Source organism: Kogia breviceps, chromosome 8 (assembly GCF_026419965.1).
Source record: "Kogia breviceps isolate mKogBre1 chromosome 8, mKogBre1 haplotype 1, whole genome shotgun sequence".
Lineage (NCBI taxonomy): Eukaryota > Metazoa > Chordata > Mammalia > Artiodactyla > Physeteridae > Kogia > Kogia breviceps.
The window spans coordinates 86,435,957-86,508,045 of NC_081317.1; the positions used below are offsets into that span (position 1 = coordinate 86,435,957).

Sequence of the window (72,089 nt, forward strand, 5' to 3'; positions counted from 1 at the left end):
TCTGGTTTTTCCTTTTAACACAAAAGACCCCTCAAGTGTTCCTAACATAAGCACATATCTCACTACTGTATTTTGTAAACGAGAGAACAGCTTCCCTTTCATCCTCCTGCCAGGTAAGAAGCACGCAGCAGCTCATTGCTGGTGACAGTCAGAGAATGAGATAATTGCTCCTCTACATGTTTAGAATCCTGCTCAAACTCACACATTTTGGTGCAGAAAGGGATGCCGTGTTTTGTGTAGTTCCCATTTGGTTTAGAGGCCTGAAACAGAGGTGTCCTGCTCTGGTTTTCCTTGTTTCTGGAGGAGCTGCTTGAGCATGTCACTTCATCTCTGAGACTTGGGCTTCTCTTTTGTAAAATGGGAATAATAAAATATAAATGGCTAGGACAGTGGTGAGGATTCAGTGTGAAAATATGTGTATATTTGAGTCCTTTGTAGACATTAAAGCTTTATGCTACTGTTAATTCTCTGGATTAAAAAAAAGTTTCAAGGTGCTTTTATTTTGTAATCTTGGTGAGTTGGTAGAAAAAAGTAAGCATTTTTTTCTTCTAATCCCAGCTCTCTATTTGTGTCAGGGCCTTGAGCAAAGCAATTGCAAATCCTGCTTTTACTGTCCTGCTTGGTAAAGTGGGAAGTGGTCTCTCTCCCTCTCCCCTTCTTTCTCTCCCTCCTTCTCCTTCAGTTCCTCCTCTCTCAGATGTAAAGATTAATTGGATGGGGTCTGTGCTGTCTGCCAGGAAGATAGAAAGTGTGAAGCATCATCTGGATGGGATTGGGAAGCACTAGATTCTCCTTCCTCTGCTTTTGACAAACAGAGTGACAGCCCATCTCTGTGTTTAAACAAGTTAATATGTATGTTCCTTGACATAAGGAAGCGCTCTAATCATGAAATACAGCTTACATGTCATTTGGTTTTGAGATTTTATTGAGCACTACTGATCTTGACATATTTTGGTTGGCACCACATTCTTGGTGTAGTGGGTTAGCATTGAATAGTTTGCAGACTATGTGAAACAGAATCCTCATTTAATGGTTTAGTTTGGCTACGTTTCAAAAATACACAAAAACATAATGCAATTCTATTTTTTTTTTTTTTTTTTTTTTTTTGCAATTCTATTTTATAGGGATTTTTTTTTTCAACTTGTGCCTTTGGTTTGGTTTTGTTTTGTTTGTTTTTTCCTTTTTCCTCGGTGCCTTTTTTTTCCTTTCTCCCTCCGTCTCTCTGTCTTTCTCTGTGTGTCTGTGTCTCTCTTTTCATATTCCAACTGCAGCAACCTACAAAGAAAGCTCCAAAGAAAGACGAGCTTGTGAACTGACTGAACTGCAAGCAGAAGAATCCTCTTTGTACTCCTTGATGTCAAGAATGTGTTTACACTGTGGCCTAATGCTCTGAACCTTTGTGTGTGAGTTCAGGGATTCAGAACATCTGAGGGCCACCATGTAGTGGCGTGTGACAGGTCTGAAGCTCCCCAGTAGAAGCACTTGGGCTAAACGTGCCATAAGACTTCAGTCAACACCAGCCCCCAAAGTCACTGAACTCCGTGACATCATGCCCAGGCAGGAAGAGTCAATAGGCCTCTGGCGCGTCCTCCTCCCCTCCTTCACTCCCCACTGCTCCTCCAGTTCCTAACCCATGGACAATATTTAGAAAGCAGCACTGGGCTCAGGCAGCCCTCTCAATTACTTTGGCGGGAACCTTCCAGAGTACATTTTGCTACCTCTTTGGTATTTTTTTTAAACATCTTTATTGGAGTATAATTGCTTTACAATGGTGTGTTAGTTTCTGCTTTATAACAAAGTGAATCAGTTATACATGTACATATATCCCCATATCTCTTCCCTCTTGCGTCTCCCTCCCTCCCACCCTCCCTATCTCACCCCTCTAGGCGGTCACAAAGCACCGAGCTGATCTCCTTGTACTATGCGGCTGCTTCCCACTAGCTATCTATTTTACGTTTGGTAGTGTATATATGTCCATGCCACTCTCTCACTTTGTCACAGCTTACCCTTCCCCCTCCCCATATCCTCAAGTCCATGCTCTAGTAAGTCTGTATCTTTATTCCCATCTTACCCCTAGGTTCTTCGTGACCTTCTTTTTTTTTCTTAGATTCTATATATATGTGTTAGCATACGGTATTTGTTTTTTGCTACCTCTTTGTGATGTAAACAGGGGGGCTCACAGTTGGCAGGGGATGTTCTTTCTGTTTTAATTATGCAAGGCATAATTATAGTTCCAGGGTCTGGAAGCAGCATAGAGTTCTTTGGAGAACTTCACAGGGATTTTTCTGTTATGACATAATTTATCTGGAAAAAAAAAGTAAGGCAAAAGTCATTTCCAAAGAGGAAAAAATAACACTATTCATGCTAGTGTTCCATTCCATATTGAGTAGATCACGAAATTGGAGTAGACTTTTTTTGGGAACTGGGGGTGTCTCAAAGTGTTGAACTCCTATAATGGTGGGAAAATCTGGATAAATACTGATGAATGGATGTGGATGGAGAAGGATATAAAAATAAATGTTTTTACTTAGGAAAGCAATAATGAAGCATCCAGCCGTATCTGAGTGAATTTGTTAGTACCCTGGGCCCTGGGGATATGGAAAACGGTTTCACCATAGTCATAGTAATCTGGCCTGAACCTGAGTCATAAAATTCCTCCTGCCCCCAGATGTTCAGTTAGAGGGCACTTCGTTACTCTGCTGATGTAGTGAGAAATCGCAGAACTGCCAGGGTAATGGAGAGAACAGTGACAGGTGGAGAGCTAGGGCTGTTTCTCTGTTATGAAACATGTTTTTATGGGTAATTCTGATGTACGGTAGGTATTAAATAGAGCAACTGAGAGATGTTTTATTTCAGATTAATGCTAGAGTGATATTTTCCCCATGGCGCTAATAATCTGGCAGCTTTCACAAGCCCATTTTGCCTCCCAGTTCCTCACAAGCTCTGTCTATTGTGACATAAGGGTGAGCGCTTGAATCAAAATTTCTGCCTTACAAGAGGAGAGAATCACCTTTACTATCTGTGCTTGTGATATGATGCGCTTTTTTTTTTTTTTTTTTTTGGAGGGGAATAAGATATTACTCAGTTGTACCGCTGCAATATAGAGATAGGGATATACATATGGACAGCCCTGAGTGTAAAAGAAAAAAAAGTATTTCAAGAATGGTGTTTTGTAATTAAGTGATCATTTAAGACGCCCCTTTATGCGTGTATGCTGGTTTGAAAGCCAGGGGACATACCATTTCAGCCTAACATCTCGGCTGTCTGCACCACGCAGGACGCACAATCCTTGTTTAATTGTGTGCTTCTTGCATACTTCAAGGGCTGTCACAGGAACAATAACAAGAGGCCTGTTGTTGAAACCACATCGTTTCCATCACAGCAGAAAAAAAATAAATAAATAAGGTCACTGTGAGCTTGGAGCATTGTTAGGTTTGAGCCTGCCCAAATAATTTCATTCATGTTAAAATTTAAGGAGATGAGAAACATATTGCTTGAGAAGACAGAAGTTATTTTACATCTGCCCCCTTCCCCCACTGCAATACTGGAGGGCCTGCCTGTTTCCCACCCGCTTTTAGCTGGAGGGCCAGTCCTCTCTGCCACTCCCACCCCACTCTACTGGTCGGCTCTTTTTTTTTTTTCCAATTTGTTAAGATGGTAAAATCTGCTTTGTGTGACTTATGAAGGAACTTGAAGTGATTCGTTTCATAGTGCATGAAAATTCCTCAGTTTCAGGCCGGGGCGGGGGGGATGGCCAATCCGTTACACTGTTTGCTGTGGACTGGATGGGAGCATATGAGCAGCTCGCAGCCATAAGGAGATTGTGTTGAGTTATTAAACACTTGTGGTAAAGCTGCTTATTGTTAATTCCCCGATGTCCTGCTGAAGCGATAGGATAAAATCAGATCGGATTAGATCAAAGAGCCTGGGAGCCAGCCTTTGGAGCAGATTCATTTAATCAATAAAGAGACCTCCTGAGCGAGGGGGAGAGAGTAGGGGCAGTCCTGGTTGCTCAGGAGATTAAGATGGGGGGTAGGGGCAGCGGTGGGAAAGAAACAACATTTATTTCACTCTTCTTTTCGAAGTGTAATGCTCCTCTCCAACATTTTAGCCACACTCACCAAAGGGTCTAAACATTTCTTTAAGATTTCATTACTCCCAATACTCCATTCCTCCTAAAATGTCCTATAAACCAGGAGGTTATTTAAAACAACAACAACGACACAACTTGTGTTGCGTAAAAGTTATTTCCACAAAAGCAATTTAGGCTTAAGTGATTCCCCAAGAAACATTAATCCCTTTTGAGTTAATCTGCAAAGTTTCCTATTGTCCCTTTGTGAGGAGAAATAATAGAGAAACACCAAAAGGCCAAAGTCTGTCCCCACCCCCCTCTTTGTATTCTCCCCAGTGCCCACCTCCCAACCCCCACCAATAATTATAAAGCTATGTGTATTAAGAGGTATGATGCCCTGTCCTTCATCCATGATTAACACTTAAACCGATGCATATTCATTCAGCTCTTAGCCCTACCAAACCCGCTAGAATGAGGACTTGCCAAGAAGGAAGTGACACCCATTAGAAAGTTAACCACAGAAAATGAGAGAAAAAAATGAAGGATGGAGCAAATTAAGGATGCAAGTCCCTCAATGGTTATTGGTCTTAATGGTGTTATAAAAATGATGTCGGCTTTTACCAGGAATAATTTATATTCCGAATTAAATAAGGATATGTATCTATAAATCCATTCTATAAAACTTAATTTTCCATCTAGATATGCTGATTACTTCAGGCCCGGCATACCTTTACCAGTTGTTAATTACCGCGGGATGGTTTAACACTATTTTCCAAATCAGCATGCATGCATAAAATGACTGCAATCCAATTTGACACATTATTAGTGATGATTATTGTCATAGATAAATTAGATTGAATAGAAAATAACCTTCATCCTTAGCATGTTTTAGCTCTCAGAATTAATGTGATTTGGTGAACACATATAAATAAAAATCTGATGAGTCCCTGCTGACTACAGGGCCTGCTGGTGCTGAAGTGTATCAATTTCATGCAGATGATGAATTCCTTAAGCATTCAATGATAATCATGCTTGATTTGACAAGACTTTCTCATGCTATTTTAGGGCCTTAATTTTCTGTGAAGTTCTGTCAAGTGCTCATCAAGCACCCACTTATCTCCGTATCTTAACCTGGCAGCCAATCACAAGGTTGCCTAACAGTACAGCTACTGAGTGCCAGCCCATTAATATTCGAGTCACGTGACTGTCCAAGGAGAGAAACCAATCAATGGCTGATTAACATTCAGGTCACATGACTCCTGAGGAGAGTAAATGAGTTACACAGTAAGACATCAAACAAATTTTCATCTTGAAAGAGTGATTGCTTTTTCTGCTGCTGTGATGTTTGTCAAATTCGCTCTAGCCTTGTCCAATTAAGCTCCATGAGCTGAATTAATAATGAAGAGATGTAAGCACTGCACCAGCGTGAGAGCTGTGAGTGGTGCCATGGAATAAGAACTGCTAAAAAAAAAACCACATTTCTTAGAATGATTGAAAATCACATCTGGATAACTGGAATAATTGCTTTTGCAATCTTGATGCTGTTTCGTACTCTCCAGTGCAAAGTGTGAACTGGAGTATGCTGGGACATGGTACTTGTTTTGCGTTATACTTCAAAGATGAATGTGGTTTTAGGTTTAGAATGATTTTAAAGGCATTACGCAAATACATGTTAATTGGATTATTGTTTGTGACCATGGTAAAGCATTTCATTTGCACACTCAATTATGTTCTGGGGCCTTCTAGAGATAGGATCTCTCAAGATTTTTAAACTATCTGTAGAAGGGAAGGAGATTATTCTGAATTCTCATGTCCTGGGTGGAAGAAAGGACTAAACCAAGTACTTTAGAGAGAATTTGTGTGGATATGTGTGTGTGCAGTTTATTTTATTAACATTCACAGGTCAGAAAATTAAATTCACTGAATTGTTTCAAAATACACAGGTGAACCTCATGAGAATTTCAGAAAAAGGCAGGTGCTCTCTTACTGATGATAGCCCGTGACAGCTTTCTTGTAGTTTCAAAGTTGTATTCAATCACAAAGTCAATTGCATTTCAGCACAGTTGCACTACTAAATTCAGGTGACATGTTTAGAATAGAGACCCTAAGACTAATAAAGTTTTCATTCTTTCCCTGAAGGAAGTGAGACTTGACTAATGGTCTATTGGAATTATCAAAGAGTGTCAAAACCCACTTAATAAGTTCCAGCATGAAATTAGCCAAATTCCCAAAGGCCTTTCTAAAACAATATAGTCAAATAAAAGGTGTTGGGCATGCTGGAAAGAGTGTTAAAACCAGTTACTTGGAAGTGATGAGAAATAAATCTAACTGTAGTCAGGAGGCAATGTTTATGTGTACAGTTAATAACCTTCTTAATGGGACTTCTTGGCTTGGTGATTCCCGTATGGGGAGGAAAGTGAGATGTGGAACACAGGGTAGGTGAAGGGCCGTAAGTCAATTCCCAGCACTGTTAGTCAAGGGTGGAAATTGCAAAGAGAGAAGCAATGAATTTAAAAGCCGCAGCAAGCAGAGAGAGTGGAAGGAGAGATGAGCTGTTCTAGGGGAGGAGGTGGATGTGGAGTGATTGAGTCTAAGTTGGACCATCCTCCTAATGGAAGGAAAATCTACTTAGTCCTAAGGACAAGGAGCTCCACCAATTCCCGGAGAGTGATTCCTTTCTGACAGTTCCTTATTAATGACTTAGAAAAGAACATTATTGTTCATAATTCCTCAGGGTGTGTGAGGCCGGAAAGGGGATGTATTATAGAAATGTTTTGTTTTGTTTTTGTAAAAGCAAAAGTAGAGATCCCAACCACAAGGCTCAAATTAAATTTCAGATACCTGTGAAAACATAGCTCTGAGTTTGTATGAAAAGATCTGCGGTACCCAAGGTAACATATGTTTAACTGATATACATTTCCTGAATATTTTACCCATGACTTGCTCTGCAGCAAACTGGCAGCCTGGAGCTCTGCTTACATTCAACCCACATGCAGTGGAGCCACTTCCTACGAGTGCCCCCACTTCCTGACACTTGAGAGCCATGGAATGGAAGGCGGCTCAGCGGCTGTAGAAGGCCCTGAATAAAAGCGTATTCCACTTTCTGCATAACTTTACATAATTAATAGTTGTCCATGCAAACTATTGTTTGCCTTAATTGTTGTTTCAACAGCTGTTTTCATGAAATTGTAAAGCCTGCTGTGTCTAATCCTTTGAGCCCACTATTGATAACAAGAACAGCTCTGAAGCTTGCTCTGGAGGAAGAGTTTGTTCCCTGCCAAGCTGGAAAACCGTCCTGAAGTTACTTGAAAAATAAGGCCCACAGTGGGACTGGTTGTGTAGCTAATCCATTAGGCTTTTCAAAAGTGCCGTGCTCTGTACCCTTATGGCTAAATTGACCCAACAACCAATCAATGCCTTTATTTGCTGCGTGGCTGCCCCTGACGGGTCTTAGAGCTGGTCCAACTCCTAATCAAAGCCTCCATCAGTACCGGGGCCCTGATGACATAAATGGCCAAACTTCCAACGCGGCTGGCGCCAGTCCAGTCACACCATGTTGGAGATACAAAGAGGCTGTGTTGCACGGTGGAATTCATTTTCTTGTTTACTTCCTCCAGAAACAAGAGCATCATCAGCACGCTCAGTGCATCGGATCAGACCGCCGAGTTGTTGACAGAAGCTTGGCGAGGCTTGCCAGCTTTCCACACGAAATGCTGGCTTTCTTCTCACACCCCCCCTACCGTTTGTATCTCTGCCAATTGTAGCACATCAGAGCGGCCATTGAGATAATGACCGTGAAGTCTCATGATACACTTTGATGAAGTGTAACACTTTTTTAAAGGATTTTTGTCTGTGCCAAAATGATCGAGGCAGCTGACTAAAAATCACCCCATCAAAATCAAGGCTGATTGATGAACAGCAGGCAGAGGCATGAGCCTCCCCAGAGAAGATGGGGGGGATTTTGCAGCCAAAGTGTCTTTCTTTCCTTGTCTGTGTGCTGCACAGATTTTTTTTTTTTTTTTTTTAAGTCATCTTTGTTTCTGATGAATTTATGTCAGTGGCTGACGCTTCAGCCTTCAACATTTTTTAATTCTTTTTTTCTATCAACCCCCGGAAGATACAAGGAGTGATTCCTTTCTAACAGTTCCTGACTAATGACTTAGAAAAGAACGTTGTTGTTAATAACTTGATGTTGGTTGGGAAAAGCACATGGGGTATTTCAGGGCAACACAGAAGTTTTCAGTCAGAGGCTGACTCTGGTGTAATGTTCAGGTAAATTCGGATTTCTCTAGTTTACCTGGAATTGAGAGTATGATACACAGATGTGGTTTTGAGCCAGTAAAAACCCAAATCAAACCAGTATTTAAAAAAATTCAAACAAGTAAATTTTTTAAACCTTATTGGCTTTATTCAAGAATCCATGAATCAGGCAGCATCCAATCTAGTAGACAGAAAGGAGTTCCAAGGAGCTGAACACAGTGAAGGACTTTTGTAGGCAGACGGTAGCAGGAGCAAGGATGTTACATGAGCAAAAAGTGGATTGGCTGTGGCCAGGCCACTTTCCTTTACGGGATGGCAGGGGTTTGTTAGGCAGGCGACCTCACTAGTGCTGATTAGGTGATTCCTGATTGACTGGTTTAAGATTCCATCTCTGGGAGGGGTCAAAACTGTAATTAAGTCTTGGTTTGGTGATGTGGGGTTAGCATAAGTCACTCCATTTGGGGCCTGCTGTCTTGTTTTTAACACCATTAGCAACATATATGAAGACTGTGAGCTTCTTTGGGAGAAAAAGAATGTGTTTAATTTACTGTCCAGTCCATCATGACTGCCATTTATTGAATACCTGCTGTCACCCAGGGCTAGTATCAGGTGACTAAGGTATACACAGATAGTGAGACTTTTCACATGGTGGCCGTGATCTTCCCAACTCCATTTCACAACCACCATTTTAGGGAAGGAAACCAAGGTCCAAATGAGGAACCTGAGGCCTGGAGATGTTGAATAACTTAGCCAAGCCCAAAGACTTGGGAAGTGGGGAAGACCTGTGTGCTTGCTCACAAGATGTGTTCTTTCTGCCTCCGCAGTTGACTGCTTCCATTGTATACCTGGTAGAGGTCATTAAACGGTGCTCAGTGGGAGAAGAGGAAGCAATTTGTGGTTGAATTGGTAAAGGCAAGGAATAAAATAGATTTACGGTTTGCCATTCTCACCTCTCAGCTTTGCAAGAAGACATGAGCTACATAGCATCCTCTGATGCCAGTTAACCAACTTATGCTCAGAAATCAGGTTTGAGTGTGAGTGAAGCTGCAGTGAGGTTTTGGCTAACCTCTGTTTGTAGATTACCTTCTCATTCAAGGTTACGGCACAGGATAGGTCCTGTCCTTGGGAGGAAGTGTGGTCGGTGAGCTCTAGGACTTCTCAGAATGTCACAATTCAAGAGACACCTGTGCTGAAGCAAGTGCAAAAATCACAAGTGCAGAGGGTTACAGTTCGGTTACCTTTGGCATCTTTGTTTCTGCTTCTGGAGCAAGAATGTATGTCAGAGTGGAGTGGAGGGCCATAAACTGGGGGAAGAGTGAGAGTAAAGGAAGTCAGGGGTAGGGGAATAATGATAAAAAACACTTGTTTGAATGTGCAAATGAGATTCCCTTGGGCTTCTTTTAAATGTCTTCATACTGTTTCTCTAAGTACAGTCAAATAAAAGATGACAAAAACTCAGAGGACAGAACAAAGGCACCGAGCTAATTGTGTGCACACATTGCAAGGAATAAACTGCAGGGTTTCATTACCCTCTTTCCAAATAAAGCATATTTCAAGAGTTGAGATAGAGTCACCCCAGTTTGCACTAGATTTTACTAATTATTTAGACTTTAAAAAGAAACAGCACCCCAAATCCAAGTTTTGCAGAGAGATTTGGCAACCAAATTTGTACACCTGGGCCCTGTGAAAGAAAAAGAACAACAGAGGCTAAGAGAGGGCAGAAGTGGGGGAAGGCCTCTCACTTCACAGAAGCCAGGCAGGAGTTACATATATCCATTTGCACAAGGAATAATGGACCCAGAGGTGTTCAGAGAGTTCTTTCAGCCTTCCTTCTACCAAAGTATGGGCATATTCATTTTATAGAGGGTGAGTATTCTACTGGGAGAGTGGAGCACAAACTCATTAGTCCATTTCACATAGAAAGCACTGGGACTCCAAAGGAAGAGGGCTCTAGTCTATTTCTTTCAGGAGCCCTTGAGTGAGAGAGCCACAAAAATCCACCTGATTTTAAAGAAAACTGTCACTATCTGAGCCCATCCCTTAACGTCACTTTCCTCATTTGTAATATGACGGCTTTATATTCTCTGAAGCCCTCCCAGCTCTAAAAGTGGATAGTTTTGGGATTCATTAAGTACCGACTAATATCTTTCATTTCCACTGATTCTAAGAGGATCTTGAAACTAATTGAATCAGACAAAATTGATAAATAAAAAGATCTGTTTGTTACTTTCGAAAAAGGCTCCACTTCCCAGCCTTTACTCAAGCCAGAGTTTCTCAAAGTGTGGTCTCTGGACCTAGGCTATCAGCATCACCTGAAATGCAAATGATCAAGCCCCTCCTCCACCACTTACTGAATTAGAAACTCTGAAAGTGGGGCTCAGCCATCTGCATTTTAACAAGCCCTCCAGGTGACTTTGATGCTTGCTCAGTTCCCAGGCCACTTGCTCTAGCTGTCCCAGCTGCCTGAAATGACTTTTTTTGAGGTTTATTTGAGACCTAGCTCAAATTTTGCTTTCTTCAAGAAGCCTTTCCAGCATCCCCCAAATGAAATTAAGTTCTCCTTTTCCTACTGTCTTGAAGCATTTCCATTCTACCTTTGTCAAACTTCTTTGCATCTGCTGTAACTGTATATGCGTTTGTCCGTGATGTAGAGCCTGGCGGGGTGTGGTAGGCAGCCTCTAAAATGGCCCCCAGTGATCACCATTTGTTTCCCTCCTCTTGAGTGTGAGTTGGTCTAATAAGACTTACTTCTGTAGCAGAAGCAATGGGATGTCAATTCCAAGATAAACTTTTAAAATGGCTGGCATCCATCTTGGTCATATTCTCTTGCTTATCTTGCCTCCCTCCTTCTCCTTCTCTCACTCCTGTCACTCCTTCTCTCCCTCCTCTTCCTCCCTCATCACTCCTCCCACCCAGCCTGACCTCCATGTAAATGTTAGGGAACTGGCCAGGCATGAAAATAATCACGTGCATAAACTGTCTCACAACACGAGGTCCCAATAAGGAACACGGAACTGACAAGCTGCCGCGAAAACCAGCCGGAAGAATTCGGGAGGGGCCAAAAGGAGGGAGGCGACGCCAGCCCATATGTCCTGCCAACCTCCCAGGAACCCTTACGCTGGAATCCATCTTGACTGGGGCATGCGTGGGCCACCCGGAAGGGCCCTGGGTTGGACCAAATATGGGCACAAGCAAGATGACTGGCCAGAGACAACCTGGAAACCAACCCCATCTCCGTAAAACCTGAGACAGTGAGCCACGAGGCAGAGCAGTTCTCCTGGGTTCCGTTACTCTGCTGCTATCCACTCCAGCGCCCCTTTTCAGTAAAGTCTTTTGTCTTGTCAGTACATGTGTCTCCTCGGACAATTCATTTACGAGTGTTAGACAAGAGCCCACTCTCGGGCCCTGGAAGGGGTCCCCTCCAGTAAAGTAAACAAGCTCAGGCTATCCTGGGCTGCCCAGTCAGGGAGGCCCTGGAGGATGAGAGGCCACATGGAGAAGCGCGGAGCCAGCCCTGTGGAAAGGCACCTGTGAGTGAGCTTGTAAGTGGATCCTCCCCTGAGCTGAACTTAGAAGTGACTGCAGCTCCTGCAGACACCTTGATTTGCAGTCTTGTGAGTGACCTTGAGCTAGAACCACCCAGTTAAGCCTCTTCTCCATTCCTGAGCCACAGAAACTATGAGGTAATAAGTGGCTAAGTTTTGGAGTAATGTGTTGTGCAGCAATAGATAACTAAAACGCAGGACTGGCATGTTTTCGTATTCTCCAAAGCGCATAATGGGATGCTTTGCTTATAATAGGAGTTTGTTATATGACAGTTGGAACTGGAAGAATGTTGCCTTGAGAAATTTTCAGGAGTAGTTGATTTCTAGGTTTGTAAGGGATGTATTCACTGTGGGTCCCAGGGAAAATATGTCTGAATAAGTTATTGGAAAAAAACAAAAAGGGTGGGCATTAGGGTGGCAGTTAACATGTGATGAGTTTGAGGAAAACACAATTAGGCTTCCAGACAATCTGCGTTTTCCTGCAGTTGTGGTTCTGTAACTGGATGAAGTGAGACTTTTTTTTTTTTTTTAATAACCATTTGAAGAGGATTGAGGCCCAACTACCCAAATAAATATCTGCAGTACAATAAAGCCCAGAAGTGCCAAAATGTCAGCCAGAGGCCACTATATGAGGACCAAGTGCAACACTGAAGAGTTTGAGTTTGCATTTAACTGAGACAAGTATCCAAAGAACTCTGCTTCACATCAATTCTTTCCCAACTGCATACCTTTTTCTCAACATCCTGACATTTATATATGTTTTCTTTTTTTATTGAGGTATAGTTGATTTACAATATTATGTAAGTTACAAGTATATCAACATAGTGATTCAGAACTTTTAAAGGTTATACTCTATTTATAGTTATTATAAAATATTGACTATATTCCCCATGCAGTATCATATATCCTTTTAGTTTATTTATTTTGTGCATAGTAGTTTGTACCTCTTATTGCCCCGCCCCCCCCAACCATGCCCCTCACCCCTGCCCTCTCCCCACTGGTAACCACTAGTGTATTCTCTGTATCCTGACATTTATATTTTCTTTTTTTTTCTTTTCCATTGTAGTTTATTATAAGATATTGAGTAGAGTTCCCTGTGCAATACAGTGGGACCTTATTGTTTATCTATTTATATATATGGTAGTTTGTATCTGCTAATCCCAAACTCCTAATTTATCCCCCCCTTCCCCCTTTGGTAACCATAAGTTTGTTTTCTATGTCTGTGAGTCTATTTCTGTTTTGTAAATAAGTTGATTTGTATCATATTTTAGATTCCCCATATAAGTGATATCATATGATATTTGTCTTTCTCTGTCTGACTTCACTCAGTATAACAATCTCTAGGTCCATACATGTTGCTGCAAATGGCATTATTTCATTCTTTTTTATGGCCGAATAGTATTCCATTATATATATATATGCACATTGACATATTTATTTTCTTTTTTTTTTTTTTTTTTTTTTTTTTTTTTTTTTTTTTTTTTTTTTTTTTTTTTTTTTTTTGCGGTATGCGGGCCTCTCACTGTTGTGGCCTCTCCCGTTGCGGAGCACAGGCTCCGGACGCGCAGGCCTAGAGGCCACGGCTCACGGGCTTAGTTGCTCCGCGGCATGTGGGATCTTCCCGGACCAGGGCACGAACCCGTGTCTCCTGCATCGGCAGGCGGATTCTCAACGACTGCGCCACCAGGGAAGCCCGACATATTTATTTTCTAATCAGCAACTCCCAGCTTTGCCTTGAATGATCTTCTGAAAGGAAGAACAACAAAGGATGCTGGAATTTGGGAGTAGCTGGAATTCTGTCTTCCTTCTTTTATGCAAAGTACACCTCTTGGCTGGCTCAGTGTCAGTCTGCTTTCTTTCCCCTTTCTTGTCTGAAGGAGAGCTGAGTGTGCCTGAGAGGAAGGAGAGGAGGTTGAAAACAGGCTTGCAGCCCACCTCTCACACAACCAGAAGCTTGTCCACAGAGTGACGGTCTGCTGTTCACTCTACCCTTCGGGACTAGGATCCAAAATGCTCCCTGGGTGCTCCTGAATGCTGCTTCTGGCTCCTTCCACCACCCCCCCTCCACATACACACACACACACACACACACACACACACACACACACACACACGAGTGTAATGCACTCCTTTGAGAAGTCTGCTCTCGGAGAGAATGCAGCCAGCTGGAACCAGCAGTGGAACATCCTTCTCTTGGTACTTCAGGACATAATGGAGACTGACCTCCTGGGACACTGACTGCTGACTGGGAGAAGAATGAAGACTTTAATTCACATGAGCTTGTTTGCACTTTCCTGGAGAAAAATCTTGGCTTGGATGACACCCAGTGTAATGTGGTTTATTTGGTGTAAGTACAAGAATTTTTCTTTTCATTTTCTCATTTCCTGAACTTAGAGCTTTCTTCTTGAGAATTTTTTCTTTCCACTGTTGTTGTCATGTTTGGCTTCATTTTTTTTTTTTTTTTTTTGCGGTACGCGGGCCTCTCACTATTGTGGCCTCTCCCGTTGCCGAGCACAGGCTCCGGACGCGCAGGCTCAGCGGCCATGGCTCACGGGCCCAGCCACTCCGCGGCATGTGGGATCTTCCCAGACCGGGGCACGAACCCGTGTCCCCTGCATCGGCAGGAGGATTCTCAACCACTGCGCCACCAGGGAAGCCCCTGGCCCCATTTTGAAAAGTAAAAAATTATTTAAGAGAAAGGCTCAATTAAGTTTTATATGTTAGCTTGGCTATTGCTTGTGTTACTCAACTAAGGAAATGCCAACTAAAACTATATAACTCTGTGATTCAAGGCATAGCACTTATAGAATAGGTGTCAGACAAAATTGTTTCTCTTATGATCTGAGGGGGTGGGGCAAAGAAGCTTTTTTCAGTTTGGAGGAATTTTGAAGTTGTTGTTTTACAGAAACTGTGATCTTGCTGGAAAGATCCTCTGTGCTCAACATGCTTGCAATTTCTTCCTTGTTCCTTTCTCCCCATGCCTGCCTCACCCTTCCCAAGAACTTTCCTCTTTGAGGGGCATTGCATAGAAATGGCTGTCTCCTCTCACCCTCTCCCAGGCTCTCCCCACTGAGAGAGGAAATGCGAGATGATGAGAGTCCCCCATCCGTCAGTCCGCGTCACTTGGCTGCGAGAATTAGTTGATGAATTTGCTGCTCACACGTGGCCAGTTTCTCGTGTGATCTCAGTGGATCCAAGTTCTACCACATCTCTGTGGATGCGAGTTGGGTTAGATAACTCTTGCTCTGCAAATCTCACTCTCTCCTAGCAGATTTACCTAAGTCTACATTTAAAGAAAAAATTTTTTTATTGGGGTATAGTTGATTTACAATGTTGTGTTAGTTTCAGGTGTACAGCAAAGTGAAACAGTTATACATATACATATAACCACTCTATTTTTAGATTCTTTTCCCATAGAGTCCATGACCAAGTATTGAGTAGAGTTCCCTGTGCTATACAGTAGGCCCTTATTAGTTATCTATTTTATATATAGTGGTGTGTACATGTCAATCCCAATCTCCCAATTTATCCCTGCCCCCCACCTTACCTCCTGGTAATCATAAGTTTGTTTTCTATATCTATAACTCTATTTCTGTCTTGTAGAGAAGTTCATTTGTACCCTTTTTTTAGATTCCACATATAGTGATATCATATATTTGTCTTTCTCTGTCTGACTTACTTCACTTAGTATGATAATCTCCAGGTCCCATCCATGTTGCTGCAAATGGCATTATTTCATTCTTTTTTATGATTGAGTAATATTCCATTGTATATGTATCACATCTTTTTTATTCTTCTGTCAGTGGACATTTAAGTTGCTCCCATGTCCTGGATATTGTAAATTGTGCTGCAGTGAACATTGGAGTGCATGTATCCTTTCAAATTATGGTCTTCTTCAGGTATATGCCCAGGAGTGGGATTGCTGGATCGTATGGTAGCTCTATTTTCAGTTTTTAAGGAACTTCCATTACATTCCCATCAACAGTATAGGAGGGTTCCCTTTTCTCCACACCCTCTCCAGCATTTATTATTTGTAAATTTTTTGATGGTGGCCGTTGCTGACTGGTGTGAGGTGATACCTCATTGTAGTTTTGATTTGCATTTCTCTAATGATTAGTGATGTTGAGCATCTTTTTATGTGCTTTTTAGTCATCTGTATGTCTTCTTTGGAGAAATGTCTATTTAGCTCTTCCACCCATTTTTTGACTTTTTTTTTTTTTGATATTGAGCTGCATGAGCTGTTTGTATATTTTGGAGGTTAATCCCTTGTTGGTCTAAGTCTACATTTTAAGGGAAGATGTAGAAACCATACTGGACTCCAGTCCAAGTAGTTATTTCTAATACATATCTGTTAGATATTAAAAATAAGTTTGGGGCTTCCCTGGTGGCGCAGTGGTTGAAAGTCCGCCTGCCGATGCAGGGGATGTGGGTTCGTGCCCTGGTCCAGGAAGATCCCACATGCCACGGAGCAGCTGGGCCCGTGAGCCATGGCCGTTGAGCCTGCGTGTCCGGAGCCTGTGCTCCGCAATGGGAGAAGCCACAACCATGAGAGGCCCGCTTACTGCAAAAATAATAATAATAATAATTTTGATCCCTCTTCCGCGCTTACGTCCATGTGTCAATTGGCTCAGCAATCAAAGCCTGGACTATAACCAACACCCTCTTTGGCCATTCCAGCTCTGAGGGCTCATTCTAGCTCGTCCACCTGCTCATTCTAACCTAACCCCTTCCGACCTTCATTTTTTTGGTCTTGGAAACACTGAAGTGGGGTCTGCTCTCTCCCGTCCCAAACTTGTTTGTGCTGGGGCCACATGATGGTGGTCCATGTTGATAGCACTGAAAGAGCAAGCACGGCCCAACCCTGCTTCCTCCCTCTGTTTATCCTTTTGTCCACTTGGAAGGCATTTGCCAGGGAAGAAAAGCCATGCATTCTTGGTCTAATTTATAGGGCACTGTTAAGCAGATGGCATAAGTGGTTTATTTTTAAGGAGGTTATTACTGGTCACAAAATTTCAAGTCAGCTATTTGCAGGGAACCCTGATGAAGGAGGCCCCTGTTTGTGGCGTCCACCCTCCAGAGCATCTGACAGAGGGCTTACTGTGCTTTTGCACCCAACCACATTTAATCCATTTATAAGACCCCTTTGTGTGAGATGCCGTACCAGAGGAAATTAATGTAGGATATTGCAAACAGCTTTTAAGAATGTCTTTTCTACAGAAGAACTGTGTCGTTCTGAGAGCAAAGTGGGCTTTTTTTCCCCCACATTGTTATGACTTGACATCTCCGATGTGGAGTCTTTCCAGCCAGTTATGATAAGAAAAAAGGCTGGAATTTTCACTCTTGTGAAAACCACAGCAGAAGAAAGCTATTAGATTATCTATTCTCTTACTCTCCTCCTGTAAATGTAAGTGCATTTAATTTGGGGTCCAAGTGTGGGGAAGAGAGGTGACAGCACTTAAAAATTAGGGTATGAAAAATTGAAAGTTCAAGATGACAATGGCTAGTCATGCAGACAACAGAAGATAAACATGTGCCTTACATGAAGGAAGATATTTTCTCATCCAGTAGGAAATTTTAGATTTTTAATTTCTGGGAATGAAAACAAAATTTTTAAATTAAAAACTGACATCAGATGCCAACTTTGGGGGTTTTTTGTTTTGTAAGTAGGGCGTTGTGAAGAAAATAACTACCAACTTCAATTTCCTCATTCCATAAAATAAGGACAATATGATATAAAGAAAAAGTAAGACATAATCCCATAAAGAACCATTCTTTAATAAAGCAATTTCTATGTTAAATGTCACTATACTTGGCGTTTGGGGTTTTGTTTCTTCCTTTGACAACAGACAGTGAACTTACCCTTACTGCTTGGCCCCAGTTCAAGACCTGGTGCTGGGAACACTGCTCTGGGCATTGGAGTGCATCAGCTGTGAAGTCAGATGACCTGTGGTCAAGTCTATCCCTTGTCACCAGTGGGTGTGTGACCTTGGGCAAGTTATTTCCCCAACTTTCCATTTTTGCAGGTGCACAATATGGATAAGAGTGATACCTACTCTTCATAAGGCTGTTGGGAGGATTACATAAGGTAAGGGAAAGTGACTGGTGCATAATGAGTGTGCAGCACTAGGCAGCTGTTATCAAAGGACTGACATAGCCCTGTGCACCATTGTGAGGACAGAATACAGCGTTAAAGCAGAGATTTTAAAAGAACTGACATTAGAGGAGCATGATTTTTTTGTTTTTGCTTATTTGCTAAAACCACCTGAATTTTAGCTTTTATGCCTATAAGCGTACCATTTAGTAAATAAAGAGTAGAAATTTGAAAGAAAAGAAACAATATCTTATGAAGGTAGAGGTGGCCAGTATAGAAAATGGAGTTCATAGAGGCAAAGCTTGTTGCTTTTTTTCTTAATTGAAATATAGTTGAGATACCATATTATGTTAGTTTCAGGTGCAGTACATAGTGATTTGACATTTGCATACATTGCAAAATGATCACTAGGATAAGTCTAGTAACCATTTGTCCCAATACAAAGTTATTAAAATATTGTTGACCATATTCCTTATGCTATATTTTATATCCCTGTAACTTATTTATTATATAACTGGAGGTTTATACTTCTTAATCCCCTTCACCTGCTTCACCCAACCACCTCTGGCGACCACCAGTTAGTTCTCTGTATCTGTGAGTATGTTTTTGTATTGTTTTGTTTTGTTTGTTTGCTTTGTTTTTCAGATTCCACATATAAGTGAGATCATATGGTATTTGTCTTTCTCTGACTTATTTCACTTAGCATGGTACCCTCTTGATCCATCCACGTTGTTGCAAATGGCAAGATTTCATTCTATTTTTAATGACTAATATCCTATCATATTTTTATATACCACAGCTTCTTTATCCATTCATCTACTGATGAACACTTAGGTTGCTTCCATATCTTAGCTGTTATAAATAATATTGCAATCAATGTAGAGGTGCACATATTTTGGGTGCATGTATTTTTTCAAAGTACTGATTTTGTTACCTTTGGGTAAATATCCAGAAGTGAAATCTCTGGCTTCTATGGTAGTTTTATTTTTAGTTTTTTTAAGGAGCCTCTATACTGTTTTACATAGTGGATGCACCAATTTACAATCCCACCAAAGTGGGAAGGTTCCTTTTTCTCCACATCCTTGCCAACACTGGTTATCTATTGTCTTCTTGATGATAGCCATTCTGATAGGTGGTATCTCATTGTGGTTTCGATTTGCATTTCCCTGATGATTAGTGATAGTGAGCATCTTTTCATGTGTCTGTTGGCCATCTGTATGTCTTCTTTGTTTTCCCAGCAACACTTATTGAAGAGACTATCTTTTCTCCATTGTATATTCTTGCCTCCTTTGTCGTAGATTAATTGACCATAGATGTGTGGGTTTATTTCTGGGCTTTCTATCCTGCTCCATTGATCTATATTTCTGTTTTTGTGCCAGTATCACACATTTTTTTTTTAATACTGTATCTTTGTAGTATAGTCTGAAGTCAGGGAGCCTGATTCCTCCAGCTTTGTTTTTCTTTCTCAAGATTGCTTTGGCTGTTTGGGGTCTTTTGTGTTTCCATTACAAATTTAAAAATTTTTTGTTCTAGTTCTTTGTAAATGGGATTGTTTCCTTAATTTCTGTTATTTCTTCAAATAAGTTATCTGCCTTTCTTTTCTTTCTCTCTTCTCCTTCTGGGACCCCAATAATGTAGATGTTTACTTGATGTTGTCCCCCAAGTTCTCTTAAACTATCCTCATTTTTTAAAAAAACATTTTTTTTTCTTTTTCCTGTTTAGCTTTGGTGATTGCCACTACTCTGTCTTCCAGATTGCTAATCTGTTCCTCTGTATCATCTAATCTACTGTTGATTTTTTTCTTTCTACAGTATTGCTTATTTTAGTTACTGTATTATTTGGTTCTGTTTGTTTCTTCTTTATATTTTCTAACTCTTTGTTGGAATTCTCACTGTGCTCATCCATTCTTCTACCAAGTTCATTGAACATCTTTATGATCATTACCTTGAACTCATATTGGATAGATTGCTTGTCTCTACCTTGTTCAGTTCTTTTTCTGAGGTCATGTCTTATTCCTTTGTTTGGGACATATTCCTCTGTCTCCTCATTTTGCCCAATTCTCTTATTTATATTTATGTGTTAGGTAGGTCAGTTATGTTTCCTGATCTTGGAGAAGTGGTCTTAACGTAGGAGATGTCCTACAGAGCCCAGCAGTGCACTCCTCTCTGGTCAGAAGAGCTATATGCACTAGGGGTGCCCACTATGTGGGCTGTGTGTGCTCTTCTGTTGCAGGCTGACTACTGTGGGTGCTCTGGTAGGTGGAGCTGGCTCCTGACCTGGTTGGCTTTAAGGCCCTGCCTCATGAAGTTGCTACAGGCCTGCTGTAGGATGGAGTAGGCTTCCTGCATGGTTGGCTGTGCAGCCTGGATGTGCTTCTGCTGGCCTGCTGGGTCCCACATAGCTGGCTGCATGGCCTGGAGGCACATGGCTGCTGCAGACCAACTGGTGGGCAGGGTAAGCCCCTGGTGCCAATAGGCTAGAGGGCAGATTCCAAAATGGCACTTGCCAGCACCAGTATCATCATGGTAGAGCAAGCTCCCAAAAATGTCTGTTGCCAGTGTCACTGTCCCCAGGGGGAGTCCCAGTTGCCTCCTGCTTCTCTGGGAGGGTCTTCAAGATCAGCAAGTGGGTCTGACCCACGCTTCTTCTAACTACTGCCTCTCTTCTGGGTTGCAGAGCAGGTGAGATACTATGCACATCCTTTAAGAGTGGAGTCTCTGTTTCCTATGGCCTTCTGGTCTCCTAAACATAAGCCCCACTGATTTTCAAAGCAAGATGTTCTGGGGGCTCATCTTCCCAATGTAGGACCCCGATGTGGCGATCAGACCCCTTGCTCCTTGGGAAGAACCTCTGCAGTTGTGATATTCCTCCTGTTTGTGGGCTGCTGACCCCAGGGGTGTGGTCCAGACTACATCTCCACCCCTTATACTCGTCTCGCATAGCTCTTCCTTTATATCTTTAGCCATGGAAATCTTTTCTGCTAGTCTTCAGGTTGTTCTCAAAGACTGTTGCTCTGTAAATAACTGTAATTTTGGTGTGCCCATGGGAGGAGCTGAGTCCAGGGTCTTCTTACTCTGCCGTGTTGGGGAAGTTCCAAAGCCTATTGCTTCTTAAGCAGAGAGACAGAAGATCTTGGTAACAAATACAATCTGGTCTCTGAGAGCTGTTGTTCTCTGTGGTCAGCTAGAGATAGCTCAGTGTCCCCTTCAACCCTTAGATGCAGGAATGTTCCCCCCATAATTTATTTTCTTTCTCTTCTTCTGATTTTGTCATCATTTGTCAACTTCTGGTTAATAACTTGGCTTTCCCTATTCTTTTGCCTAGATCCTCGTTCTCCCCCAGCCTCCATCCTTCTCCTGACAAACTCTTCTTCATCCTTCAAGATATCCTCTTTGAAAAATATTTCTCTCTCTGTCATTTCCCTAATTCTTTTACACCAAATTTTAATTTTAAAAAATTATCTTTTTTTTTTCCATAAAATTGTGAGCTCCTGACAGGCAGGGGTGGCATTCTTATATTACTGGGAAGAGTTACCCTCTTTCCCAGGTGCCAAATCCAGTACAAAATATGCACTTAATAAATACTTGTGGGGCTTCCCTGGTGGCACAGTGGTTGAGAGTCCACCTGCCAGTGCAGGGGACACAGGTTCAAGCCCTCATCCAGGAGGATCCCACATGCCGTAGAGCAGCTAGGCCTGTGCGCCACAACTGCTAAGCCTGCGCTCTAGAGCCCATAAGCCACAAATACTGAGACCTGCGTGCCTAGAGCCCATGCTCCACAACAAGAAAGGCCACCGCAATGAGAAGCCCGCGCACTGCAACGAAGAGTAGCCCCCTGCTTACTGCAACTAGAGAAAGTCTGTGCACAGCAACAAAGACCCAATGCAGCCAAAAATAAAATAAATAAAATTAAAATTTAAAAATAAATAACTAAATAAATACTTGTAGACTGAATATTGAATAAACACATTGAATGAGTGAAGGTCAATTTGTAGGTGAACAAGTGTTAGCCAGTGTGTTGTATCAGAGTAATGTGGATAAACCATTTCTGGGGGAAAATGTTGATGTGGTTTTAAACTGATATGACAAGAGGACTTTCTTAAAGGGAAGAAGTCACTTAACACCAACTAAACAATTACAACAATAGCAAGTCACATTTATTGGTGCTTACTGTATGCTGACATTTGTTAAAGTGGCTTATATGCGTCATCTTCTTAAACTTTTTAGTAATCCCATGAGGTTGTATTTTTTTAAACATAAATTTATTTATTTATTTTTGGCTGCATTGGGTCTTAGTTGCTGTGCACAGGCTTTCTCTAGTTGCAGTGAGGGGGCTACTCTTCGTTGCGGTGCTTGGGCTTCTCATTGCGGTGCCTTCTCTTGTTGCAGAGTATGGGCTCTAGACGCGTGGTCTTTGGTAGTTGTGGCATGTGGGCTCAGTAGTTGTGGCTCGTGGGCTCTAGAGCGCAGACTCAGTAGTTGTGGCTCATGGGCTTCGTTGCTCCACGGCATGTAGGATCTTCCTGGACCAGGGCTTGAACCCGTGTCCCCTGCTTGGCAGCTGGATTCTTAACCACTGCGCCACCAGGGAAGTCCCAACCATGAGGTTGTTATTTTCATCCCCATTTTACAGAAGACGAAACTGAGGTTTAGAAGGGTTGAGTAAAATCTCACAGATCACACAGGTGCTGAGTAGTGGAGCTGGGACTTGAACCCAAGCTCATGTGCCCATTCCACCATTATTGCCAAGTTATATCCATCACCCTGAATAGTACCCTCAAAAGCAGTGGAGAACACACCATAGTCTTTGAACAGTCTCCAAGGCATGCTTTCACAAAAGCATTACACTTCAAAGGAACATGTCTTTAGAAATACATGGAACAACTAAAGATATTCTGAAAGTTAGCTGATGGGTGAAATTATATATTTGGGTACTTGAGAATTTTAGATGGGGATGAAATTAGTTTTGAGAATAATTTATATTGCAGTAGGCAACAACTGAGTGAAAAATAAAACAGATACAAATATGGGGCATGCAAAAAAATTTGTGGAAAATTCAACCTAAACAGCCCTAATTAATTAGTATCTGAAGAGCTCAAACCCTCTATGAATCTTACCTTGTGGCAAAGGAACCAATGCCCAATTGCAGAAATGTGAAGTTGTCACATTCTTTCATAAGTGAAATGCAGAAAATGGACTCAGTTCAGGTCTTTTCATGAAAGATCTAGTTTTTTTTCTTTTCCCACGAAGTTAAACTTAGTAAACAGTTTTTTTCTCCTCAGGAATTTCTTCACTAAAGGACTATTAACGAGCTTTTTAAAATCTGTATTAATGAAAACACATTGCTTAATTATACCACTAATTACAGTCTTCTAGTAATTCCAAAGTCTAGGAGGCACCTATTAACTTGAAACTCAACACAATTTAGAAAATAAACCACAGTGAAATATTCTGGAAGAATAAAAGTACTTTGCTACAAATGCTTTTGACCTCTTATCATCCCTTTAATGTTCGCCAACTTTCTTGAAGACTAGGTTTGTGTTGACTGTTACTTTCATGTTATCCACAGTTCCCAGCAGTGGCTGAATTGGATTGAATTCTCATCTGTTCAGAACTGATCCAAATATTGGTTTCCTTTGAAGTCAGTTTTAACTGTGCTTTTGGAATAGCAGAGGAGGATCAGTACTGTTTTCCCAATTTTGTTAACCATAGCTGATTGTGGCTTATTTTAATGTGCAACACCTGCCTTTTTGATTTTTAAAGCTATTCCAATGAGCCGAGTTTGACTTGCTTGAACAGAGAAAGACAAATACTATATGATATCACTTGTATGTGGAATCTAAAAAAGCTGAACTCATAAGAACAGAGAGTAGAAGGGTGGTTACCAGGGGCTGGGAATTGGGGAATTGGAGAGATGTTGTTTAAGGGTACAGATTTACAACTAGTAGATAAATAGGTTCTGGAGATCTAATGTGAGTGATTATAGTCAACAGTGCTGGATTATAAACTAGAATGTTGCTAAGAGACTAGATCTTAATTGTTCGCATTACAAAAAACAAATGATAATTACGTGATGTGATAGAGATGTTAGCTAACACTAAGGTAGTAATTACATTGCAATATATAAATGTATCAAATCAACATGTTGTATACCTCAAATGTATACAATGCTACTTATCAATTATATCTCAAAAAATTAAGTAAAAAATTAAAAGAGTCTGACTGGCTTGAACTCTGTTATGTGATATGGCAGTGTGATTTTAACCTTTAAAAGACAAGAGAATACTCTTTATCCTCTACCATCCTAATTCTCTGGGGGAAAAGATTAATTGCAAGGGGATAAGTGTGCTGCCTGTAATTATGTGGTATGTGTAAGAAAAGGCTAGGTCAAATGCACAAATACAGCTTCTTTTATAAAACAAGACCTGACCTGAGTGGATAAAAAGCAATGGTGGGAATTAGATCAGGGAAAGAAATCAACCCAGATGTCACTACGTTTTATTATGAAGGTAACAATAGCATGGAATCACTTTTTAAAAACTTTAGAAACAACCTACACTTATTTCAGTTAAGACTCCTTATTGGTCCCTGGTTGAACTTTAGAAAGATTTAAGCTGAAAGAAACCAAGTGTTCAGCATGCACCAGTGAAATTCTCCTTAATTTAATGATCGGAGAATAGGATCAGAAGAAGGTTAGATGTAGTATCAAATCCTTAAAAAAAATATCTTAAAAGACCACACATTGTCACATCAACTAGGACTAGGTATAACACTGATTTCTTTCAACAGAATTGAGTAAATATTTGACCTCCAATGTCATTATGGTTAATGTATATTCTAGACCTCAGAGGACACTGAGACGGAAGCTTTGCTTTCTGACTGGCTCCCTAATAGCCTTTGCTTGCTTGGGAAAGACTGATAATATACTGTGTCCTTAACTTAGTACAGTTCAACTCTTAGCTGTTCAAGAGATAAAACAGTAATGATCTCATCCTTTGATGATTTAAGTTCATGTGATTTGTAAATCAGTACATAGTAATAACCTCTGGGTTAACTATTAACTCTCTGAAAATATTGAGGACTAATATCATTCCTTTATTTAATTCTGAAAAGATTGAGATGTAGTTGGTGCACATACATGAATGTCCCATAGAATAAAAGATGACAATTACACTAATATTTCTAGAACTTGTATCTCTCTTGCAATTCCCTATAAGGATGCAGCAAACTCCCCCACGTTAAGTTACTCATTTTGATAACTATGTGAGAAGAAGAGGCCCAGATGGTATTTCTGAGAATGGCATCAAAGCATTTAAAATGCTCATTGGCAACATATCGCATATTTATGTGTGAGTGGAGAGTCATCTTTTGGCTACATTAATGCTGCAAAAATAAACACACTTTGGTCTGTGATGCAAAGTTTAAAGTTCTCATGGCAATATCTGTTTCTTCACTTTGCTTACCAGATACAATAAAATAGTCAACATTTATCTGTCAACTTGCATGTGTTAAACACCCACTGTGGTTTAATATCAGGTGCTATGGAGCCTTAGAGAGAAAGACATTCAAGGACTTTATAGTTTAATGGGGGGGAAGGAGAAACACAAATGTGTCCATGTAAACGAGCATGGCTGGAGATGTATAAACATACACACAATCCTGACCATCTATGCAAAGGTGGAAACTTACTGGAAGGATAAAGGTGGGTGGGTGGAGGGAGTGAAGCAGCTGAAATGAGGTGAGTCTTGTTTTGTCAAGGCTGCGTTGGGGTTTGAATGGAACGTGTTTTCCATCTCTCAAAAAGTTGAGAAGTAATATACATACATGAATGGAATTTTTCATTCCATTTTTGGTGCAGTGGGTAGGGGTCTACGGGATTTGAGAGAGGACTGTGTTGAAGTGAGAGAAACACCCATGGCAGTGATTTTCAAAGTGTGGTCCTGAGCACCAGCATCAGCATCACGGGGGCAATTATTAGAAATATAAATTCTCACCGCCCCCCCCCAGACTACCTGACTCAGAAACTCTGGGAGTGGTCCAGCCGTCCATGTCTCCACACGCCTGCCAGGCATTCTGATGCTCCCCCAACTGAGGACCGCTGCTCTATGAAGTGGTTCTGAGGATGGAGCAAGAGTACTATCTCTGAAATAGCAGGTCCAGAGGCCAGCAGTGTCCGTCGGAAGGTTCTAGAAGCAAGCAGCTGGTAAGGAGGGGCACCTGGTGAAGGCCTCAGAGCTCTCTGGCGGGAACTCCACGAGGCTGCACTGGAGCCCTCTGAACTGTGTCAGAGCTGCGATTCTGAGTTAATGTCTTCAGAGAATTCTAACTTTTGCATTTCCTGACTTTTATGAGAGTGTTGAGTGTTGTAATTCCGTGAGGCTTTTAAATGTAATTTCCTTTGCTTTTAAGGAAAAGGTGAGATGGGGGGGAAGGGGGTTTTTTAGGGGTTGAGTGGTGGCTGGTAGTGAGATGGTAAAAATGGGGAAACCGTTTTCAAAGGGAATAAAGCTTCAGCAAAGTTATTCTGTAAAGACATTGCTGCAAAGCCTGTATACCTTTACCAAAACATGATAAGATAAATTAATAATAATAAAAGCTAATATTTATATAGCTCTTATGATGTGGCAGGCATATTCTAAAGTATTTACATATGTTGATCCATTAATCCTCAGACCAAGTTCTGGGGTAGGGCCTGTTATTGTTGCCATGTGTTAAAAGAGGCAACTATAGCTCAGAGTGGTTAAGACACTTGCTCAGGGTTACACAGCTAGAGCTGGGACTAGAACCCCAGCTTTCAGACTGTGTTTTTAGCTGGTATACTATGTTATGCTGTAAGAACTTAAACACTGCATGACAACTATTTCTATTTTGAAAGATTTTTGTGACTCATTGTTCTAAATTGTTTGGCTTTTGAGAATTAGGCTTCAGGGCCTGATGACTTTCTTATTTAATTTTCTGGTTGACCAGCCGAGTATTTCGTGAGTCTAGCCAGTTCTCACAGAAGGTAGCCAAACCTGACTTCTGGGTAGAGTAAATCAGTTACAAAATAAAGGTTAGGCTCAGTGCCAGAGCAAAGCTTGGAAAGACTCTGGAACCCCCCAGCCAGAACAGTTGAGCCAAATGTCAGCAAACGCTGAGGGTTAGAAACTTCTAAAAGAACTGGGTTCCCCTCTGAGGGCATGGAGTGTGGGTTCCATGGGGTGGATGGAGCTAGAGGGAGGAGAAAGGAAGGACTCAGTCAGTTTGCTTGTTTGTTTGTTTGTTTTTTAGTTATTTCTGAGATTTACATTTTAAAGTAATAACTAGAATTATGACTTATAACATTATACCACAGCATATAAGATTTTTAGAAATTTCATGTAATGTCTGAAACATTTATATTAACATATTTCCATTAACCCAAATAAAATTTACTATTAGCTGTTTTTTTATATACTGCAGGTTCTTATTAGTCATCAATTATATACACATCAGTGTATACATGTCAATCCCAATTGCCCAATTCAGCATACCACCATCCCCACCCCACTGCAGTTTTCCCCCCCTTGGTGTCCATACGTTTGTCCTCTACATTTGTGTCTCAACTTCTGCCCTGCAAGCTGGTTCATCTGTACCATTTTTCTAGGTTCCACATACGTGCATTAATATACGATATTTGTTTTTCTATTTCTGACTTACTTCACTCTGTATGACAGTCTCTAGATCCATCCATGTCTCAACAAATGACTCAATTTTGTTCTTTTTTATGGCTGAGTAATATTCCATTGTATATATGTACCATATCTTCTTTAGCCATTTTTCTGTTGATGGGCATTTAGGTTGCTTCCATGACCTGGCTATTGTAAATAATGCTGCAATGAACATTGGGGTGCATGTATCTTTTTGAATTATGGTTTTCTCTGGGTATATGCCCAGTAGTGGGATTCCTGGATCATATGGTAATTCTATTTTTAGTTTTTTAAGGAACCTCCATACTGTTCTCCATACTGGCTGTATCAATTTATGTTCCCACCAACAGTGCAAGAGGGTTCCCTTTTCTCCACACCCTCTCCAGCATTTGTTTGTAGATTTTCTGATGATGCCCATTCTAACTGGTATGAGATGATACCTCATTGTAGTTTTGATTTGCATTTCTCTAATAATTAGTGATGTTGAGCAGGTTTTCATGTGCTCTTGGCCATCTGTATGTCTTCTTTGGAGAAATGTCTATTTAGGTCTCCTGCCCATTTTTGGATTGGGTTGTTTGTTTCTTTAATATTGAGCTGCATGAGCTGTTTATATATTTTAGAGATTAATCCTTTGTCCATTGATTTGTTTGCGAATATTTTCTCCCATTCTGAGGGTAGTCATTTTGTCTTGTTTATGGTTTCCTTTGCTGTGCAAAAACTTTTAAGTTTCATTAGGTCCCATTTGTTTCTTTTTGTTTTTATTTCCATAACTCTAGGAGGTGGGTCAAAAAAGATCTTGCTGTGATTTATGTCAAAGAGTGTTCTTCCTATGTTTTCCTCTAAGTGTTTTATAGTGTCTGGTCTTACATTTAGGTGTTGAATCCATTTTGAGTTTATTTTTGTGTATGGTGTTAGGGAGTGTTCTAATTTCATTATTTTACATGTAGCTGTCCAGTTTTCCCAGCACCACTTATTGAAGAGGCTGTCTTTTCTCCACTGTATATTCTTGCCTCCTTTATCAAAGATAAGGTGACCATATGTGCGTGGGTTTATCTCTGGGCTTTCTTTCCTGTTCCATTGATCTATATTTCTGTTTTCATGTCAGTACCATACTGTCTTGATTACTGTAGCTTTGTAGTACAGTCTGAAGTCAGGGAACCTGATTCTTCCAGCTCTGTTTTTCTTTCTCAAGATTGCTTTGGCTATTCAGGGTCTTTTGTGTTTCCATACAAATTGTGAAATTTTTTGTTCTAGTTTTGTGAAAAATGCCAGTGGTAGTTTGATAGGGATTGCATTGACTCTGTAGATTGCTTTGGGTAGTAGAGTCATTTTCACAATGTTGATTCTTCCAATCCAAGAACATGGTATATCTCTCCATCTATTTGTATCATCTTTAATTTCTTTCATCGGTGTCTTATAATTTTCTGCATACAGGTCTTTTGTTTCCCTAGGTAGGTTTATTCCTAGATATTTTATTCTTTTCATTGCGATGGTAAATGCTTGTGTTTCCATAATTTCTCTTTCAGATTTTTCATCATTAGCATATAGGAATGCAAGAGATTTCTGTGCATTAATTTTTCCTGAAACTTTACCAAATTCATTGATTAGCTCTAGTAGTTTTCTGGTGGCATTTTAAGGATTCTCTATGTATAGTATCATGTCATCTGCAAACAGTGACAGTTTTTCTTCTTCTTTTCCATTTTGTATTCCTTTTATTTCTTTTTCTTCTCTGATTGCTGTGGCTAGGACATCCAAAACTATGTTGAATAATAGTGGTGAGACTGGACATCTTTGTCTTGTTCCTGATCTTAGAGGAAATGCTTTCAGCCTTTCACCATTGAGAATGATGTTTGCTGTGGGTTTATCATATCTGGCCTTCATTATGTTGAGGTAGGTTCCCTCTATGCCCATTTTCTGGAGAGTTTTTACCATAAATGGTGGTTGAATTTTGTCTAAAGCTTTTTCTGCATCTATTGAGATGATCATATGGTTTTTATTCTTCAATTTGTTAATATGATGTATCACATTGATTGATTTGAGTATATTGAAGAATCCTTGCATCCCTGGGATAAATCCCACTTGATCATGGTGTGTGATCCTTTTAATGTGTTGTTGGACTCTGCTAGTATTTTGTTGAGGATTTTTGCATCTATATTCATCAGTGATATTGGTCTGTAATTTTTTTTGTAGTATTTTTGTCTGGTTTTGGTATCAGGGTGATGGTGGACTCGTAGAATGAGTTTGGGAGTGTTCCTTCCTCTGCAATTTTTTGGGTGAGTTTGAGAAGGATGAGTGTTAGCTCTTCTCTAAATGTTTGATAGAATTCACCTGTGAAGCCATCTGGTCCTGGACTTTTGTTTGTTGGAAGATTTTTATTCACAGTTTCATTTTCATTCCTTGTGATTGGTCTGTTCATATTTTCTGTTTCTTTCTGGTTCAGTCTTGGAAGGTTATACTTTTCTAAGAATTCGTCCATTTCTTCCAGGTTGTCCATTTTATTGGCATAGAGTTGCTTGTAGCAGTCTCTTAGGATGCTTTGTATTTCTGCAGTGTCTGTTATAACTTCTCCTTTTTCATTTCTAATTTTATTGATTTGAGTCCTCTCCCTCTTTTTCTTGATAAGTGTGGCTAATGGTTTATAAATTTTGTTTATCTTCTCAAAGAACTAGCTTTTAGTTTTATTGATCTTTGCTATTGTTTTCTTTGTTTCTGTTTCATGTATTTATGCTCTGTTCTTTATGATTTCTTTCCTTCTGCCAACTTTGAGTTTTGTTTGTTCTTCTTTCAGTAGTTCCTTTAGGTGTAAGTTTAGATTATTTACTTGAGATTTTTCTTGTTTCTTGAGGTAGACTTATATAGCTAAAAACTTCCCTCTTAGAACTGCTTTTGCTGCATCCCATAGGTTTTGGGTCATCGTGTTTTCATTGACATTTGTCTCTAGGTATTTTTTGATTTCCTCTTTGATTTCTTCAGTGATCTCTTGGTTATTTAGTAACATATTGTTTAGCCTCCATGTGTTTGTGTTTTTTACGTTGTATTCCGTGTATTTCATTTCTACTCTCTTAGCATTGTGGTCAGAAAAGATGCTTGATATGATTTCAATCTTCTTAAATTTACTGAGGCTTGATTTGTGACCCAAGGTGTGATCTATCCTGGAGAATGTTCCTTGTGCATTAGAGAAGAAAGTGTAATCTGCTGTTTTTGGATGGAATGTCCTATAAATATCAATTAAATCCATCTGGTCTATTATGTCATTTATAGCTTATGTTTCCTTATTAATTTTCACTTTGGATGATCTGTCCATTGGTGTAAGTGAGGTGTTAAAGTCCCCCACTATTATTGTGTTACTGTCGATTTCCTCTTTTATAATTGTTAGCAGTTGCCTTATGTATTGAGGTGCTCCTATGTTGGGTGCATATATGTTTATAATTGTTGTATCTTCTTGGATTGATTCCTTGATCATTATGTAGTGTCCTTCCTTGTCTCTTGTAACATTCTTTATTTTAAAGTCTATTTTATCTGATATGAGTATAGCTCGTCTAGCTTTCTTTTGATTTCCATTTGCATGGAATATCTTTTTCCATCCACTCACTTTCAGTCTGTATGTGTTCCTAGGTCTGAAGTGGGTCTCTTGTAGATAGCATATAGATGGGTCTTATTTTTATATCCATTCAGCAAGCCTGTGTCTTTTGGTTGGAGCATTTAGTCCATTTATGTTTAAGGTAATTATCAATATGTATGTTCCTATGACCATTTTCTTAATTGTTTGGGGTTTATTTTTGTAGATCCTTTTCTTCTCTTGTTTTTCCCACTTAGAGAAGTTCCTTTAGCATTTGTTGTAGATCTGGTTTGGTGGTGCTGAATTCTCTTAGCTTTTGCTTGTCTGTAAAGCTTTTGATTTCTCCATCGAATCTGAATGAGATCCTGGCCGGGTAGAGTAATCTTGGTTGTAGATTCTTCCCTTTCATCACTTTAAGTATGTCATGCCACTCCCTTCTGGCTTGTAGAGTTTCTGCTGAGAAATCAGCAGTTAACCTTATGGGAGTTCCCTTGTGTGTTATTTTTCATTTTTCCCTTACTGCTGTCAATAATTTTTCTTTGTCTTTAATTTTTGCCAGTTTGATTACCATGTGTCTCAGTGTGTTTCTCCTTGGGTTTATCCTGTATGGGACTCACTGCACTTCCTGGACTTGGATGGCTATTTCTTTTCCCATGTTAGGGAAGTCTTTGACTATCATCTCTTCAAATATTTTCTCTGGTCCTTTCTCTCTCTTTTCTCCTTCTGGGGACCCCTATAATGCAAATGTTGTTGCTTTTAATGTTTTCGCAGAGGTCTCTTAGGGTGTCTTCATTTCTTTTCATTATTTTTTCTTTATTCTGTTCAGCAGCAGTGAATTCCACCATTCTGTCTTCCAGGTCACGTATCCGTTCTTCTGCCTCAGTTATTCTGCTATTGATTCCTTCTGGTGTAGTTTTCATTTCATTTATTGTATTGCTCATCTCTGTTTGTTTGTTCTTTAACTCTTCTAGGTCTTTGTTAAGCATTTCTTGCATCTTCTCAGTCTTTGCCTCCATTCTTTTTCCAAGGTCCTGGATCGTCTTCACTATCATTATTCTGAATTCTTTTTCTGTAAGGTTGCCTATCTCCACTTCATTTAGTTGTTTTTCTGGGGTTTTATCTTGTTCCTTCATCTGGTACATAGCCTTCTGCCTTTTCATCTTGTGTATCTTTCTTGAATGTGGTTTTTATTCCACAGGCTGCAGGAATATTATTCTTGTTGCTTCTGCTGTCTGCCCTCTGGTGGATGAGGCTATCTAAGAGGCTTGTGCAAGTTTCCTGATGGGAGGGACTGGTGGTGGTTAGAGCTGACTGTTGCTCTGGTGGGCAGAACTCAGTAAAACTTTAATCCACTTGACTGTTCATGGGTGAGGCTGGGTTCCCTCCCTGTTGGTTTTTTGGCCTGAAGCAACCCAATGTTGGAACCTACCTGGGCTCTTTGGTGGGGCTAATGGCAGACTCTGGGAGGGCTCACACGAAGGAGTACTTCTGAGAACTTCTGCTGCTAGTGTCCTTGTCCTCACTGGGACACACAGCCACCCCCCGCCTCTGCAGGAAACCCTCCAACACTAGCAGTTAGGTCTGGTTCAGTCTCCCCTGGGGTCACTGCTCCTTCCCCTGGTTCCCGATGCTCACACTACTTTGTGTGTGCCCTCCAAGAGTGGAGTCTCTGTTTTCCGCAGTCCTGTTGAAATGCTTCAATCAATTCCCACTAGGCTTCACAGTCTGATTCTCTAGGAATTCCTCCTCCCGTTGCCTGACCCCCAGGTTTGGAAGCCTGACGTGGAGCTCAGAACCTTCACTCTGGTGAGTGGACTTCTGTGGTATAAGTGTTCTCCAGTCTGTGAGTCACCCACTCAGCAGTTATGGGATTTGATTTTACTGTGATTGCACCCCTCCTACTGTCTCATTGTGGCTTCTCCTTTGTCTTTGGATGTGGGGTATCTTTTTTGGTGAGTTCCAGTGTCTTCCTGTCGATGATTGTCCAGCAGCTAGTTGTGATTCTGGTGTTCTCGCAAGAGGGAGTGAGAGCACGTCCTTCTACTCCTCCATCTTGGTTCCTCTCCAGTCAGTTTGTTGATATCATTTTCATTGGTGAAAAGCATTGGCTTTGGGGTTGGATGATGGCTTGAGTTTGAGGCCCGATTCCTTCCCTTGTTAGATGTGGAAACCTACTGCTATGCCTCAGTTTTCCTCACTTATGAAACACAGGTAGTATTATTGCTGACCTTAGTGTTGTTGAGAGGATTAAATAAATGGTACACTTAAAGTTCTTTAAACAGTGCCTGGCATAGAGCAAGCACCAAATAGGTGTCAATTCTTATCCTCCTTGTGTACTTACCTCCTGATACCTTCCTGGCACTGTTCTGCAATCTTTTGAGAACACTGATGGCCAGGTACCACTATTTTTCACATCAGCACTAAGACTTAGGTATCTCCCATTTTGCTGGGGAGGAAACTGAGTCTCAGTGAGGTCATTTGCCCAAGGTGACACAAGCAGGGAGTGGCACGGTGAGGCTTTAACTGGGGTGCGCCTGAGCCCATGGCTTAGTGGCACTGCTGTCATCCCTCCCACAGGCAGCCGTTGTACCGACATTCACCCCCACTGGATTGAAAGAATTGGCTCTGGCCCCCTGGGGAAACTGATACTGAATTACTGCTTTATTCATGCTTTTAAAAGCTGGGTTTGAAGTGGCTTTTAATCATTTTCCTCAAACTTTTACCACTGTGGAAATCCTCCCAATTCGTTGTCTTATGGATACATCAGCACAAGAACTGTTTGATGGGACCTGTGATTTGCATGTGATTTTCCGACCACTGTGTGATGGATAAGTGGTTTGAGTCACAAATGCATGGGACTTCCTCTGCGGAAATGAACGTAGATGACGCAGTCATATTCCCTGACACTTCTCACACGTAACATTGCACTGTCACTAACACATTGGCATCATAAACTTGGAGCTCTCTGTCCATTGTTTACATATGAAAGAGCAGCTGGTCCAGATCAGGAGAGAGGTCTACTATGACCTCTGACCTCTTCCCAAGCCTGGGTTTCTGTCAAGGTCATTGCCAGGCACAGCACTCAACTTCCTATTGCTGCAAATTTAATTTATTGTTCTCTGACTAGTCCCGCAACAGGTTTGGACTTCTTTAGTCAATTGTTTTCTCTCCTTGGTGCCTTACTGTGTCTGTATCAGACAAGGCACGGAAGTATCGGGGAACCCAAAATAGATGCCCTAGATGTGAGAGACTAAAATTCAAGGGATATATTAATGGGCATTTAGCTCATATCTTTGCATGTTTTACTGCTATTTATACAGCAAATCTTTTGACTTTATAATATTTACTTTAAAGTATACTGTATGCCAAGAAAATACAGAAGCAAGAAGCAAAAGTCACAGTACCAGTGACTACATAAACCTAGAAACAGAGACTGTTTTTGACTTTTCATTTTCAGGTTGAAACATATAAAATTGCCAATACAAAATATTTTTGACCTATAAAAACAGAATGCCCCTTGGGAAACAAAGGAGTTAAAATTAGATGAGAAAAAAAAAGATTCAAAACTATCAAAATGAAAGACCCCCCCCACCCCAGCCTCCATATATTATCAAGACAAATGATAACTGAGGAGTTTTTGCTCGAAAATTTAGCAATATCTTTATTGGAGAGGGGTGAGCAGTCTTTAAAATTTGGGAAAGATGAACTTGATCAGACAAAATATCAGAGGAAAAATATTATGAGGGGCACTGACTTAACCCATCTGAGTCTCAGTTTTCTCATTTGTAGAATGGGAACATTGTACTGGATGATTCAATGTGAAGAGTCTGAGACTTAATGGACACTTGAAATAGGCATGGGATCTTAAAAGCAACTCTCAATAAGTCAGGATGCTCCAAAATAGATAGAAAAAAATTTTGAAGAAGTATGGCAAAGGCAGATCAATTTGGGATTGGTATCTCTATTTATCTCTCCAAGGCCTGTTTAAGCTTAACATTAAACAGAAGCATTCCTAAGTTGCTACATTCCATGGAATTTTAGGTCTCATGCCCATCATAAAAAAGAGAAAAAAAAAAGGAAAAAAGAAAAAAAATCCATTTGCAGCTTTGACCACAAACAGGAGGTGATTCTTGTTACCATCAACCTTGAAAACATCTTCCCCCATCTCAGTGTGGCAAAGGGCATAAAACACACACCCTCACCCTCCTCAGAGGATACTAGGAGCTACAGGCAGCTGTGGACAAGAGGGAACCTTTTCTGGGCAGTTAAGAAGCCAATCAGGTAAGAGCATTTTACAAATGCTTTGGAGAAAAGCAATGTCTCTTTGGGATTATCCTGATGATGTCCATATTTTTTAGCAAATCCATCAGTAGGGACTGAAGTCAGTTCTTCAAATGGGAATGTGATCCCTATTCAAGGATGTGGCATGATGCTAATAGGTAACATTTCCAAAATACCAACAATATGCTAGACACTCTTCCAAGTGTTTTTTTTTTTTTTAACATCTTTATTAGAGTATAATTGCTTTACAATGGTGTGTTAGTTTCTGCTTTATAAAAAAGTGAATCAGTTATACATATACATATGTCCCCATATCTCTTCCCTCTTGCGTCTCCCTCCCTCCTACCCTCCCTATCCCACCCCTCTAGGTGGTCACAAAGCACCGAGCTGATCTCCCTGTGCTATGTGGCTGTTTTCCTACTAGCTATCTATTTTACGTTTGGTAGTGTATATATGTCCATGCCACTCTCTCACTTTGTTCCAGCTTACCCTTCCCCCTCCCTGTATCCTCAAGTCCATTCTCTAGTAGGTCTGCATCTTTATTCATGTCTTGCCCCTAGGTTCTTCTGACCATTTTCTTTTATTTTTCCCTTTTTATTTCTTTTTAGATTCCATATATATGTGTTAGCATACGGTATTTGTTTTTCTCCTGATTTGCTTCACTCTGTGTGACAGTCTCTAGGTCCATCCACCTCACTACAAATAACTCAGTTTCATTCCTTTTTATGGCTGAGCAATATTCCATTGTATATATGTGCCACATCTTCTTTATCCATTCATCTGTCGATGGACATTTAGGTTGCTTCCATGGTCTGGCTATTATAAATAGAGATGCAATGAACATTGCAGTACATGACTCTTTTTGAATTATGGTTTTCTCAGGGTATAATGCCCAGTAGTGGGATTGCTGGGTCATATGGTAGTTCTATTTTTAGCTTTTTAAGGAATCTCCGTACTGTTCTCCATAGTGGCTGTATCAATTTACATTCCCACTAACAGTGCAAGAGGTTCCCTTTCCTCCACATCCTCTCCAGCATTTATTGTTTGTAGATTTTTTGATGATGGCCATTCTGACCAGTGTGAGATGATATCTCGTTGTAGTTTTGTTTGCATTTCTCTAATGATTAATGATGTTGAGCATTCTTTTTTTTTTTTTTTTTTTTTTTTTTTTTGCGGTATGTGGGCCTCTCACTACTGCGGCCTCTCCCATTGCAGACCACAGGCTCCAGACACGCAGGCTCAGTGGCCATGGCTCACAGGCCCAGCCACTCCACGGCATGTGGGATCCTCCCGGACTGGGGCACGAACCCATGTCCCCTGCATCAGCAGGTGGACTCTCTACCACTGCGCCACCACAGAAGCCCAATGTTGAGCATTCTTTCATGTGTTTGTTGGCAATCTGTATTTCTTCTTTGGAGAAATGTCTGTTTATGTCTTCTGACCATTTTTGGATTGGAGTGTTTGTTTTTTTGATATTGAGCTGCATGAGCTGCTTGTATGTTTTGGAGATTAATGCTTTGTCAGTTGCTTCATTTGCAAATATTTTCTCCCATTCTGAGGGTTGTCATTCGTCTTGTTTATGGTTTCCTTTGCTGTGCAAAAGTTTTAAAGTTTTATTAGGTCCCATTTGTTTATTTTTGTTTTTATTTCCATCTCTCTAGGAGGTGGGTCAAAAAGGATCTTGCTGTGATTTATGTCATAGAGTGTCCTGCCTATGTTTTCCTCTATGAGTTTTCTAGTGTCTGGCCTTACATTTAGGTCTTTAATCCATTTTGAGTTTATTTTTGTGTATGGTGTTAGGGAGTGTTCTAATTTCATTATTTTACATGTAGCTGTCCAGTTTTCCCAGCACCACTTATTGAAGAGGTTGTCTTTTCTCCACTGTATATTCTTGTCTCCTTTATCAAAGATAAGGTGACCATATGTGCGTGGGTTTATCTCTGGGCTTTCTTTCCTGTTCCATTATCTATATTTCTGTTTTCGTGTCAGTACCATACTGTCTTGATTACTGTAGCTTTGTAGTACAGTCTGAAGTCAGGGAACCTGATTCTTCCAGCTCCGTTTTTCTTTCTCAAGATTGCCTTGGCTATTCAGGGTCTTTTGTGTTTCCATACAAATTGTGAAATTTTTTGTTCTAGTTTTGTGAAAAATGCCAGTGGTAGTTTGATAGGGATTGCATTGACTCTGTAGATTGCTTTGGGTAGTAGAGTCATTTTCACAATGTTGATTCTTCCAATCCAAGAACATGGTATATCTCTCCATCTATTTGTATCATCTTTAATTTCTTTCATCGGTGTCTTATAATTTTCTGCATACCGGTCTTTTGTCTCCTTAGGTAGGTTTATTCCTAGGTATTTTATTCTTTTTGATGCAGTGGTAAATGGGAGTGTTTTCTTAATTTCACCTTCAGATTTTTCACCAAATGTTTTAAATGTATTAACTATCTTAATCTTGATAGCTCTCTGAGTTCAGTACTGCTTATACAGATGATAAAACTGAGTCACAGCTGGAATGTAAATGTTGGCAGCCCCCACATAAATGGATTAGGAAAAGCTGGACAACCCAGGGAGGAGAGAAGCTGAACAAGGAACAGAAGCATTCTTTTAGTTGGGAATAGTGGGAGTAGCTGGATGTTTCTATCCTAGTCCTACTATGATTCATTTAATAGAACAATGATACTATATGTCATTTAATTATATCTCACACACACACACACACACACACACACATGCACTTAGTTCTCATACTCAGCTACTCTGTTGTCTTTATAAATCCTAAGATAATGAGCCTTTCCAGATATTGTTAGAGGTAGATAACTGTACAGGTGGGGCCGCACCTGATATTGCAGTGTCAGTGCTGGGTTTGGTGTCCTTTCAGCCTTGGTTAAAATCCCAACTTCACTATTCATCAGCTGTGTAACCCAAGTAAATTGCCTGATGTCACCCATATGTAAAAAAGGCTTATCAGTACTTACTTCACAGAGCTGTTGGGAGGTTTAAATTAGATCATATGAATAGTTAGCACAGTACATAGCACATAGCAGATGCTTAGGAAACAGTGACAACAGTAGCTATTTCTAGAGTCACCTAACAAAGTAAGCTACCTCATTTCACAATGCTTATTTTTCCAGGTTTAACTTGGTGTGACACCCTATGAACTTGTTTCTCACAGTACTTCAGTGGACCCAGCAGATAGAAATATGTTTAAAGTAATGAGATTGTTCATTATCTTGCTAATTTTATGGGTCAATCAAACAGGATCTATATGATCCTGGAAAGGAAATGATGAAGACAGTGCTGCTAAACTGAGATTTTTGGTGGGGCAGCTCTTCCCATAAGATGCCTCTGCTAGACTTCCCTTTGCTTTTTCTACCCCTGTGCCGGAAGCCAGAGCTATGTGTATTTTCGTTCTCAGCGTTCTCATATGTTGATTTTTTTTTCACCTACTAAAATGTAGTAAGCTTAAGAAAAGTTCAATTAAAATGAAACGTAAATATTTTCTTTCTTACTGTGTCATTAAAAACTCTACCCCCATGCCTGAAGTTACTTGGCATCCACCCAAAGGAAACATTTTTCCCTCTTGGCCCCTGCTGTTTAAGGCATAGAGGAAACAGATCTGCTTAGTCTGTCTCAACAGGATCCTTGCATGGGGAGAGGAGCAAAGGTTTCAAAGGACTGGAAAAGAGAGTACGAAGTAGAAGAGTAAGCCAAGAGAAAAAAGGTGGAGCATGAACACTAAAAGAGGGAGAGAAGAAAATGATTTCCTAAGACAAGCCTATACTGGACTGTTTCTGGAAGATAGCATCTTACCCTGAGTTTCTGCCTCGAAGGTATAAAGCTCACTGTTAGGTGATGACCTGCTCCAGAAAAGAGTCCAATATAGCATTATTCCTGACTATTTCTAGTGGATTCCAACGTTATTCAACATAGCTAGTACTTCAAGTTTATGTTATGAGGTGAGATCATCTTCACCAGCATCGGTAGCACTAATATTTACTGAGCATTTACCATTGCTATGAAGCTAACAAAGATTAGTTTCTTTAATCCTTAAAAAAATCTTATGAGCCAGCTACGATTATAATCCCAACTTTAAAGATGGGAAGTTTAGGGAGGTTACAATTAGTAGAGGGTGGATCCTGGATTTAAATCCCGGCAGTTGGACTCCAGTACTTGTGCCCTGAATCTTATTTGATTATACACTCCATTTGTTGGACACTTTTTCAAAGTTCTTCCTACTATAACTCCTCTCCCTCCTCTTCCTCTTAATCTTCTGCCTTCCACTGTTCACGTGGATCCCATCCACAGAGTCAGGTTCTATTTTGTAAGTGGTGGATCATCCAATTCTATTTCCTATCACAGAGCTAAGGTATTCCTACCAGTCATCTTTCCAGTAGACACTAATCCAGTGGAATCAGTATTCCATTGCCAGAAAAAATTCAAATAGAGGGAACTGCTCCATCTAGAGTTCCATCTTGCAAATAAGTTCAGTTATTTTCATTTATTGCTCTTCCTTCCTTCCTCCCTTCCCCAGAAACGTTTGCCTCGTCTAAACACTATGCTTTTATTCCAGGTTTAGCCCCAAATAAACTGATCTATGGTGGCGCACACTGGAGAGCGGCTTCCTGTGGATATTGGGAGGGCAGCACATTCCTTTTCATCTTCTCTTTTCTAAACAAATATATCTCTGTTTCAATCTTTCTTCCCATGTGCTGAACACTCTGTTTCTTTCTTTCATCCATTTAGCATGTCAATTTCTGTTCTGCTCACATTGAAGCAATAGAGTCAAAACTGCGGTGAGGATCGGTGTTTGCTTTACAATGTTCTCATTTTAATCAGCCCATCCTTACCTTCATGTAGAAAAATTTCATCCTGAAAAGTGACACAGAGGCTGCTGAAATCCAGATAAGAGTTTCTTTGATATTCATCTGTTGAGGTGCTTGACATGTAAAGAAGATAGAGAGTTTTTTACTTTCAAAGTCCTATTCCAAATAAGATAAATCCCTGCCCCTTAAAAGCAGTGGTTGTTAAAACCCTTAAAAGTGGTTGGGCAAAACGGTTCCCAGAGAAGATTGGCTTCTTGTGGTTATGTATGAACATAATGTCTCTTCAGTTATGAGGTATATTACATTTGCTAGCTGTGTGACTTTCTTTTTTCTTTAATACATTTATTTATTTATTTATTTATTTATTTATTTATTTATTTATTTATTTTAGGCCGTGTTGGGTCTTCGTTGCTGTGCACAGGCTTTCTCTAGTTGCAGCGAGTGCGGTCTACTCTGTGTTGTGGTGCGTGGGCTTCTCACTGCGTGGCCTCTCGTTGTGGAGAATGGGCTCTGGGTGTGCGGGCTCAGTAGTTGCAGCATGTGGGCCCTAGAGCACGCAGCCTTTAGTAGTTGTGGCACACGGGCTCAGTAGTTGTGGCACACAGACTTAGTTGCTCAGTGGCCTGTGGGATCTTCCCGGACCAGGGCTCGAACCCATGTCCCTTGCATTGACAGGCGGATTCTTAACCACTGCGCCACCATGGAAGTCCCTAGCTATGTGACTTTGAGTAATTAATTTCTATGTAGTTCAGTTTCCTCATCTATGAAATGAAGATGATAAAAATAACTACCTCATAGGGTTGTCATGAGGAATAAATTATAAATATATCTTAAGACTTAACATTGGATGTTCAATATATGTTACCTATTATCATTCATTTAAAATGCTAGACCTTCTCTTTCTTATTTTAGTAGTATCAATTTGCCACCCATACATTCTTCCTACCTTCCTCCCTCCCTCCCTTCCTTCCTTTCTTCTTTCCTTCTGAATGTGTTTATTTAGTAACTGGTATGTGCCAGACACTGTGCTAGGCTCTGGAATACAATGGTAAGCAAAGAGAGATAGTGTCCCTGCCTTTACAGATCTTACAGTCTAGTGGGGAGACCAGGCAGAAATTAAACAATCCTACAAGAGTATGTACATGTCCTGTGATACATTCTTTGAAGGGCTCATGAGCCGGTTGACGATGTCAAAGGAGTTTGAAACATGGGGATTTGGCCTAACCAGGGAGGAGAGGGCATTCCTTAAGCATACTTCAGGAGCTGATATGAGTTAAGAGCTAAAAGGTGAGTAGGAGAGACACCTTGGCAAAGCAGGGAGGGAGAAGTGTCCCAGGTGGTGGAATCTGGGTGAGGAGAGCAAAGGGAGTGAGGAGGGAGGAACGTGATGCAACGAGAAAAGGGAAAAGGGTGGGAGGCACAGATTATGCAGAGCTTCTCCACCAGATCTACCAGCTAAGTGTTTGGAGCAGTGGGGATCCAGAGAAAAACTTTAGGCTAGGTTTTATGTGTATGTGTGGGGTATTTAGACTTTAGTGGTTTTACTTGAGTTTCCAAAAGAGTGCTATGAATGAATTACTGTGAACTAATACTGTGAATTAGTGAGTTACTGTGAACTCATGTAAAGACAGATTTGGAGTGGGCTAAACAGGATGTGAGAGACCAATTAGAAGGCTCTTGCAGTAATTTACGAGAGAGATGACATCAGTTTAGACTATGATGGTGGTGGCCAAGGTGGAATGATGTGGAAGGACGTGAGTGGCCTTTAACGAATAAAATTCCTAACATTTGGAGATGGATGAGGTTAGGGATCAGGGAAGAAGAACTGGGTGCCGTGGATGACTTCATTAATCCTAATTAGAGTGAACATTTTCCCTTTTGTTTCCCTCCAGTGCCTAAGAAGTACAGACTGGTATAATATGTGGGGTTTTTATAGAGTTGAGATTGTTAGCAGACCCGAAACGTTTGAGAAAGGCCACTTAGGTGTGCTTTTTACTTAGCCAAAATAAAAGAGGAAGTTGACCTTCAACCCTTGTCTTTGTTTGCTTCCAGCAGTAGAAATCATTTTTGGTTGCTCTCTGACTTGAGTAAACAACACTCCCTGTCACCTTATCCCTTTGACGGTCATTTCCACTTCTATATTTTCACTGGGACATGATTCTCACTGACAGGAGAAAGTTCAGCACCCAGGCTTGCAGCTGTGAAAATACTTGCTCCTCCCCAGAACTATTAGTACTTCTGGGAAACCTGTCACAGTGCCAACCACTTACTGGTCCTGAAGTGACCCTGTTATTTTGGGAGGTAGTAAAGGAAACGATATTTAAAGAACCCCAAGTGGTACTCTCTTTGGGCATTGAAAGGTGTAAGTGATAAAATGCTCACTATACTTAAAGGCCAGAGGTAAACGGGTGCTGGATGCTGCCCAGACTCCTTCTATGTGTCAGCAAAATATATCTGAGCTTGGTAAAATAACCCAAGGCTTTGGGGTTAGATATATGTAAAATGTGTGAAATGTGTTCCTGGGAGGGATGACATCTTAAACTTTTATTATTCATTTATACCTTACTGAGAGTCATATGTAACAGAGTTCTTGAAAGTAGGTTTTAAGAGGGCAATAGAGAAAATCTATCAAGATGCTGGTGCTAAGAATGAAAAGGAAAAGGTACCTAAGAGGTGATAGGATGCCAAAAATAGCTTTTCTTTACTTCCCAAATTTGGCATCATTTAATGGATAAAGTGAATATTCTCAATCACATAACCACTTTAATTTTCGTACCAGGGCATACTTTTTAAGAAGTCACTTATTTATATTGTTTAAAATAGTAGCATTGAGAATGTGGGGAATTTAGTAGTCAGAGCTCTACTACTTACTTGCTGAATGATCTAAGGAAGTTTCTTCCCGTCTCTGAGCTTCAGTTTTATTCACTGATAAAATGGGCACAATAATACCTGTACTGTTTACATCACAGAATGTTTGTGAAAATCCACTGAGGTCGCTGAAAGCAAAATGTTTTATAAATTAGACAAGTAAATTTATAATTTATAATTGATGTTAGTCTAGGAAGGATAAGTGCTGTGAACTTCTCCTGCTAAATACCAATGGAGTTTATTTGTGGTTGGTACAAAAAGCAATAAAAAGCAAAAAAAAGTGCTGTACATTTAGTCCTTTGTTTCTTTAAATTTTGAAGGAGCTCTACCAGGTTCTGAAAAGGAATCTTATTAACATTTTGGGAAAAGCCTTTTTATTGAAACTTCTTGTAAGTTTTACATGCAAGGCACACTGATGTATGTAAGGATATCTAGCCAACATGTGCCCTTTTAAAAGAGAAAAGCTCTTCTTTAACCATCTTTTCCAAGAATCGTTAATTTGTATCAGAAAATTGGAGAGGCATGCAGGGATACCTTCCTAAGGAGCATAAAATGTCTGAGCAGTTATCACCCATAGCATCTGTCCCTTCTCTGATCTATTCCAGAGATCACTTGCCAATTCACAAATGCCACAGGGGACCTCTCCTGTGTGGTTATGTAACTCTTTTTTTTTTTTTTTTTTTGCTGTACACGGGCCTCTCACTGTTGTGGCCTCTCCCGTTGCGGAGCACAGGCTCCGGACGTGCAGGCTCAGCGGCCATGGCTCAGGGGGCCCAGCTGCTCTGCGGCATGTGGGATCTTCCTGGACCAGGGCCCGAACCTGTGTCCCCTGCATCGGCAGGTGGACTCTCAACTACTGTGCTACCAGGGAAGCCCCGGTTATGTAACTCTTGACCTGTGTAGGGCTTTCCCCTAAAACTGCACCATGAGGTCCTTAAGGACAGAGTCTGCGACTTACAGGTACTTGTGTCTCCTAGTTTCCGGCAGTAAATATTTATTAAATGAAAACTTGGCTGAGGCTGCATATCAAGGTCAGGAGGAAGTGGTGCCTCTTGGCAGATTTTATCCTCAGGGTAGGTTACCTGTTCCTGCATAACTGAAAGAAGACTCTGTGGCTTTGAAGGCTGTCTAACCCTTTCACAGGAGATCAAGTAATTGTGCTAGGCCATGGGTGTCAAATAAAGGGCATCACAGTTTAAGAAAGACATGAGAAATTAGGAGACAGTTCAGAGAACAGCTATCATGAAGATAAGGAGTTTAGAAAGGAAGATGTAGGAAGAGGGGAGGGAAATACTGGGATTATTTAAACCTGACAAGAGGAGCCTGAAAAAAAGCGTGGCAGGTAGTTGATTTTCAAAGATTTATGGGGATGATTATATAGAGCAGAGCTTCGCAACCTTTGTGGCAAGGCACACTTAAGAAAAGATTATATTGACAGGGCCCACAAGGATAATCAGGTAAGGCTGCTCAAGACTCGATTCTTCTCTAAGGCTTTGACATTCCTAGGTCCCACGCTGCCACCAGAGGACTTAGCACAGCCTTTGGATAGTGTTATGGACAGAATATTTGTGTCCTACCAAAACTCATATGATGAAACCCTAAGCCCAATATGATATTATAGTATTAGGAGATGGGGCCTTTGGGAGGTGATTTGGTCATAACAGTGGAGCCTTCATGAATGGAATTAGTGCTCTTATAGAAGAGACCTCAGAGAGCTCTCTCACCCACATTTTCTGTAGGGTTGCTGGGAGAAGGCAGCTGTTTACAAACCAGGAAGTAGGTCTCACCAGACACAGAAGCTGCTGTTGCCTTCATTTCGGACTTCCCAGCCTCCAGAACTATGAGAAATAAGTGTTTGTTGTTCAAGCACCCAGTCTATGGTGTTTTGTTATGGCAGCCCAAACTGACTAGGACAGGGATTTGTGCACATGTTAGAAAATTGATGTAGAGTGCAGGGACTCTCTGTATTTTAGGTAGAGTAAGAAGAAGGAGGGTCAAAACAAAAGATGGAAGATTGGAATAAAATGCGAAAACACTTTATTCTTAGCTTTGAAAATACCAGATTGGTTTGTCAAAGGGTGTGTGTGTGTGTGTGCAGCATGTCCTAAAAGTCTTTATGCAGTTTAAGCTTCACTAACTTCAGAAAAATAAGTGCTACAGACTTATCCTCAAGGTCTCGTGAAAGTTTAATTATTTACATTTATTTTATAGTAACTTTAGTTTCGTGAATGTTGAATAACGAATTATTCATTTTCATGATTTGAGTCAGCCCCTCTGACTGAAGATGGTAACGGCTGACTGCAACAAAAAGCAAAATTCCCTATTCAACATTCAGAAAAGTGGATAAAAGAACTTTTAAGTTCTTTAAAACTGGGTTTGTACGGCGAAAAGATTCTATAGGAAGGATGGATTTAAGGTCATATATGATCCTGAGTATAAATATGTGGGTGCAAGCAAAAATTCCAGACAGTATTTCAGACATTTAAGGCAGTGGAATTGGTGAGACCCAAGTCAAGTTTCTATCAAACAGTAAAGGGGACCCAGGTAGTATCTGGGTTACAGATGGGACAAGCAGAAAATTTCATTACTGTAAATATATGAAACATGAAAGGATGGAGTTGGAAAATAGGATGGCAGGCTAGGGCTGAGGGACCTGGAAGGCCCAGCAGGGGCAGTCTGCTGGACTGGTGGGTGGAGGAGGGGCTGTGGACACACCCTCTCCATGTTGTCCCCTCCCGCACACTCAGAAACCCTTTGTGACTCTTCAGTGTTTTGTGATGCAGGCCTAGGACTGCACCCATACTCAGTGCTCAGTGCTCAGTGCTCATTTAACTTGAGGCAGCCCTGTGGTTCAGACGATGGAATTCGGAAAACCGAATGCTCTCTCAGTTTTGAACAGCGTTACTGAGGCATGTCTGAGCTTCGCCTCAACATTCTTGGATATTGACCCAAACCTCGTCATCCTGTGCGGGTTGGGCTTGCTTATTCTGTTCCTGTGGTTCCTGGTGAGCTTGCCATTTTCACCTACCTTCAGTAAAACCAAAGACATCCGAAAGGTAAGCAACCCTGGGTGAGCCCCCAACAGAGATTCTTTCTTTCTTTCTTTCTTTTATTTTTTAATTTTTTTATTTTTTAATTTTTTAATTTTTTTTTTGTGGTACGCGGGCCTCTCACTGTTGTGGCCTCTCCCGTTGCGGAGCACAGGCTCCGGACGCGCAGGCTCAGCGGCCATGGATCACGGGCCCAGCCGCTCCGCGGCATGTGGGATATTCCCGGACCGGGGCACGAACCCGTGTCCCCTGCATCGGCAGGCGGACTCTCAACCACTGCGCCACCAGGGAAGCCCAGAGATTCTTTATTGTTGTTACCATTTCTATTCCCACATTTTAAAATGAGTTTGGTTGGCTCAGAGAGACACCTAAGATGGGAAGCTCAAGGAGAGGATAGAACATCATCCTCCTAGGAAAAGAAGCCAGCCAGGGCTAGGGGTTCAGGGAGGACTAAGGCTCCCAGTTGAAGCCCATGTCCCATCTGACTGTTGGGAGGACTCCAGGATAAAATCCCAAACAGTAATTTTGTGGCCCTGGGTTGGGTTATTTAGAGAGTTGGGGATCTCTGCAGGAGAACAGACTTCCCTAATGCTTGATCATGAGTACATTGTCACGTCAGACATCACTCAACAAAGCCTCCCTTTGTGCTGGGCTGATCGGAGCAGCAATGCTGAGCCTCTGAGCAGAGGCTGGAGCCTGAGCTCCAGGATACAGGGTCCTATCTGAGGGACGTGGACATGACTGCTGGCCTCAGATGCTATGCCCTCCTTGGGCAGTTGACTTCTGACTGAGACTATCAAGTGTGGATCTCATAGACAAAAGTCCTTCTTTGAGTTTGTCAAAGAAGAAAAAAATCGAAAGCATTTTAAACCTTTAAAATTGATAAAAGGAAGGAACATAAAGTTCTATTAATTAAAACAGAGTCATATTATTCATGGATAATGAATATCTGAGTTTCCTAGAGAGGAGTGAGAGAAATGAGCCCCAGCCCTTCATTCTTCTCTTTTTGTTCTCAGCATCAGCGCAGAGCCAAGGGGAGAAGGAAAGGAGGAACACCGAAAGGTAAGGTTCTGCCTATCCCCCCTGAACTCTCTAAAGGTGACCCTTCCTGCCTTTTCCATGAGATCCAAGGTCCCTGATCTCTGAGGATGTCAACAGTTTCTAGATACAGTTTCTCTCAGAAACCAGAGTTCTCAGAGGAGAGGCTTGTGGGAAGGCTGTCAGAGCCTGAGACACTTCTCAGATTCCCTGCTCTGCTCATTGCTGGGCATGAAGCAGTGATGGGCCTGGGCAATAGGTGTTTCCCGACAGGTGGCCATTGAGATGTCAAGAGTCAGAACTTCTGTGTCCTGACTTTGTAAAAGTCCTTTGACTTCCTGGATGATCAGATTCCTCTTTGAGGTAAATAACCATTGACCTATATTCCTCAAAGGGTGGTTCTGAATATCACATGGGAGAATACATATGAAAGCCCTTTGTGAATGATAAAGCAACATATATTTGAGCTTTGTTATTATTATCATTGACCATGTGATGCGACCCTGTTTCCTAGTTCTTGGGGCTCTCCAAGTCCAATCCACCAAGGGTACCGCTAAAGGACACTCTACTAAGCCTCCTATAAGGTCTCCTTGTTTCTACCTTCATCACTCTTCTGGTTTCCCAGGTTGGAGAACTTTCCAGAGCGATGTAGAGGAGGCAAGGAAGGTGCTTTCTCTTCTGCAAAGGTGACTGAACATTACCTTCTTTCCCATATCCTGCTTTTTAGTGGAGTCTTTGAATTTCTAGGGCCTCAGTGAAGCCTGGGATTGACATGGGAGGGAAAATCCTCAGATTCAGAATGTGAAAGCCTTGGGGAGGGGGATAAAAGATTTATTGTGAGATTAAGGAAGTAAAAGAATGTGCAAGGATAGTATACATTGGGCAGCCATACTTTTGCCACACCTGCCAGGGTCTCATGTTTTTTCTGGTCCTGGTTGCATCTTTGTACTTCCTGTCTTCTGCAGCCCCCTGGGCCGGCACGATGACATCACCCGCTTTCGTCAACTCTTGTGTCCAGACCCCTTCTGTGAGGTGTGTAATAATGCAACTGCTGAAGTCAATCGGCTGCTACTCCCAGAGGCCCTGGAAGATCCTACTTCCTCTGTGTTCCCGTTGACTTCCACAGCTCCTGTGACTGAGTCATCGTTTGCTCTGTCCCCTGCCTCCTCAATAGTCCCTTCAAGAGACCTAACACCAGCCTCTCTGCCTGAGCCTTCCCCACTGCCCCCCTCTGCTCTCTCCCCTAACCCAATGACCCCCTTAGGTGACTTGTTTTCACCCTCCCCATTGGGTCATTCTCTGGCACCGGAGCCTTTTCCTTCCTTGGATTCCAAATTCCCAGTGGACTATTCCCCACCCCAACCTCTTGCCTTTCCCCCTCTCCTACCACATGACACACAGACAGCAGATCCTGTTCTCCCACGAGAGGCCACTTTGTCTCCGGATACCATCTCCTCTCTTGACCCCACCCTTTCCCAAGATATCAACCCCTTATCAGATTTGTCCCAGGCAGTGGATCACCCCGATTCTTTTGCTTGTCATCATGCACCATCAACTCTGTCTGTTTCACCTCAGCCAGACTGCAGTTTATCTGCCACTCAATCTAAGTCAATTGCCATCTTATTGAAGCCTGTTCCGGAGAACTCACTTCCAGAAAGCCCTGGTGTGTTGTCCACTTGTGTTTCAACACTCAGAGGCACTGATCATTCAAGCCTGTCAGTTTCAGACTTCTCCTCGCGGCAAGCTCATGCCAAAGACTTGTTCCCTTCCACGTTGGCACAATGTGATTTCAATCAAGAGTTTCTTGCCCTCCATTCTTCAGAAGCCTCTTTTGGGGGAGACCCTGCAGCCAACCTTGTAGAGCCTGGTAACCTCTCATTTCTCAGCCCTGATGTCCTGGCACTCCTGGAGAGACAAGTCCAAAAGAGGAGCGATTTCCTGATGTGGAAGGAAAAGGAAAATAAAAAAGATTCTTTTCCAGAACAACTGAGGCCAGACTACCAACTAAATTCTTCAGGGAAAATGTTAGAGTCAGTTGCTGATAAGCATGACTCGGCGGTCTGCCTTCCCTTTTGGAGCAGCAAAGACAAACCAAAGGAGCTGCATGTGCCTCAGCAGCTGCCATATCCTAAGACCCTGGAGGACCATCTACAGCAAAAACCTATGCAGTTCTTCTGGGGTCTCCCATCTCTGCACAGCGAGTCCTTGCCCTCTGCTGTTCATGTCTTGGCTGACAGTTCCTCAATCTTTATTTTCAACAGAAACTCGAATGCCTCCACAGGCCAAGAATCACCAGTGCTTCCTGATCCCCTACCTCTGTCCTTGCCTGAGATTCAGCCTGAACCCTTGCCTCAAACGCTGCCTCAATCTCAGCCACTACCTCTCACTCAGGTCCAGTCCCAGGCCGACCCTCAATCCCCACTCCCAGTCATACCATCTGATCCTCTACCCCAGATTAGGATCTGTGGAGTAAGTTTCCACAGACCTCAGGATGAGTCAGTGTCTCTCTCCTCATCTGAAATTCAACAGCTGGAATGGAACATTTTGCAGAAACAACAGGAAAGTGTGTGGGGTTTACCCTCTGTGGTCCAAAGATCTTGGGAAGACTTTTGTCCATCAGCTACTAACATTCCTTGCCACCGGGCCCCCCAGGCCCATGCTTCAATCTCCATCCTTCCTGGGGAGTTTCCTCTCAGTGATGAACTTTGGAAGAAACTAGAGCATCACCTTCGAAAGAGGCTCATCCAACACCGGTGGGGCCTGCCCCGCAGAGTCTACGAGTCTTTGTCACTGATGTTGCCTCCAAATGGTTTTTCAGAGGCATCTGAGTCGGAGACCAATGATGGAGTCTCACTGATCCCTGTGTCTAAGGGTCAGAGTAGCAAAACTGTAAATGTTGGATTGAGCCAAACTGGAAGCTTCCATGAGAGGAGCTCAGAAATGTTCCAGCGAGAGGAAGATGTGGGGAAGGATCTGGGACCCAGCCTAGAGAATGGCCCAAAAGAGCACCTGTTGAATGACCCAAAGAGTTCTTCAGGTAAGGATCTGGGGTATGACTCTGAGAAAGACCTAAACAGTCAGATGGTGAGTCTCTCAGAGAAAAATTCAAGGGTGTCAGCAGAGAGTCTAGGTCAGAGACAACTTGAAAATGTCCTAAAAGTACATTTGATCAAGAAGTTTGAGGAAATAAATGAGGGTCGGCTCCCTAGGACTGTGCATAATTCATGGCATGCTATCAAGCAAACATCGCTTGCTTCTGTGAAATCCCACACCCAAACAAAACAGAGAAGTTTGCCATCATCCGTGGGTGAGGCCCACTCCCTGAATACCTTCCAGAACCTGACTTTTGTTGATTCCAGTGCACTACACATGCTGGAAGCCCATATTAAAAGTTTTCGTATGAGGATGTTGTGGGGCCTTCCCCGCAGGGTCCTTGAATCCATACGGCTCTCTGAATTGAAAGACGCCTCGTTCCAGTCCTTGTCTCATGCCACCTTGCCTTCCTCAACCAATGTGATTTCTGAGGCAGACTCCAAATCTGGGAGCGTCAAGTCCTCTAGAGGAAGCTCTAAATCTCTCCATGGAGACAAAGTGGGAACAACAACAACCCCTGGCCTGGATCGTTCTCTCCCTGCCACCTCACCTGGGGGCAAAGGAGGACAGAGGGTCCTGAGACAATCACACTCTGATGTCAACCGTGGGCTGGCAGAGGATGTTCAGAGAATTAAGGATGCCAGACAGACTCGTCTGCCTGTCTCACTCTGCGTCACAGGGAAAGCAGGTCCTAGACAGACTCAACTTGTCAACAGATATCCCCAAAAGCTGCTTGCAAAGCAAGCTGGGGCCAAATATGAGCCGAAGCATAAGAGTGTGAGTTCCAGTGATAAAGGAGAAATGCAACGGGGCAAAAAGGTGGAGAAGTCAGAACCTGTTTCCATGCCCAAATTGTCTAGGGAGGTAGTCACGGCTGAGGAGTTTGATACTCTTCAATTAAAAACTAGTGACATGTTGACAACTCACAAGCCAGGGAGCTCCCAAATGATAAATGTGAATGAGAACAAAGAAGAAACTACCGTGACCACTGCAAGCCCCCCACCCAAATTACCAGTTCCCCAACATCCTAAGTCATTAGACCTTAAAGAACAACTGTTCAGTGAGTTAAACTTTCAACAGGAGAACAGGGAGCATAGCCAGGCTCAAGGCCAACCTACTGACACATCCCTTGCTTCAGCTAACTTGACTTACGAGGCCTCACTGACTCATGCCCAGGGTGTCTCACGTGGGGACATGGGAGCTTCCCAGGTGCTGCATGTCCATTTGAAGGACAGAGGAATCGGGATGGAGCAACAGCAGGAACCTTGGGTCCCTAAGCAAGCCTTAAGGAGGTGCCAGGATAAGAATTTCCCACCAACTGCAAAGAGAGTGAGCCCTCTGGAGCCCAAGGCAGAAGAGCTTGGTGGAGGGGACACAGGGTTGGGGACATCCCAACTTCGGAGGAAGAGTTTCCCTACTCAGGAGATGGTACTAAAGAAGACACTTGCGAGCAAGTCTTCCCAGACCCTATCACAGAAGGGACAGCCTCTTCCTGAAGGCAATGTCAGAAAAAGAATGCAGGACTTCTTGCAATGGTTTTTTTCTGGGATAAAATACAAAAGGCAAGAAGATGCCCAGGAAAAGGGCAGCCCCATATCAGCTGTGCAGAACAGAGGCCTAGTTAAAAGTAGAGCTGCCTTCACTGGGACAACTGCAGCTCAGAAAATCGCGACAGACATGAGGAAGTCCGTAGAGGGGAAACTGGGGTGTCAGCATGTAATTGATGTCACCTGCTCTCAAGGGCCCCTTCGTTCCCCAGTGCAGTTTAGGAAAACTCAGCAAAAGGCAAAAGTGCAGGTCCCGACAGAGCCTGTCCAGGGGCGTCCTTTCAACTACAGGGCTCCCTCCTGTAATGTGACAAATATCAAGTCCCGCCATCAAGAAGCTATCTCTGCTGGCCAGAGTTACCCTCCAAGTACCAGACAGATCAGAGATAAGAAGAGACCCCCCCAGAAAGTTGTGGCATTCAAGGACCAGCAACTGTGTCACAAACATCCCCCACCAGTGTCCCACAGGGAGCCTGTGCCCCACCCACGCCCCCCCACCAGGCGTCAACCTGGCCAGGCACCCCCAGCTGCGCTCAGCACTGCTGAAGGCACTGTGTTCAGACACCTCTCTACTGTTTAGACAGAAGACACGTCTCCAGAATTTCCAAGGGAGAAGACTTCCCATCCAGAAATAACTCCTTCCTTGTGGAGATTATTGATTCTCCCCAATAAATGTTTATGTAATAATAGTGTATCTTTTCTGTGTACTGTGTTGGCGGCATGGGTTTTGGGTAACTCGGGGCTTATGTGTAAGGGAAAGGAAGGAGATAGTTCAGCTCTTACTGATTGCTTCCTTTGGCTTTGGCTAAAAGGTGACCAGTCCTCTGGAGTTCTTGCTGAGAAATAGATATCGTGCCCCCTCCCTCCCCCGCCATCCCCCCCCAACCCCAAAGCCCATTTCCTCCCTGATGAAATTTGAGGAGATGGGCTTTGTCTTCTGCCGCTTAGCTTAGCCTTAATGGAAACATATAGCAGCCCACACCTCCCCCCTCACTGAACGTTTTATATCCTTTAGAGAAGTAGGGAAGATAGGTCTTTTATACCTGAGAAGCGTTAAGGACAGGTATACTTTCTTCAAGTAATGCTGAAGAAGAAACAACAGCTTAATCATTATTTAGAACTCAGTGACCAGAGGCTCCTACAGGGGGCTGAACCCTGAATGGCACTATTTGGGCGGAGGTGTTGCTCTACTGGACCCTGGGCTAGTTGCCGTAGGGTCCAGGAACAGCACAGCAGCTGCTTAAGAATCTGTCATGTGGGTCATGTTAATGTATCGGGAGAGCATACTTTAAACTTGACATGGAGGTTTCCTTACTAGAAAGGCACCCTGGGGAAGTGGTTCCCCTCCCTGGGTATTTTTTCAGGCTGCTCAGTAGATGACTTTTTTTTTTTTTTGCAAAGGAAAAGCACCACTCAGCTGTCAGTCATAGGAATGTTGACTAGACAGCCACCTACCTCCCAGGGTAAAAAACAGCTGAGAGTAAGCAAAAGATGTCTTAAAGTGAGAAAAAGTGAAGGGAAAGAATGTCCTTACTGGTGGAACAAAGTTCATGCCTCATCATTCCCGTATTCTGACCCTGTCCTGATCCCCAGTTCCTCAATCTGATCCAAGCACCATGTCCTTGAGGCTGACCAGAGAACTGCACAGCACACTGATGCCTTATATCAAAAAGACATGGGGGGCTTCCCTGGTGGCGCAGTGGTTGAGAGTCCGCCTGCCGATGCAGGGGACACGGGTTCGTGCCCTGGTCCGGGAGGATCCCACGTGCCACTAGAGCGGCTGGGCCCGTGAGCCATGCCCGCTGAGCCTGCGCGTCCAGAGCCTGTGCTCCGCAGCGTGAGAGGCCACAGCAGTGAGAGGCCCGCGTAACGCAAAAAAAAAAAAAAAAAAAAAAAAAAGGCATGGGGGTGTCTTTGAGTACTAAAACAGTATCTCCAAGGATGTCATCAAGATGGCATCCCCCTCTTTGGGGAAGGTGATCATGGTGCTTTCCTTCCATCTATGCGTGATGGGAATATACAAGATATCGCCCTTAGTGTGTACAGTTCACCAATCAAGATGAAGGTGCCACCACTGATATTAATAGCCTTGGTGGAGCCGTGGTACACCTCCCACAGAATACCTGCAGCTCATGAACCAGAGGTGAGTCCTAGACTATGCACTGGGGTATCAGACATTTGGGGGCTTACCATGGACTGCCTTTTATTGGCCAAGGCTGCACACATACCCACCCTTACAGTGAGGTCTAGAGGGAAGGCAACCTTACTTGTACAGACTGGGACTCAAAAATAGGGTGAGTGTCCTAGAGAGCACTTGAGGTAGTTTTTCCAGAAAGACTTATGGATACTGGGTGTTAAAACAAAAAAATAAAAATAGATGTCCACTACAGCCTTCTCTCACTACTTTTATTTTCTTATCCAGAGTTATGACATTGATCCTACAATATCTGAAGCTTATGGTCACAGAGAGAAGGCAGATTCCGTGGAGCCCCCGGGAGAGGGACAAAAGGTGGGAGGGGGCCCAGGGTGGGGAACATGAAGAGGTGAGGAGTGGTGGAGGGCTCTAACCTCCATGTGGATAGACCTGTCAATAACCCAGCTTCCCTGTTCTACATCATCTCATTTTTACTTCCATTCCAGTGCAGTCACTGCCACACTGTAGAGCTTATTACCAGGAACACTTCTGCCATCTGGAATAATACAGTCTGACATTCCACCCTTTGCCCTCATCCTCCATCCTTCCAGCTTATATACTGCTTGTTAATTTTTCAACTTTAGGTCGTTTTTCCACTTACTCTTCCTCTATCCACCAAGCTCTTGTCTTCTTTTTCTCTCTCTCCAAGGTAGGCTTGGTGGTCTATCAGGTAAGCAACATTTAAAAAGATCCACTACAAATTGGCCCCATCCAATCACCTTTAATCCTTCCTGTCTGGCAAAATCCCCTATCTCTGCCTTTTCCAGAAATACCTTCCCATAAGTAGCTGATGACTATTGGATTAAATCTCACAATCAAGTCTACTGATGCCATGATAAATTCAGCCCTCATACTACCTGGAAATAATGCATCCATTCCACAAATTCTTATTCCATGCTTACTAACATGTGAACAAAACAAATGGAACTTAGGTCACTGTTTCCTTAGTCCATTTTCTCTCCAGTGCTACTCAAATCTATTTCAAATCTCCTTCACTTTTCTCAAATTTAGGCCATCTCCACTTGCTCAGCAGATGTGCCAAACCACCATTCACAGAGGAACTAGAAGTCATGAGATGGGAAATTTTCATCAACATCATTAAAAAAACCCAAAACAACGTTCCCATTCCTCCTTTCCTTCTTCCTTCCTGTTATATGGAAAGCAGTTTCTTTCCCAACCTCAAAGGAATTACACTTCCTGAAATTTCCTTATTGAGAGACAGCTAAACTCTAGTCCTGATGGACTGATCACGCTGGCCAGATATCCTTTTGCTCCCTCCCTCTCCTTATGAGTCACTCTACATCTTTTATTATTCTTAAAGCTTTTTAGTACAAAAATGTTTAAACATGCACGAAAGCGGACAGAACAATGTAACCTCCTATAGACCCCTCACCCAGCTTTCACAGTTATCATTTGGCATGTGTGATACATCCCATCTTTTACACTCTGATTAAAGTGTAAAAGCCCATTTAAACATCTTGTCATCTGTCTCTTAAGACACATGCTATGTGCCCATGTCAAAGCTCTCACATTTCTTTGATATTTATCACCTGTGGTACACAGTTATTCACAACAGATGTACACAGCACTGGTGACAAAAAAGCATTGTGCTTTAGAGGCTCTGGCAAGCAGTTCTGCTCTGCCTTTTAGTCAACCCTAAGGAGTCATTTGAATGAATTCCTCCCTCAACCGCGTACAAGAAGTAATCTTACAGATCAAATTCAGTGCACAATATTGCTTTCCCTTAATCACACGGTAACTATAACATGCAGAAAGAATAGAAGTAGTAAACTGTGCATGTTGATAAAGACTTGACATCACTATATGTGTTTTCAAATATTTACAAGAAAATAGTTTTCCTGTCACACAGTTAAAATGAGCTATTGTGTTTCGAGTTAAACACAGTAGATAAAACACACTTGTTTATCTTCTCTCTTTCCCCAAATGACATTAAAAGCAAGAGTAGATGAAAAAAAAAAAGTAAGAGTAGGTGAAAAGAGGTTCAACATCTCTAGCCATCAGGGAAATGAAAACCAAAGCCACTATGATACAACACTTCACACACACAAGAAAGACTAGAAACAAAAAGTCAGATTAAAACAAGTGTTGGTAAGAATGTGGAGAAACTGGAACCTTGATACACTGCTTGTGGGAATGAAAAATGGTGCAGCTGTTTTGGAAAACAGTCTGGCAGTGCTTCAAAATGTTAAACAAAGAATTACTATGTGACCCAGCAACTCCACTTCTAGGTGTATACTCAAGAGAAATGAAAACTAAATATGTCCGCACAAAAACTTGTAAACAAATGTTCATAGCAGTATTATTCATAAGAGTTAAAAGGCAGAAACAACCCAAATGTCCATCAACTGATGAATGGGTAAATGAAATATGGTATATCCATGCAGTGTAATATTTTTGGCATTAAAAAGCACTGATACATGCTACAACATGGCTGAACCTTGAAAACATTACGTCAAGTGAAAGAAGCCAGTCACAAATAACCACATATGATTCCATTCATGTAAAATGTTCAGAATAGGGAAACCAAGAGAGGACAGAAAGTGGATTAATGGTTGTTTAGAGCTGGGAGATGAAGGGTGGCGGGTAATAGCTAAAGGTTACGGGGTTCTTTCCGAAGTCATGAAAATGTTTTTAAAATTGTGGTGATGCACATGTCTGTGAGTATACTAAAAATCATGGAATTACACACTTTAAATGAGTAAATTGTATGGTATGTGAACTATATTTCAATAAAACTATTCAAACAAAGGATTTAAAAAGAATAAGTGCTTAAGGATGACTAGAAGGAGAGAGGATACAACAAAAGATGTCAACACATTTTTGGAAGATGGAAATCTGGTGGAGGAATGGTAAGTGGTGAGCAGAGCAGACGAAGTGCTGGCAAACCAATTCACACCACAAAACGCCAGACAGATGACCTGGTGGCACCAGATAAGAAAAATTAGGGGTTCCATGCTGTAAACATGTTGATTTTTTTCCTTCTTTTTTGGGGGTATTGTGTTTAATTTTAAAAAATTTGTTGGTGGGGAGGGGGTGGTGCTCTTCTTCAGCATTTTGTAAAATCCTGTTGAAATGTGCAGAGGATCCCAGATTTCTTGCCTGGGACAGAACGTGAGATAACTTTTAAAGCTGGCATTACACATTTCTGGAGTTTGGGTATGGTGATGGTGGTAGCTGCAAGAATCAAAGGCAGAAATCTCAAAGTTTAGGTAAAATCCAGGACAGCAGGCAATGGTCCATTTTTTAAATGTATTTATTTGAAAATAACTAAACTTGTGGAAAAGTTGCATAGATGGTAAAAGCCATGTACCCTTTATCCAGACTTACCTACTAACATTTTGACCCATTTGAGATCTCTCTCCTCTCCCTGTCTCTGTTTCTGTCGCCTTCCTTCCCTGCCTCCCCTTTCTCTCTATATATGAATACACACACACACACACACGTATATGAAAAATATGCATACATTTCTGAATATTTGAAAATACATTTCATGCATCATGCACCTTCTCCTTGAATATTTCATTGTGTATTTAAGAAAAAGAAGATTCTCTTACATACAGTACAGTTATTTATCCCCTTCAGTAAATTTAACAATGACATAAAACTTTTAACTAATCTCCCATTCATATTCCATATTTGTCAAGTTATTGAGTAATGTCCTTCGTGGCTTTTTTTCAAAACCTCCATTACAGGATTCAGAATCACAGACTGCATTTAGTTGTCACGTGTTTTTAGTCTCCTTTAATCTGGATCAGTGTTTCTCATTCTTTCTTTTTTATGACAAGGCCATTTTTTTGAAGAATATATTTGATGTGTCATTTTCATGACCCCTTCTCTCCTGGAAATTCTTTTGGTGGAGCTTATATTGCTCAGACTTTAGAGGATGTTTTTACAGTTGTGAATCCTAGGGACCTCAGGGACAGTCAGGACCAGACTTTCTATAAAAAAAAAAAATACCAGAGATACAAAGATATGTGAAGGGATTTTTCTGAACAGATACACCTCCTGCAGTCAAGGGAGGAGGGTATGTGAGATGGAGTGGGCTTGAAATGTACCCTCCTTTTGGGTAGAGACAACAGTGGAGCTGTGGATGCAGGAGAAGACAGGTAAAGAAAGGAGCTGTCATTACTAGTATCCTCCTCATAGCGGAGGGAGAGAATTAGGTATCTGGGGTCAAGACTGATTCATCAGACTCAACGAGGAAATACAGGCAAGCAAAGTAAGGAAATGACACAGCTTAATTTCAGCAGTTTATAATCTAAATAATGAAGGTATAAGGACTACAACTATTAAATGACTAGCACGGGGAGATGAAATAAATACATATTACACATCAACAAAAATGACATCATTGTTTAAAAAGGTATGGAGATGCCAACAGGAATTTTGCTGGAAAGTAAGAAAGTAGATGGGGAAAAAATTATTAAACTTTTCATAGAAGAAGTAACCATGAGTGTGATTCAAAAAAGCTAAAACGTATTGCTAAATATTGTGCTCATTAGAAGTTATGTTAAAGAGAAGCCCGCCCTAAAATCAGGGTGTGTTTGGTCCTTCGGGTTGTGTTCTGTAAAATAAAGAAAAAGTTTTAAATGTTTTGAGAAGGGATTTGTCAGAAGAGGGAGCAAGCAGCAGGATGAGACACTGTATGGGTGGAGGAGGCTAGATTTGAGAACCTTAGGGGGCTAAATAGCTTAAGAGGAAGTTTAGGAAAAAAAGAATTACTAAAGATTTTTAAGTTGTTTGCCATAGGTTCATGGGTGTGCCATGCCCTTGCTTCCCTTTTGGTCATGCTTCCTGTTCACTGGTACAGGCTACTCTGCACTCTCACACTTTGTGGTGAATGTGAATTCTTTTGAGGAGGTATGGGGGGTGTATATTTCTTCTGAGTATATTTCTGGCTTCATACAGGTGAGAACACATTATGTATGAGGGGAAGCTGTAGTCGAAGGCTTGGAGGTAAAAATCCCTTGGCATAGCAGAGTTTTAAATATTATGTGGGGTCCAAAGGTAGATCACCAAGCAGTAAAAGGGTCTCAGGTAATATCTGGGTAATGTGTGGAATAAATAGAAAATTTCACTAAGGTAAATATATGGTATATAAATGTGTGGGTTGGAAGGTGGGTTAGAGGTATCTAAAGGGCTCTGGAGGGATGCATAGATCTGCTGGGTTGGATGGTGGGGGAACAATTGTGGGTTTCTCTCTCTTGTGTTGTCCCCTCCCCCACCCTCTAGAACCTTTGGTGTTTACACTTAACCTCTGTGGTGTGGGCCTAGAACTCTAGTCTAGAATGTGCACTTTCAATGCCCAGGTGCCTGAGGCAGCAATGCACTTCTGATGATCTGGACCATCCTCTTTGTCTGAGGAGACTTACTGCACCATGGCTGAGCTTCAGCTCAACTTCCTAGGTTTTCCCATCCTTGCCTTTGTGTGTTGGGTGGGGCTCCTTCTTCTGTCATTGTGCTACTTAAGGAGGAATTCATGTTTCCCAATATTTTGGAAACAGGGAGAAATCGATCAGGTCAGCAAACCAGAGTCCCTCAAAGATATTAAATCTTTTCAAATAGTAGCCTCCTCACTTTCATCCTGGGGTCCTTTATTTGATCCTTCTCAGATGTCCCCTACTTAAAAAACTTTATTTTTCTATAAAAAAGTACACAAAGTTTACTCTAGAAACTTTCAGGCTTTTCCAAAGTGAGAAAACCCCTTAAAGTCCAGAACTTGGCTCAAACTGTCTTCTTATCTGCTCTCAAACTATCCTGAACTATATACAGCTATAGTCGGATAAGTTACTCTGGCATAATGTAGCCAGAATTAACCCTTGTTCCTGCAGAAAGTTTTGGAGAGTGTTTAGGCCCTGAGGTTAGTGGAAGACAGAAATGTTCCTCTTAGATCTCTTGGTGAGGAATAAATGTCAACTGCAACTGAGAGCCCTTCTCTCCTTCATGAAGTTTGTAGTGATGGGCCACGTTACCCACCCCTTAACCTTACCCTAATGAAAATGGGTAGCAGTTCACCTTTTCCCCTTCCTCTACCCTTACTGGAGCAGTAGGGAAGAGTGAATTTGCAGCTCTGAAAAGGACAAGGGATATGAATATTTTCCTGAAGATGGTGACTTACTTTCGTTTAGAAAAAGCTGCTGATTCCAGAGTATCTCATAGGTAGGTGGTCATTGAGTGGGGTGTATATAAATGGGCTTTGTGATTGTGGACACTGGGTTGGCCAGGGCAGCGTCCATGAACTAGGTGGGTCTGGCTTAAGAATCTGCTACACATGGGGTGTTAATCTGTCTGGAAAGCACATTTTGAGCTTGACAATGAGGTCTCCGTGCTTGTGAGAACACCTTGAGGAACAGGAAGAGCTGCTCCTCAAGGACATTTCTTCAGGATATGTAGCTTGATAGCATCATTTACAGGAATGGTCATCAGGCAGTCACCCAGAATTTTGGGGAAAAGGAGAAAGACAGTAAAGAAGATGTAATGGTGGAATGAATGGGAAAGGAAGAAAAAAATGAGAAGGGGAAAGAATGACATCATCATTACTATTCATGAGCCCATACTGGCCATCCATTCCACCCAACGCAACCCTACCTATGCCTCCAGTACCTCCTGGATACTAATCAGGGCTTTGTAGAGCACAATGATACTATTTTAGCATAAGAGTATATTGGATAATCTTTGAGCATGAAGACAGTATACCCAGGGATGTCATCAGGGAGATTTTGTGCTATTCAGTGCCTGCCCTCCCAGTCATGATAATTTTTCACCAAGATTACAGTAATTTAGGGGTGTATTAGTTATCTATTTCTGTATAATGGACACCCCCAAATTTAGTGGCTTAAAAAAGCACATATTTATTATCTCACAGTTTTTGTGGGTAGGAATCCAGGCAAGGCCTACCTGGGTTCTCTGCTTCAAGGTCTCTCACAAGGCTGCAATTAAGGTGTCAGTTGGGGCTGGGGTCTCATCTGAAGGCTTGACTGTGGAAGGACTCACTTCTGTGCTCACTTATACAACTGTTGGCAGGATGAAGTTCCTCAGAGCCTGTTGGACTGAGATCCTCAATTCTTTGTTGGTTGTTGGCTATAGTTGGCTGGAGTCCCCCCTCAGTTCCTTGTCATGTGGGCCTCTGCAACATGGCAGCTTGTTTCATCAATGTCAGGAGACAGTCTGCTAGTAAGACAGAAGTTACAATCTTTTGTAAACTAATAATGGAAATGATATCCCATCACCTTTTCCTTATTCTATTAGAAGCAAATTACTAAGTCCAGCTTACAGTCAAGGAGAGGAGTAATTACACAAGGGTGTGACTATCAGGACGTGGGGATCATTGGAACTGCCTTAGAAGTCTTCCTAAGACAAGGGTTTCTTCTTGGACACCCCACTCAGTTCACTGCAGCAAAAGTGGCCAGAGGTGTCAAGTCTATCCTTGCCCTCCTTCACATTCATATCATCAAGGTCAAAGCTGTTTAATGGCTAAGTAGAGTGGTAGCTGGTAAGAAAAACAAAGAAGTTGGAGCATCCAAAGAAGGGGAGGGAAAGGTGGCATGCAGGTAAAGGTGGTGTGGGGTCACCATGAATAATCAAGTGAAAGGAGGCCCTAGAACCACCTGACTCACCACTGCCAGTTGTAAGACTTGGGAGGGAGAAAAAATTAGGTGCAATATAGCTCATGCTGGCTCCCCCAGTCTCTCCCCTCTGCCCTAGCTTTCAGACCATAGGGCTAAAGAAGCAACCTTCAGCTCCTGTAGAGACAGCCATGCTTAGAGAGGAAGCAAACCCTACAGATTGCAAGGTTTAGTTTCTGCTCTTATCAATGTATTTATTATAGCACATCCATCATTTCAAATGTGCTTCTCACAGCTGAAACATCAGAGAAAATGAGTCACCCAATTGGTGGAAAAGCCGGTACTAGGGAACTCAGAGCATTTAACTCCCATCCTGGGATATTTTCTATGTAACCATGGCCCGAGGACTTTTAACCAAGGGACAGGTGGTGGCTTAAAGGGTGAGTTACTGGCGTGGGGTCACATAACAAGTCATACCCGGTGCCCAGATGTTTGCTTCTATTCAGAGAAACATTACATGAGGAAATGAGGCTGAGTTTACACCTTCAGAACATCTATAAAATGACCTGTCCAAATGAGGTAGCAGCACCATCGAGGAGTGATCCCATACTCTTGTTCTGCTTCTAGGACTGTTTTCCTTTTTCCCAGACTGTCATAAAAGGCAGGAAAGTATTTCAGCTGAACAATGACTGGAGAGATGAGGATTAATTTCTCTAGAAAAAGATTTCACGTGCTTTGGGCCCACACTCAGAATCACAGTGTTGGGCAATTTCAGGAGGGGTCTCATATACATGATATTTTGTGGTGCCTGAAGAAATTGTCACTGACATAGAATGTGACAGGAATGATCTCTCTGAATTTTTACAACCGCAAGCCCACGCTCCAAACCTAATACCAGGGCAAACAAAATGGATGAATCAACTGGTACCTTGACGCGGATCGGGCACAGGAACCCCAGATCACAGGTTCAGGCATCATGAATTTCTTTGGTGCCAGGTGCTACCTAAGAGGATCAGATGCCTTTAGGCAGCCTTCACAGGGATTAACACTGAGAACTGTGCCCCAATGTGCAGTCTCAATGAAGAGGTCCAGGCTATGAGATCAGACTCTTCTCTGAGGCCTTTCTTCTAGAACTTCTATTTGGTCCTGGATTAGAGCCTAAATTAGGCTGTTATTTTCCTGGGGACACAAGTACATGTTTGGTCTTCATTAGGGAGGCCAAGAGACAGTTCAAAGACTTGTGAAGGCTGCCTCCTTGTCTCTCCCAGGAAACTCAGGGTCTATTCTTTCCTTCTATGAGGTGGGGTGGGGGTGGGCAGGCAGGGAAGGAACTGATTATTATGCAAGTTTAGCAGTGCTTCACTGTGGGAAGGAGGTTGGGCTGACAATGACAAGGGTGGGTAATTTTCCTCTGTAGCAATGCTTGCCCAGCTTTAGGCATCCTTCATTTGAGGCAAGATAATCTACCAAGCTATGAATTGCTGTTTCCACTCCCTGCCAGAGGGGACTCCCAAAGTAATAAAAGTTAACTTTCCCCTTCTGTCTTACGGGAAGTTCTGGGCTTCTGGTCTAAGGGGTTATTAATGGCTTTCATGTTTCCTGACCCCAAACAGAAGTCGTGAGATACCTGTTTGTACAGTCCAGTCCAGATTCTCATGTGGGAGGAGATTTTACCTGGGTGTTCCCAGGAGAGAGGAGATGGGGGTTGATATAAGTGTTGTGTTGAAAGAAGGAGAGTTGACTAAAGGTAGCAGTGGCTCCAATGACTCCAGAATAAGGATGTAAAGATGAGTTCCTTATGTAGATGGCTTTTTTGTGGAAGTCCTCTAGGAAATAGCACGATTTTATTTATTTATTTTTTGCGGTACGCGGGCCTCTCACTGTTGTGGCCCCTCCCGTTGCGGAGCACAGGCTCCACACGCGCAGGCTCAGCGGCCATGGCTCACGGGCCCAGCCGCTCCGCGGCATGTGGGCTCTTCCCGGACCGGGGCACGAACCCGCGTCCCCTGCATCGGCAGGCGGACTCTCAACCACTGAGCCACCTGGGAAGCCCAGCACGATTTTTTATGGGATGAAATAATGTTTGGTGAGATGACTAATCATCAAGCGCCATTATTTTGGGAGCTTCAGTAAAATACTGCACTGCCCATACTTAGCATAGAGGCTGTGAAGCCAAGGCCATTAATTTGGACTTTTAATGGATCAAATGGGCCTGGACAATGAATATCCCAGTCCCACCATGGTGGGCTTAAATCAGAGGCTCTTTCCTACATATTTGTTTGACAGTGAATACTAAAATAAATAGGCAAAAGGCCCCCAGTAATGACCAATACTGAGTATCTTTCTACACTTTAAAATGGGGGCTTTGAGCCAGATTTAGTTTAACGTAGAAAAATTAAGTACTGCTTGTTATTGTACTTCAGTGCTGTGAAACAAATTTATGCTTTTATGTGTATTATCCTGTTTAATCTTTACAACTCTTTGAATCAGGTTTCTCTATCCCCTTTTATAGAAAGCAACCTGAAGGACAGAGAAGGTAATATACATTTAGTATGCTGGCATGGAAGAAGGAGCCCAGGGATAGAGAGCTCCCTTACAGTGTGAGGAATTATTTGGATGTAAATGACAGCAAATACAATTCAGCTGACTTAAAAAAGAGACTGTTGACTCAGCTACCTGAAAAACCCTAGGAGTGAGGCTAGCCTTAGGCAAGAGGGTTCATACTGGGGCTCAGCTGATGTTATCAGTATTGTTTCTATCCATTTCTTGGCTTTATATTCTGGACTGGCTTCATTGTGAGTCTTTCTGATGGCAACTTCATAGCTATATCTTCTAGGCTTCAAGTGCAACTAAAAATGGGTTATCTCTTCCACTAGTCCCTTCAAAAGTCCTATTGTGCCTTACTGTCTCTAGCTGGGTCCTATGCCCATCTCTCACCAATCACTGTTGCCAAAATCATGGAACAATCTTTTTGGCCAAGCCCGAGTGGTATACCCATCCTTAAAGTAAGAGAGTCGGGGAACAACTACTCCAATTGCACATGGACTGAGACTGAGAATGCACTTAGTTTCCCAGAGGGCAAGAGAAGAACTGTTTCCAGAAGGTGAGTGAAGGCTGAGTGTCAAAATAAAAACAAAAGCAAAACAGATGTCTATCATAGCCCTCTCTCACTGCCCCATGTTTACCTTCCTGTCCAGAGTCATGCCACTGACTGAAGGTTAGAGTTGCAGGAAATACCAATTCCATGGAGACCTTGGGACAGGAAAGAGTCCCAGGACAGGAACTCAAAGTGGGAGGAATCAGTCAGAGGCCTAATATTCATGTGGATAGACCATCCAATAATCTGGCCTCTCACTGTCATCCTAGAGCCCTTCACCTCCATTCCAGTTCAGTTACAGCCATATTCTAGAATTCATCACCAGGAATATTGTTTTGTTCTGAAAAACTACAGTCGGACATTCCTCCCTTTATTCTTTCAGTTTATGCCCTGGGTATGTCAATTCCTCAAACTGTTCAGGAAGTACAAGCCACTTGTAGTTCATCTGACAACATTCTGTCTTCATTTCCTCCTTCTCCAAGGAAAACTTCATGGTCCATCACTTAACCCCACACCTAAATAGCTCTACTCTAAAGAGCCTTCCCCATTCTCCTTTCATAGGTCCTGCCTGGCAAAATCTAACTCTACCTTTTCTAGACCTGCCTTCTAATAAAGGACTGATTCCTCTTCGATAAAATCACACGGTTAAGTATGTTGGTACCACCACAAATTTATGTTCTACAACTAATGGTCAGCTTCAACATTGCCTGAAAATAATCCATTCATTCTTCCCATGTTTACTACGTACTTGGCACTTAGGGCACACCAATGAAGGAAACAAAGTTCCCTGTCTTGGTGGCGCTCATATGATTGTTTTCTTAGTCAATTCTCTTGCCTAAGGACTCAAAACTATTGCACTTTCCTACAACTTCACCACACTCCTCACTCGTTGAGCATATGTGCTGGACCACCACAGGGGAATGAGAAGTCATGAAATGGGAACTTTTCATCATTAAAAACTTCAAAACAACAACAACAAAACCAAATCATGAACCTTCATCCTTTCTTTCCTCTTTCCTTCCTATTATACTGAAAGGTTTCCCTCAGATGCTTTCCTTGATCCTCCCACTCTGGGATCTGTCCTTGTTTTCCAATTCACAACACTTTCACACGCTGTGGAACACTTTTGGCTTAATTATCTACCTTCTCAGAGGACAGAGACCACGTTTACCTCATCAAAGGGGTGGGCGTACCTAGTAGAACTCAGAAACCTCTGCAGAAAACGGAAAAGAGAGCGATTTCTACAGGGCGGCCCTGCCCAGTGCGCTCTGTGGGTGGGGTCACGCTCAGGGGCGGGGCCACGTTCAGAGGCGGGGCGGGGCCACGTTCAGAGGCGGGACGGGACCACGTTGGGAGGCAGGGCGTGAGGGGCTGTGGCGTTTGGCTTCCTAATGGCGACTGCTCCCGGCTGTTTGGCAAGACGTCTTACCTCGGGCTTCTGGGTCCTGTTTCCATCGCTTCTGGAAGACAAAAGTTGAGATTTAAACTCAAAGACAGGATGTGACTAAGGTTTCTGGACGCCTGCGTGACCTTCCCCCTTGCCCTGTCTGAAGAATCGTCCGCCATTTCCATCCTAGCCGGTGGGCTTCGAGGCTTCTCAGTCCCTGAACCCCCATCCCAGGCCACTGCCTCGGAAGCCCTGGAGGTGGGGCTGCGCCTGCCGGACACCCGCCCCCTTCGCACGGTGGACACTCAAGGGAACTCCACGGGGGTGATCTTAGTAACAACTGTAGTAACAGCCTTGACTTCTGCTAAGTCTACACCTTGCCCTGGCCTTGCACAGGTGACCTAAGTCTCAGATCTCATCCATGATGTGCGGAGATACTAATATGAGCGGTTGGGGTTGGCCTTGAGAACTGGAATGGACAAGGGAAGAGCTTTGAACACTGTTAAGTGCCGATGTTAAGGAATGGGCTGGGGGCCCTAATGCAGTTACCGTGTGAGCCTTGCCAGCCCCCAAGAGAGGCCAGTGCCGTGGAAGTGCTTGCACAGGTCAGAAGGACGGCGAGACTTGAAGGTGCCAGTCCATACACTAAATTAAGAAGTCATCTCTGATTCTCTGCAGGACCAGTGAGTATAAGGAGGATGCTCATAGTCCTCTGGTGGTGGTTTTCAGGGGACCCCAAAGGTGCTTTCATTTCCCCTGGGACCCATCAGTGAGCAGTAGTTCGTGGGAACCCCAGGTGAAGGCCTATCAAGGCGTTAGTGTCAATGGACAGAGGGTAGAGGCAGAACCATTTTTCACGCTTTGCGGGATCCAGGATGGCAGGACGTGAGGCTCTCCCGCAGAAAGGGTTAGGCTTTTTACAGGGCAGAAAATCTCAGGTACATGTCTTCAATTGCAGGTATTGATACATTCATGGATTATTGAGGGCCTACTGTGTGTCCAGGTTCTGTATTAATTAGGAACCGTAGCCGTGTTTATGTTAATAAAAGGGAAGAGACTCCTTTTTTGGTGACTGTTTTCCCTATTGGAAAATATTATGTAGTGAATTTGAAAGATATGGAACAGTAGAAGGAAGAATCTCATAGATTCCCTCCTTCAAAGTAATTACTGTTAAGTTTTTGATGCATCTCTTCCCAGATTTTGCTGTGCCTAATTTTACATTGCTTAAATAATATGTACTTTAAAAGAAAAACACCCACTATCATAAACATTTTAATGTTATTATAAACTTTCAGAAGTGACATTTTTAATGATGACATCCTAAGTGCTACAGTATTAAATTCTACTTTTTGTTGACATTTGGGTAGTTTATAATTTTTAAAAATTTTAATATTTTGCTCTCCGTGTTTGCTCATAATTGTACTTGCTTATAAACTGTCCTATTACAAACAGCATAAAGCTTTTCCTAAATGCCTGATTAACCCAGGGCTGTGCCCTGGGCTGAATGCTTTTTTTCTTTCTCCAGCCTCTTTCAATGAGTGGTTAGCTATTTCAGTGCTAGTGGCAAGCCAGTGAAAACAACTGCTTGCTAAACTGCTTGCTAAACATCCTCAATGTAAAATCTCCTAAACTTAACCCAGTGTCTTCCTTTGGTCCCAATCTTTGTTTCCTCCCTCTTATCTTCCCAATATCACTTAGTAGCATCTGGACACTCAAACAAGACACACAAGAGCCATTCTGTACTCCTGTCTCTTCATTTTCGCCGTTACTAGTCAGCTACCATGTGGATGAACTGATAAAATATGCTGGGCAGAGAAATCCTAGAGTTCTCACAGTGAACTACATCCCCTCCAAATGGATTGTAAGATCCATCAGGTCATGAGCTGCATTTTTGCAATTAATTTAAAAATATTCCATTCCAAAACAAAAACAAATATTTCATTCCATGTCAAAATTTCAATTTATGTATTTACTTTCTTTTTTGCCTTAATTAAAATTTTTTTTAATTTTTATTTTTAAAATTAATATATATTTTTAAAGTATATTAGTTCTCATTTTATTCATAGGAAAATTCTGGTTTGGAGAACCAATTTTACAGCCACTCTACTTTCCTATCTCATTTCCTTCAAACGTCCCATCTTCTAAAGACTCTTAGGTGCTCACTGTCCTCAAATATTTTTTGCACAGTGCGCAACACCCAAGACACAACATTTCAAAAACAGAGACAAATATGTTATCTTGGTTGATTTCAAAATTATCCCATTCCTTCACTTTTTTTTTTTTTCAATTTTTGAGACTGAAAAGAGTTGGGTAACACCTTTATCTCTCCCTAGTCAAAGAGTATTTTAATCTTACTCTCTGATCAAACCCCAAACTTTTTGTAACTCCTATCTAGAAATCAAACTCTGCACATCAGTCAAGGCTGTCTCAAAAGTCGCCTCTTCCATGAAGCCTGCTCTGAATGATTCAACCACAAGAAATCCTTCCCATGCCACATTTTATCTGAAGCTCTATATACTGAGTTTTTTGTGGGTGTTTTATCTTCCCAGTTACCCTATCAGTCTTCACATCCCTTGCAGCACCCGGAGATCTGACCAGCAACAGATCCTGCATTAATGAGTGAATGAGGCCGGAGCCTAGGGAAGACGGACACAGTGTGGGGTGGAGTGGAGAAGGTGGAGCTTTGTACTGGATCTGAGGCAGGCTAAGGACTCTGCCTCATGGAGGGTAAAGAAGACAGTGGTGAGGAGGGAGCAGATGAGGCTTGCTGGCACAGGGTCAGGAAGGAGACAAACTGGTATATCTGATTGCCAAGCTGAAAAGGGTCAATTCCCTTCTGAACACAGTGAGAAAGGAGAGATTCTAGAAGCACAACAGGTTGCATCTAAAATCTACATGCAAGGGCATACACTCCTCTTCAACCTGCTGGCTGCCTTTTGCCTTGATTTAATTTTCCCCTTTCTCCTTTCACATTGTTTCCAACAGGGAAGCAGCCAATATTTGCTATATAACATACACGAAGAAAGCTGAAGAGAGTCAAAAATCGTCAACTGGAGGAAATGTCCTGTGGGGATTTCTTTTTTTTTTTTTTACCCAACACAGCCAAAATTAAATTAATTAATTAATAATAAAAAAGAGTACATTTGCTATATAGGTATGTTGCAGTGAATCACTGAAAAGCAATGAGGTACCCATCCCACCACCTAAGGAATGGAACTTCACCAATACCTCCTACTCATTTTTTTTTAATTAAAAAATTTTAATACAATTTTTAAAGATTACTTTCCATTTATAGTTATTCCAAAATATTGGCTATGTTCCCCATGTTGTACAATACATCCTTGAGCCTGTCTTATACCCAACAGTTTGTACCTCCCACTTCCCAACCCCTATATTGCCCTTCCCCCTGCTCCCCACTGGTAACCACTAGCTTGTTCTCTATATCTGTGAGTCTGTTTCTTTTTTGTATTCACTACTTTGTTGTATTTTTTATATTCCACATATAAGTTATATCATATAGTATTTGTCTTTCTCTGTCTGACTTATTTCACTTAGTGTATGCCTTCCAAGACAATCTGTGCTGCTTCAAATGGCAAAATTTCATGTTTTTTTAAATGGCTGAGTAGTATTCCATTATATATATATGTATATACCACATCTTCTTTATCCATTCATCTGCTGATGGACACTTAAGTTGCTTCCATATCTTGGCAATTGTTTTTTTTTCCCCCCACCCCAGCACTGTTTTCCCCCCTTGGTGTCCATAACATTTGTTCTCTACATCTGTGTCTCAACTTCTGCCCTGCAAACTGGTTCATCTGTATTGGCAATTGTGGATAATGCTGCTATGAACATTGGGGTGCATGTGTCTTTCCATATTGGTGTTTTTGGGGTCTTTTTGCATATATATCCAGGAATGGAATTGCTGGGCCATATGGTAGTTCTATTTGTAGTTTTTTGAGAAACCTCCATACTGTTTTCCATAATGGCTGCACTAATTTACATTCTCACCAACAGTGTAGGAGGGTTCCCTTTTCTTCACATCCTCCCCAACATTTGTTAATTGTGTTCTTTTTTGAAGATAGCTATTCTGACAGGTATGAGATGATGTGTCATTGTCGTTTTGACTTACATTTCCCTGATGATTAGTGATGTTGAGCATCTTTTCATGTCCCTGTTGGCCATTTGTATTTCCTCTTTGGAAAAATGTCTGTTCAGTTCTGCCTATTTTTTCATTGGATTGTTTATTCTTTTGATGTTGGGTTGTATGAGCTGTTTATATGTGTTGGATATTAATCCCCTTATTGGTCATATCATTTGTAAATGTATTCTCCCATGCAGTTGGGTATCTTCTCATTTTATTTATGGTTTCTTTTGCTGTGCAAATGCTTTTGAGTTTAATTAGGTCCCATTTGTTTATTTTTGCTTTCATTTCCTTTACTTTAGGAGATGGATCCAAAAAACTCTTGCTATGATTTATGTCAAAGAGTGTTCTATCTTTTCCTCTAGGAGTTTTATCATATCCTGCCTTACATTTAGGTCTTTAATCCATTTTGAGTTTATTTTTGAATATGGTGTTAGAGAATGTTCCAATTTTATTCTATTACACGTAACTCCAGTTTTCCTAGCACAACTTACTGAAGAGACTGTCTTTTCTCCATTGTATATCCTTGCCTCCTTTGTTGTATATTAACTGGCCATAAAGGCATGGGTTTATTTCTGGGTTCTCTATCTTGTTTCCATTGCTCTATGTGTCTGTTTTTGTGATAGTTCCATACTATTTTGATGACTGTAGCTTTGAAGTATTGTCTGAAGTCAGAGAGTGTGATTCCTCCAGTTGTGTTCTTCTTTCTCAAGATTGTTTTGGCTATTCGGGATCTTTTGTGTTTTTATACAGATTTACAATTTTTTTGTTCTAGTTCTGTGGAAAATGCCACTGTTGTTTTGGTAGGGATTGCACTGAATTTATAGATTGCTTTGGGTAATATGGTCATTTTAACAATATTGATTCTTCCTATCTAAGAGCACAGTACGTTGTTCCATCTGTTTCTGTCATCTTCAGTTTCTTTCATCAGTGTCTTATAGTTTTAGGAGTACAGGTCTTTTGCCTCCTTAGGTAGGTTTATTCCTAAGCATTTTATTCTTTTCAGTGTGATGGTAAATGAGATTGTTTCCTTAATATCTCTTTCTGATACTTCATTGTTATTGTATAGAAATGCAACAGAATTCTGTATATTAATTTTGTATCCTGCAGCTTTACTGAATTCATTGATGAGCTCTAGTACTTTTCTGGTGGCATCTTTAGGATTATCTTTGTATGGTATTATGTCATCTGCAGGGACAGATTTACTTTTTCCTTTCCGATTTGGATTCCTTTCCTTTGTTTTTCTTCTCTGGTTGCTGTGGCTAGGACTTCCAAAACCGTGTTGAATAAAAGTGGTGAGAGTGGACATCCTTGTCTTGTTCCTCATCCTAAAGGAAATGCTTTCCGCTTTTTACCATTGAGTATGATGTTAGCTGTGGGTTTGTCACATATGGCCTTTATTATGTTGAGATATGTCCCTCTATGCCCACTTTCTGGATAGTTTTTATCATAAATGGATATTGAATTTTTTCAAAAGCTTTTTTCTGTATCTATTGAGATGATCATGTGGTTTTGCTCTTCAGTTTGTTAATGTGGTATATCACATTGACTGATGTGTGGATATTTAAAAATCCTTACATCCTTGGAATAAATCCCACTTGATCATGGTGTGTGATCCTTTTAATGTATGGTTGGATTCAGATTGCTAGTATTTTGTTGAGGATTTTTGCGTCTATGTTCATCAGTGATATTGGCCTGTAATTTTTGTGTGTGTGTGAGTGTATGGTATCTTTGCCTGGTTTTGGCATCAGAGTGATGGTGGCCTCATAGAATGAGATTGGGAGTATT

General features: G+C 41.8%; 1 pseudogene; it reads left to right on the forward strand.

Annotated features, from left to right (window-relative positions):
- Positions 1 to 46,023: 46,023 nt before the first annotated feature.
- LOC131760827 (spermatogenesis-associated protein 31D4-like) lies at positions 46,024 to 52,528 on the forward strand (annotated as a pseudogene).
- The last annotated feature ends 19,561 nt before the right edge of the window (positions 52,529 to 72,089 follow it).